This window comes from Nomascus leucogenys, chromosome 11 (genome assembly GCF_006542625.1).
Source record: "Nomascus leucogenys isolate Asia chromosome 11, Asia_NLE_v1, whole genome shotgun sequence".
Lineage (NCBI taxonomy): Eukaryota > Metazoa > Chordata > Mammalia > Primates > Hylobatidae > Nomascus > Nomascus leucogenys.
The window spans coordinates 28440943-28513031 of NC_044391.1; the positions used below are offsets into that span (position 1 = coordinate 28440943).

Consider the following 72089-nt stretch of genomic DNA (forward strand, 5'->3'; position numbering starts at 1 on the left):
ATTACTTCTAATATCACAGTGGGCGTACACCCTCCGTGACATTTCTCATAATGATTTTCAAGAAAGGAGATGACATTACTTCTAATATCACAGTGAATGTACACCCTTTGGGATATTGTTCATAATGATGTCCAAGGGAGGAGAAAACATTACTTCTAATACCTCAGTGTGCGTACACCCTCCGTCATATAATCATAATCATGTCCAAGGCAGGAGATTACAATACTCCCAATATCTCAGTAGGCTTATAATATCACAGTGGGCGTACACCCTCCGTGATATTACTCATAATGATGTCCAAAAAGTAGATGACATTTCTCTTAATATCACAGTAGGCTTAAACCCTCTCTGATATTATTTGAAATGATGTCCAAGGGAGGAGAGGACATTACTCCTAATATCCCAATGGGCGTACACCCTCTGTGATATTATTCGTAGTAATGTCCAAGGAGAAGATGACATTACTCCTAATATCACAGTGGATGAACACCCTCTGTGATACTATTCGTAATAATGTCTAAGTGAGGAGATGACCTTACTCCTAATATCGCAATGGACATACACCCTCTGTGATATTATTCATAATAAAGTCCAAGGGAGGAGATGACATTACTCTAATATCTCAGTGGGCGTACACCCTCTGTGATATTATTCATAATAACGTCCAAGGAAGGAGATATTACTCCTGATATTGCAGTGGGTGTACACCCTCTGTGATATTATTCATAATATCCAAAAAAGGAGATGATATTACTTCTAATATCACAGTGGATGTACATCCTCTGTGATATTATTTGTAATATGCAAGGAAGGAGGTGATACTACTCCTAATATCCTACACACCCTGTGTGTACACCCTTTGTGATTATATTTGTAATATCCAAGGGAGGAGATATTACCCCTAATGTCTCAGTGGTTGTACACCCTTTGTGATATTATTCATAATATCCAAGGAAGGAGATATTACTCCTAATATAGTAGTGGGTGTACACTTTTTGTGATATTATTTGTAATATCCAAGGGAGGAGACGATATTACTCCTAATATTGTACACACTTTGTGTGTAAACCCTCTGTAATATTATTCACAATATCCAAGGGAGGAAATGATATTGCTCCCAATATCGCAGGGGGTGTACACTTTCTACGACACTCTTTGTAATATCCAAATGAGGAGATGATATTACTCCTAATATCGTAGTGGGTGTATACCGTCTGTGATAATATTCATAACATCCAATGGAGGAGAGGAATTACTCCTAATAACTCAGGGAGTGTACACCCTCTGTGATACTATTGTAATATCCAACAGAAGAGATGATATTACTTCTAATATCACAGGAGGTTTACACCCTCTGTGATACTATTCAGAATATCCACGGGAGGAGATGATGTTGCTGCTAATATCACATGGGATGTACACCCTCGGTGATACTATTCTTCATAATATCCAAGGGAGGTCATGATGTTACTTCTAATATCACACAGGGTGTACACCCTCTGTGATACTATTATTCGTAATATTTAAGGGAAGAGATAATGTTACTTCTAATATTGCATGGGGTGTACACCCTCTGTGATACTATTATTTGTAATATTTAAGGGAGATGATGTTACTCCTAATATTGCACGGGGTGTACACCCTTCGTGATACTATTATTCATAATGTCTCAGAAAGGAGACGATGTTACTGCTAATATCGCACGGGGTGTACACCCTCTGTGACACTATTATTCATAATATTTAGAAAAGGAGATGATGTTACTCCTAATATTGAACAGGGTGTACATTCTCTGTGATAGTATTATTTGTAATATACAAGGAAAGATATAATGTTACTCCTAACATCGCTTGGGACACGTACACCCTTTGTGATGCTATTATTCTTAATAGCCATGGGAGGAGATCATGTTACTTCTAATATCACAGGGGATGTACACCCTCTGTGATGCTATTATTTGTAATATCCAAGGGAGGAGATGATGTTACTTGTAATATCCCATGGAATGTGCACCCTCGGTGATACTATTATTCATAATATCCAATGAAGGAGATTATATTCTGTCTAATGTCACACAAGGTGTACATCCTTGGTGATACTATTATTTGTAATATCCAAAAAAGAAGATTATATTATTCCTAATATCGCAGGGGGTGTACACCCTTAGTGACATTATTCATAATATCCATGGCGATGATGACATTGCCCCTAATATCACCGTGGGTGGTCACCTTTTGTGACATTATTCATAATATTCATGAGAGATAATTATATTGCCACAAATATCCCCATGGGTGGACATTATGTGACATTATGTCACCTCTGTGACATTATTCATAATATCCAAAGGAGATGATGATATTGCCCCTAATATCACCGTGGGTGGACTCCCTCTGTGACACTTTTTGTTAAAGAGGATTATAGAGTGAGCAATATATTTTTATATATGTGTTGAGGGTCCCTAGCAAATATTATAACATCTGAACTATGAAAGCCTGGATTGACAACTATAATTTTAAATAACACTTGTCTTATTCACAAAATGTTATAAAGCTTAAGAAGGAAAAATACAAAATGCTTTGACATTACCTAAAGAAGCATGAGCTCTTGCTAGGTATATGATGGTGGCCCTGAACTTGAGCCAACATCTATAATCCCTTTTATCAATAAAAAAGCCATGTTCTTTAATATGGCCTGTAGACTATTAAAATACAAAAACGTGATAATGGATAAACAACCAACAAAAAGCACCCACACTTCAAACACTGTCCTGGATTGATGAGGGAAGACTGGTTGGTGTGGGGGTGGGGGAGATTTCAAACATTTATCTGCAATCCTAATGGTTAAAATTTTACCAGGAACAGACTTGCCACTCTCTTGAAATACTGTCTCTGAGATTAACGTAAGAACAGCATCATCTCTGTTGAAAGGCTACATTCCCTTATGATGCTGATTTTTTTTGTACGATTTTGTTTTCTTTTGTTTTGTTTTGTTTTGAGATGGAGTCTTGGCCAGGCTGGAGTGCAGTGGCGATCTCGGCTCACTGCAACCTCCACCTGCCAGGATCAAGCTATTCTCCTGCCTCAGCCTCCTGAGTAGCTGAGACTACAGGTGCGTGCCACCACGCCCGGCTAATTTTTGTATTTTTAGTAGAGACGGGGTTTCACCATGTTGGCCAGAATGGTCTCCATCTCCTGACCTTGTGATCCACCTGCCTCGACCTCCCAAAGTGCTGGGATTACAGATGTGAGCCACTGCACCCAGCCTGTGTATGTTCTTTATGTTTACCCTACCAAGCAGACCTGAGCATTTTGCTGGCCTTAGAGGTATATAAAAGAACTCTAAACTTAGGCATGCAGAATAGGCACTGGATGTATGTAGTGAGGTTACCAGAAGTCTTGTTGGATCCATGACGTCCTTATCATCTCTCTTTGCAGGCTGTGGATGCACACAAGGCAAATAAAATCTTAGGCATCATTTGAAAATGTTTGGCTAACAGGGTCTGGAGTGGACCTCTAGTAAACTCCAACAGACTTGCAGCTGAGGGTCCTGTCTGGTAGAAGGAAAACTAACAAACAGAAAGGACATCCACACCAAAAACCCATCTGTACATCACCATCATCAAAGACCAAAAGTAGATAAAACCACAAAGATGGGGAAAAAACAGAGCAGAAAAACTGGAAACTCTAAAAAGCAGAGCACCTCTCATCCTCCAAAGGAATGCAGTTCCTCACCAGCAATGGAACAAAGCTGGATGGAGGATGACTTTGACGAGTTGAGAGAAGAAGGCTTCAGACGATCAAACTACTCTGAGCTATGGGAGGAAATTCAAAACAATAGCAAAGAAGTTAAAAACTTTGAAAAAAAATTAGAAGAATGGATAACTAGAATAACCAATGGAGAGAAGGGCTTAAAGGAGCTGATGGAGCTGAAAGCCAAGTTTCGAGAACTACACGAAGATTGCAGAAGCCTCAGTAGCAGATGCGATCAACTGGAATAAAGGGTATCGCTGATGGAAGATGAAATGAATGAAATGAAGCAAGAAGGGAAGTTTAGAGAAAAAGAATAAAAAGAAATGAACAAAGCCTCCAAGAAATTTGGGACTATGTGAAAAGACCAAACCTACGTCTGATTGGTGTACCTGAAAATGATGGGGAGAATGGAACCAAGTTGGAAAACACTCTGCAAGATATTATCCAGGAGAACTTCCCCAATCTAGCAAGGCAGGCCAACATTCAGATTCAGGAAATACAGAGAACGCCACAAAGATACTCCTCGAGAAGAGCAACTCCAAGACACATAATTGTCAGATTCACCAAAGTTGAAATGAAGGAAAAAATGTTAAGGGCAGCCAGAGAGAAAGGTCGGGTTACCCACAAAGGGAAGCCCATCAGACTAACAGCTGATCTCTCGGCAGAAATTCTACAAGCCAGAAGAGAGTGGGGGACGATATGCAACATTCTTAAAGAAAATAATTTTCAACCCAGAATTTCATATCCAGCCAAACTAAGCTTCATAAGTGAAGGAGAAATAAAATACTTTACAGACAAGCAAACGCTGAGTGATTTTGTCACCACCAGGCCTGCCCTAAAAGAGCTCCTGAAGGAAGCACTAAACATGGAAAGGAACAACCGGTACCAGCCACTGCAAAAACATGCCAAATTGTAAAGACCCTCAAGGCTAGGAAGAAACTGCATCAACTAACGAGCGAAATAACCAACTAACATCATAATGACAGGATCAGATTCACACATAACAATATTAACGTTACATATAAATGGGCTAAATGCTCCAATTAAAAGACACAGACTGGCAAACTGGATAAGGAGTCAGGACCCATCAGTGTGCTGTATTCAGGAAACCCATCTCACGTGCAGAGACACACATAGACTCAAAATAAAGGGATGGAGGAAGATCTATCAAGCAAATGGAAAACAAAAAAAGGCAGGGGTTGCAATCCTAGTCTCTGATAAAATAGACTTTAAACCAACAAAGATCAAAAGAGACAAAGAAGGCCATTACACAATGCTAAAGGGATCAATTCAACAAGAAGACCTAACTATCCTAAATATATATGCACCCAATACAGGAGCACCCAGATTCATAAAGCAAGTCCTGAGTGACCTACAAAGGGACTTAAACTCCCACACAATAATAATGGGAGATTTTAACACCCCACTGTCAACATTAGACAGATCAACGAGACAGAAAGTTAACAAGGATATCCAGGAATTGAACTCAGCTCTACATAAAGTGGACCTAATAGACATCTACAGAACTCTCCACCCCAAATCAACAGAATATACATTTTTTTCAGCACCACACCACATCTATTCCAAAATTGACCACATAGTTGGAAGTAAAGCTCTCCTCAGCAAATGTAAAAGAACAGAAATTATAACAAACTGTCTCTCAGACCACAGTGCAATCAAATTAGAACTCAGGATTAAGAAACTCACTCAAAACCGCTCAACTACATGGAAACTGAACAACCTGCTCCTGAATGACTATTGGGTACATAATGAAATGAAGGCAGAAATAAAGATGTTCTTTGAAACCAATGAGAACAAAGACACAACATAGCAGAATCTCTGGGACACGTTCAAAGCAGTGTGTAGAGGGAAATTTATAGCACTAAATGCCCACAAGAGAAAGCAGGAAAGATCCAAAATTGACACCCTAACATCACAATTAAAAGAACTAGAAAAGCAAGAGCAAACACATGCAAAAGCTAGCAGAAGGCTAGAAATAACTAAAATCAGAGCAGAACTGAAGGAAATAGAGACACAAAAAACCCTTCAAAAAATTAATGAATCCAGGAGCTGGTTTTTTGAAAAGATCAACAAAACTGATAGACCGCTAGCAAGACTAATAAAGAAGAAAAGAGAGAAGAATCAAATAGATGCAATAAAAAACGAAAAAGGGGATATCACCACCGATCCCACAGAAATACAATCTACCATCAGAGAATGCTACAAACACCTCTATGCAAATAAACTAGAAAATCAAAAGAAATGGATAAATTCCTCGACAAACACACCCTCCCAAGACTAAATCAGGAAGAAGTTGAATCTCTGAATAGACCAATAACAGGTTCTGAAATTGTGGCAATAATCAATAGCTTACCAACAAAAAGAGTCCAGGACCTGATGGATTCACAGCCGAATTCTACCAGAGGTACAAGGAGGAACTGGTACCATTCCTTCTGAAACTATTCCAATCGATAGAAAAAGAGGGAATCCTCCCTAACACATTTTATGAAGCCAGCATCGTCCTGATACCAAAGCCTGGCAGAGACATAACCAAAAAAGAGAATTTCAGACCAATATCCTTGATGAACATTGATGCAAAAATCCTCAATAAAATACTGGCAAACCAAATCCAGCAGCACATCAAAAAGCTTATCCACCATAATCAAGTGGGCTTCATCCCTGGGATGCAAAGCTGGTTCAACATACGCAAATCAATAAATGTAATCCAGCATATAAACAGAACCAAAGACAAAAACCACATGATTATCTCAATAGATGCAGAAAAGGCCTTTGACAAAATTCAACAACCCTTCATGCTAAAAACTCTCAATAAATTAGGTATTGATGGGACGTATCTCAAAATAATAAGAGCTATCTACGACAAACCCACAGCCAATATCATACTGAATGGGCAAAAACTGGAAGCATTCCCTCTGAAAACTGGCACAAGACAGGGATGCCCTCTCTCACCACTCCTATTCAACATAGTGCTGGAAGTTCTGGCCAGAGCAATCAGGCAGGAGAAGGAAACAAAGGGTATTCAATTAGGAAAAGAGGAAGTCAAATTGTCCCTGTTTGCAGATGACATGATTGTATATCTAGAAAACCCCATTGTCTCAGCCCAAAATCTCCTTAAGCTGATTAGCAACTTCAGCAAAGTCTCAGGATACAAAATCAATGTACAAAAATCACAAGCATTCTTGTACACCAATCACAGACAAACAGAGAGCCAAATCATGAGTGAACTCCCATTCACAATTGCTTCAAAGAGAATAAAATACCTAGGAATCCAACTTACAAGGGATGTGAAGGACCTCTTCAAGGAGAACTACAAACCACTGCTCAATGAAATAAAAGAGGATACAAACAAATGGAAGAACATTCCATGCTCATGGGTTGGAAGAATCAATATCATGAAAATGGCCATACTGCCCAAGGTAATTTATAGATTCAATGCCATCCCCATCAAGCTACCAATGACTTTCTTCACAGAATTGGAAAAAACTACTTTAAAGTTCATATGGAACCAAAAAAGAGCCCGCATCACCAAGTCAATCCTAAGCCAAAAGAACAAAGCTGGAGGCATCACGCTACCTGACTTCAAACTATACTACAAGGCTACAGTAACCAAAACAGCATGGTACTGGTACCACAACAGAGACATAGATCAATGGAACAGAACAGAGCCCTCACAAATGATGCCGCATAGCTACAACTATCTGATCTTTGACAAACCTGACAAAAACAAGAAATGGGGAAAGGATTCCCTATTTAATAAATGGTGCTGGGAAAACTGGCTAGCCATATGTAGAAAGCTGAAACTGGATCCCTTCCTTACACCTTATACAAAAATTAATTCAAGATGGATTAAAGACTTAAATGTTAGACCTAAAACCATTAAAATCCTACAAGAAAACCTAGGCAATACCATTCAGGACATAGGCGTGGGCAAGAACTTCATGTCTAAAACACCAAAAGCAATGGCAACAAAAGCCAAAATTGACAAATGGGATCTCATTAAACTAAAGAGCTTCTGCACAGCAAAAGAAACTACCATCAGAGTGAACAGGCAACCTACAGAATGGGAGAAAATTTTTGCAACCTACTCATCTGACAAAGGGCTAATATCCAGAATCTACAATGAACTCAAACAAATTTACAAGAAAAAAACAAACAACCCTATCAAAAAGTGGGCAAAGGACATGAACAGACACTTCTCAAAAGAAGACATTTATGCAGCCAAAAAACACATGAAGAAATGCTCATCATCACTGGCCATCAGAGAAATGCAAATCAAAACCACAGTGAGATACCATCTCACACCAGTTAGAATGGCCATCATTAAAAAATCAGGAAACAACAGGTGCTGGAGAGGATGTGGAGAAATAGGAACACTTTCACACTGTTGGTGGGACTCTAAACTAGTTCAACCATTGTGGAAGTCAGTGTGGTGATTCCTCAGGGATCTAGAACTAGAAATACCATTTGACCCAGCCATCCCATTACTGGGTATATACCCAAAGGACTATAAATCATGCTGCTATAAAGACACATGCACATGTATGTTTATTGCGGCACTATTCACAATAGCAAAGACTTGGAACCAACCCAAATGTCCAACAACGGTAGACTGGATTAAGAAAATGTGGCACATATACACCATGGAATACTATGCAGCCATAAAAAATGATGAGTTCGTGTCCTTTGTAGGGACATGGATGAAACTGGAAAACATCATTCTCAGTAAACTATCGCAAGGACAAAAAACCAAACACCACATGTTCTCACTCATACGTGGGAATTGAACAATGAGAACTCATGGACACAGGAAGGGGAACATCACACTCCGGGGACTGTTGTGGGGTTGGGGGAGGGGGGAGGGACAGCATTAGGAGATATACCTAATGCTAAATGACGAGTTAATGGGTGCAGCACACCAACATGGCACATGGATACATATGTAACAAACCTGCACATTGTGCACATGTACCCTAAAACCTAAAGTATAATTAAAAAAAAAAAAAAAAAAGAAAATGTTTGGCTGCCTGCTACAAACCCAGAAGAGAGAACACTTACTTATATTCATACTTATATTGGACTGGATATATTTTAAATCCAATTCTTTTTTTAAAAAGATGCTTCACCTTAGGAAAGAAGACATCAGACCAGCAACATCAACTAGGTATGGAATACTTGCTGGTGAAACACTTAAAACTAGGAATCTTCTAAATCTTCAAAAGGTGCTTAAGAGAATGGAGAAATCAATAAACAGGCATCCAAGTGTTGTGGCTGTAAAGCAATAACATAGGGTCCCTAGTAAAGAGTAGGCCTAAGGGTTGGTTTGGGAGAGAACTTGGGCCAAGAACAGCAGAAAAAGCTAAATGAGCTACTTATGTTGATGTGTTTTAATACTGATGCATTAGCAGTATCTTATGGAAGCTGTGAACACTAAGGACCAATTTCAAGAAAAATAAAAATGTTTATAGAGAATATTAAAATAAAAACAGCTTAAATTAGTTCTATAAATAAAACAGTCCTGGCACAGCAACTCACGCCTGTAACCCCAGCACTTTGGGAGGACAAGGTGAGAAGATCACTTGAGGCCAGGAGTTCAAGACCAGCCTGGGCAACAAAGTGAGACCCCATCTCTGTTCTTTTTAATGTCAAAATTATTATAATAAAAAAGTAAAAATAAACGTACCTACTTAGAACACATATTAAATAAAGGAATGCCATGAGAAAATGGCACTGCCTTTACCAAGTCACCCCTAGATTCTTGTGCAATGATAAAGATTGGGACTATGTATTAACAATTTCATAAATAAATACTCAACAATTTTCTTTCCACTATTTTGATGTTGGGTAAAGCCTGAAATGTGGTGTCAAGTTTTCCATTTGCATTATATCAAATTCTTGTCTACTATGGATATCCTGATATGAAAAAGACTAGTTAAACTCCTATTGAAAGATTTGCCATTTACTACACTCAAATAACTTCTCTTAGATATAGATTCTTTGATGTTGAATGAGCGTTGGGTTATGACTGAATCTCCTCATGCACATACACATGTATTACATTTATAATCTTTTTGCATGGCATGAATTTGATACTAAACAAGGTAGTTTCTTTGACTGATAGCTTTTTCACATTCATTGCAGTAATGGAATTTTATTCCCATATGAATTCTCCAAATGTGACTAAGGTATGAAAATATTAATAGCATGAAAATTGAATTATCTGATGCTGAGTAACGGTTGAGCTATGACTGAAGGCTTTACCACATGCAGTACGTACATGATTTCTCCCTGGTGTGAACTCTCGGATGTTGAATGAAGCCTGAATTTGACTAGACTAAATGTCTTCTCACCCTCATTATATTCATGAGTTCTCTTTGGTATGAACGCTCTGATATTGAACCAGGTGTGCTCTCTGACTGGAGTTCTTTTTCCATACATCACAATCAAAGACTTTCTGTCTGGGGAGGACTTCTTGTTGCAGGATAAGGTCTGAGCTATGACTGAAACTGCCCTCATACTCATTACATTTATATGATTTCTCTTTCCTATGCATTATTTGATGGTGAATAAGGCATGAGGTTTGACTGAAAGCTGTTCCATATTCATCACATTCATGCAGTTTCATTCCTGTGTGAATTTTTTGATGCTGAATAAGATGTGAATTGAATCTGAAGTCTTTGCCACATTCATTACATGTATAGGGCTTTTCTCTGAAATGAATTCCTTGTTTAATATAGGCCAACGTATATTCATCATACTCATAGGACTTCTCTTCATGGTGGACCCTCTGATGTTCAAGCAGGTAGGAAGTATGGCAGAAGTCATTGCCACATATAGTACACTTACAGGACATCTCTGTGAATTTTCTGATGTTGAGTAAGGTGGACACTATGACTGAAGACTCTTTCACAACTGCTACATTTGTAAGCTTTGACTCTGGTGTGCATTTTCTTGTGTTGAATTATGCCTGAGCTTGGACTACAGGATTTATCAGACGCTTCACAAGATTTATCAGATGCTTCACATTTGTAAGGTTTTTCTCTAGTGTGTATTCTTTTATGTCGACCAAGACTTGAGCTCAGACTGAAAGACTTTTCACATTCTTTACATTTGTAGGGCTTCTCTCTCGTATGGATTCTCTGATGTCTAGTAAGGGCTGAGCTCTGACGGAAAACTTTCTCACATACATCACATTTATAGGATTTCTCAGTGTTAGGGATGCTGTCCCATTTATTAAGGAGAGAGAGCCATTAAGCTTTCCTTACATTTACTACTCTGAAAATCCTGTGTTAGATCTATGTATTCATGTTTACCAGAGGCTGAATTCTGGTTGGAGCTTATGTCATTCTTATCATTATCATCAGTGTTCTGTATTCTAAGAACTTTCTGATCTGCATCAATAGTAGAGTCCAGACTGAAGCTTTTTTCAGGTTTATTACATTCGTTGTTCTTCTCCCTGGTGAAGGCTTCTTTGCTGATTGGTATTTGCCTAAACTCTCCAGGTACAGAAATTTCCTTAGAATTTCCTGAAGCCTTTCTAGTCTGTCCTCAGACTTATACACTTCTCTAGTCTCAGGAACTTAGGTAATATTGTGTTTGAGTCTTCCTACTATCACTTTGTATGAATGTACTTCTTCTGAAATTTTGTCCTTAGGAATCAACAGCTTGTTCTCTGGTCTCTCCATCTGCTACAATATATAAATAGAAAATACAAATGTAATCTGTACCCTGTGCTTAGTAAAAGAAAACTCAGATGAGAAAACTGAACAATGTAATAGCTCCAAGGAGAAGAAAAGTTTATTTACTCTGAAAAACAGGCACAAAATCTCAACAGCAGAAGTAAGGGGATGAACAGGAGCAGTGAAGTAAAACAGCAGACGCGTTCAGCACAGTAAGAAAACAACAGTTAAGGAGATAATAGGGAAACAGTTTGAAAGAATTTTAGATAAGCAACTTGATTAGAGGCCCAGTACAACATGGGCACAGGTCCTAAACAAATGGAAAGGGTCAACCTAACTGAAGGAAAAAGAAAATAACTCTCCATGCTGGGACACACACAGAACTCTTCATTGTGAGTTCCAAAGCAGCTACGACTTGGCTCAACAATTGAACTTTACTTCCCTACTAATTCCATCTGATTGATTCTGCCTTCCTCACCTGAGCAATCATCTCTTAAGGCTTCACCAGTCTTAGTTTCCCGATCAAAGACCTGTAGATCCTGTTCCAGCTGGGAGAGCCCATCGGGCTTGGAAATTGGAAATCCTGATCATAGAGAAGGAAATGGGATGCGGCAATGTATCCCCAGATGCTACACCAGCCACTTTTTCTTTTAACTAATGATTAAGACAGAGAGAAGGTAAACTCTGAGAAGATGTTAATTAGGAAGGCCTGGAGAGTAAAGAGGGCAAAGATCTTCTACAAGGGGCTCAAATTTGGGCTCTAGAAAGATGTGTGTTAAGGGGCAAGTTGATGGTTTGGGAGCAGAAGGATTCATTTAAACATTATTCGGACAACAGAATGTGTGCATGGGTTTGTCTTCACAGAAGTTATCCTTATCACTCTCCATTTGTTACCTAAAGATCAATCTTTGGATTAGAGCTGGTCTACAAGCATCAAAATGGAGGTCATCAAAATATAATTCTGCTGGACTGGAGAAAGGTGCAACTCAAGCACCTGCTGCATGGTTAGCTAACCTGTAGCAAAAGAATCAGTGAAAACTGAATAAATATTCTAAGAACCAGTCTCAAGAAACAATTTGTTTCAGTGCACATAAGAAAATAAAGAATAATATGACACATTCTTACCCATTAGGAGTGTAGCATTTATTCAGTAAACATTTATGGAGTGCCTCCTTCATGCAAAGTATGCAGGGGATAAAGAGGGCAAGCAAGGTCCCTTCCCTTAAGGACCTCAAGGATCTCACACTCTACACAGAGACAGCTCTAAACAACTAACTACAATAAAATGTAGATAGAGGAAAGTGCAATCAAAGTGCATCTTCACATAAAACGGTCTTTCTATGGCTTGCATAATGGAATGCTTGGATCTAAATCTCTTTTAAAGCTAAAGCAATAAGCAGTCTGCTTCCGAGGAGACAGAATTTTAATACTATTAGCATCAAGGGCAGTTTTTATATGTGTCCAGCCCAGAAAGCTTCTAATAGCACACATACAAGGTCTAGCTCAAGCTCCTCATCTCCAAAAACCTTTCTCTCCATTTACTGAATGTCTACACAATTTATTAGTTGTTCCTCTTATCCTGACATGTCACATGTAATGGTGTTTACATAGATTTGTTTTATTTTTTGTTTTTTTGTGACAGAGTTTCTTCACTCTGCCGTCCAGATTGGAGTGCAGTGGCACGATCTCAGCTCGCTGCAAACTTTGCCTTCCGGGTTCAAGCGATTCCCCTGCCTCAGCTTCCTGAGTAGCTGGGATTACAGGCATGCACCACCACACCCAGCTAATTTTTGTATTTTTAGTCGAGATGGGGTTTCAACATGCCTGAACTCCTGACCTCAGGTGATCCACCTGCCTCGACCTCCCAAAGTGCTGGGATTACAGGCATGAGCCATAGTGCCCGGCCCTTTACATAGATTTTTTTAAGTAGTTTCAGGTATTATCATTCATACTTGATTTATAAACTCTTTGACAGAAGAGACCATGTATCTTGTATCTTGCACTTCTTTTGATTCATTTACTTAACAGCTACTTATTGAGTGCCAACTCTGTGCCCAAGTATCAATGTATTAATAGCTACCCAATTTTGTAAAAAGGGCATTGGGGCTGGAAAATATGAAGAACAGCTCCCCCAAATTCCACCTGAGAGCCTATGAGCAAGGAGATCAGAACAGATAGAAAAAGGTATTTACACCCCCTGTGATATTGGGAGTAATATCATCCTCTCCCCTGGATATTTAATCCTTATAACCACCTCTGAGATGTGTGCTAAAGAATTCACACTTGGCCAGGTGCAGTGGCTTATGCCTGTAATACCAGCACTTTGAGAGGCCGAGGCGGGCAGATCACCTGAGGTCAGGAGTTTGAGACCAGCCTGGCCAGCATGGTGAAACCCCATCTCTATTAAAATACAAAAATTAGCTGGGCATGGTGGTGCATGCCTGTAGTCCCAGCTACTCGGGAGGCTGAGGCAGGAGAATTGCTTGAACCTGGAGGTGGAGGTTGCAGTGAGTCAAGATCGCGCCACTGCACTCCAGCCTGGCGACAGAGTGGGACTTCGTCTCAGGAAAAAAGAAAACAAAAGAGAAAGTATTCACATTTTACAGGTGATTAAACTCAAAAGCAAACAGGTCCAAGTAAGCTGTCCAAGCCCAAGCAGCTAGTAAATGGAGGAGTGAGAATTTGAACCCTGGCATTCAGAACCCAGAGCCAGAGCTCTTTGCCACATTGTCATACTGCCTTCCTCCTTATTACAGAGGTGCACACAGTAGCCATTCCATTAAAAATGTAATAAAGGAATGTTCATTGCAGGGCTCTGATAGCTCCTCATTCCTTCCAAAGTAGCAAACCAGGCATAAATAATAAGATGAGATACATAACTTAGAAACATTTACATAAATTTCTACATATTAGAAATTTAGCACACAAAGTGGTACACATTATGCAAGAATACAAACAAAAAGATGTTAAACATTTGAGAGTGGTTATGTATGGAGCATTGTAAATAAACAGGAATAGACAAAACAAGAGCAGCCTCCTGATATCGCATGGACATATAATGATAATGTGCCATGAACTGAAAATATAATTATTTGGCACTCAGCACCTGAGGCCTTAGCACCTGGGCCCATGTCTCCAGAGGTGAAGAGCAGAGTCAGATGCCTCCCTCCTCCCCTACAGAGGTCTCCCACCATTCTAACCTCACAGGGCTTGAGGTGGGATGAGATTTAAATTTATATGAAAATACTTACAAATATTTTAAAATTATCTCTTACTGTTGCTATATTTATCATACAAAAATATGAATACTTAATCATTTTTAGGTGAGGCTAGTGTAAAAAAAATGGACCTTCCAATCAAAACTCCATAAATAAAAGTTTTAAATGCTGTCTTGGTTCTCACCCTGGCAATGACTCTTAAATATATCTCTCTATATTAGGAATCTGCAGCTCTGCAGTGTGGCCTAGGCATCTGATAGTGTGTGTATATACGTGTGTTTGTGTGTGTGTGTGTGTGTGTGTCTGTGTTTATTTCTGTCATTGCTTTTTTTAATTGACTGAATTTTTTTAAGAGATAGGCTGAGGATAGTCTCAAACTCCTGAACTCAAGTGATCCTTTTCCCTCTGCCTCTGGAGTAGCTGGGACCACAGGTATACACCATCATGCCCAGCTTGCCATTTTTTTTTGTTTGTTGTTTTCTTTCTTTCTTTCCTTCTTTCTTTCTTTCTTTCGTTATTTTGTTCTTTCTTTCTTCTTTTTCTTGCTTTCTTTCTTTTCTGTCTTTTTTTTTTTTTGGAGAAGACTCTTGTTCTGTTACCCAGACTGGAGTGCAGTAGCATGTTCATGGCTCACTTCAGCCTCAATCTCCTGGGCTCAAGAGATCCTCTCACCTCAGCCTCCTGAGTAGCTAGGACTATAGGCACATGCTACCACACCCAGCTAATTTTTAAACTTTTTGTAGAAACTGGATGTTGCCATGTGGCCCAGGATGATCTGAAACTCCTGGCCTCAAGTGATCCTCCTGCCTCAGCCTCCCAAAGTGCTGAGATTACAGGCATGAACCACCATGCCTGGCTGCCATTGCTTTTTTAACAGCTTTATTGACATATAATTCACATACTGTATAATTTATTCATTCAAAGTGTACAAATCAACAGTTTTTAGTATATTCACAGAATTTTGCACCCATCACTAAAATTAAATTTTAACACATTTTCAGCACTCCAAAAAAGAAACCAATACACTATAAGAGTCACTCCTCATTCTCCAGTCTCACACCTGACCCACAGTCCCAGGCAATCTACTTTATGTCTCTTTAGAGTGACTCACTTTCTGGACATTTTAACCTACTTTCTGTATCTTTGAATTGGTCTATTCTGGACATTTCATATAGATAGAACAATACAATATGTAACCTTTTGTGATTGGTTTCTTTCACTTGACGTAATATTTTGAAGTTTCAACCATGTTGTAACATGTGTCAGTATTTCATTCCTTTTTTTTTTTTAATATACTTTAAGTTCTGGGATACATGTGCAGAATGTGCAGATTTGTTACCTAGGTATACAAGTGCCATGGTGGTTTGCTGCACCCATCAACCTGTCATCTACATTAGGTATTTCTCCTAATGCTATCCCTCTCTTAGCCCCCCACCCCCAGACAGGCCCCAGTGTGTGATGTTCCCCTCCCTGTGTCCATGTGTTCTCATTGCTTGACTCCCACTTATGAGTGAGAACGTGCAGTGTTTGGTTTTCTGTTCCTGTGTTAGTTTGCTGAGAATGATGGTTTCTGGCTTCATCCATATCCCTGCAAAGGACATGAACTCATCCTTTTTTATGGCTGCATAGTATTCCATGGTGTATATGTGCCACATTTTCTTTATCCAGTCCTTCATTGATGGGCATTTGGGTTGGTTCCAAGTCTTTGCTATTGTGAACAGTGCTGCAGTAAACATACGTGTACATGTGTCTTTATACTAGAATGATTTATACTCCTTTGGGTATATGCCCAGTAATGGGATTGCTGGGTCAAATGGTATTTCTGTTTCTAGATCCTTGAGAAATTGCCACACTGTCTTCCACAATGGTTGAACTAATTTACACTCCCACCAACACTGTAAAAGCATTCCTATTTCTCCATATCCTCTCCAGCATCTGTTGTTTCCTGACTTTTTAATGGTCACCATTCTAATTGGTGTGTGATGGTATTTCATTGTGGTTTTAATTTGCATTTCTCTAATGATCACTGATGATGAGCATTTTGTCATATGTTTTTTGGCCACATAAATATCTTCTTTTGAGAAGTGTCTGTTCATATTGTTCACCCACTTTTGGATAGGGTTGCTTTTTTCTTGTAAATTTGTTTAAGTTCCTGTAGATTCTGGATATTAGCCCTTTGTCAGATGGATAGGTTGCAAAATTTTTCTCCCATTCTGTAGGTTGCCTATTCATTCTGATAATAGGTTTTTTTTGCTGTGCAGAAGCTCTTTAGTTTAATTAAATCCCATTTGTCAATTTTGACTTTTGTTGCCATTGCTTTTGGTGTTTCAGACATGAAGTCTTTACCCATGCCTATATCCTGAATGGTATTGTCTAGGTTTTCTTCTAGGGTCTTTATGGTTTTAGGTCTTACATTTAAGTCTTTAATCCATCTTCAGTTAACTTTCGTATAAGGTGTAAGGATGGGGTCCAGTTTCAGTTTTCTGCATATGGCTAGCCAGTTTTCCCAGCACCATTTATTAAATAGGGTATCTTTTCCCCATTGCTTGTTTTTGTCAGGTTTGTCAGACATCTGATGGTTGTAGATATGTGGCATTATTTCTGAGGCCTCAGTTCTGTTCCATTGGTCTATATATCTGTTTTGGTACCAGTACCATGCTGTTTTGGTTCTGTAGTCTTATAGTATAGTTTGAAGTCAGGTAGCATGATGTCTCCAGCTTTTTTTTTTTTCCTTAGGATTGTCTTGGCTATATGGGCTCTTTTTTAGTTGCATATGAGCTTTAAAGTAGTTTTTTCCAATTCTGTGAAGAAAGTCAATGATAGCTTGATGGGGATAGCATTGAATCTATAAATTACTTTGGGCAGTATGACCATTTTCACAATAATGATTCTTCCTATCCATGAACATGGAATGTTTTTCCACTTGTGTCCTCTCTTATTTCCTTGAGCAGTGGTTTGTAGTTCTCCTTGAAGAGGTCCTTCACATCCCTTGTAAGTTGGATTTCTCGTTATTTGATTCTTTTTGTAGTAATTGTGAAGGGGAGTTCACTCATGATTTGGCTCTCTGTTTGTTATTGGTGTATAGGAATGCTTGTGATTTTTGCACATTGATTTTTATATCTTGAGAGTTTGCTGAAGTTGCTTATCAGCTTAAGGAGATTTGGGGCTGAGACGATCGGGTTTTCTAAATACACTATCATGTTATCTGCAAACAGAGACAACTTGACTTTCTCTCTTCCTATTTGAATACGCTTTATTTCTTTCTCTTGCCTGATTGCCCTGGCCAGCACTTCCAATGGTATGTTCAATAGGAGTGGTGAGACACCCTTGTCTTGTGCCGGTTTTCAAAGGGAATGCTTCCAGGTTTTGCCCATTCAGTATGATATTGGCTATGGGTTTGTCATAAATAGCTCTTTTATTTTGAGATCCATTCCATCTATACTAGTTTATTGAGAGTTTTTAGCATGAAGTTGTGTTGAATTTTATCGAAGACCTTTTCTGCATCTATTGAGATAATCATGTGGTTTTTGTTGTTGGTTCTGTTTATGTGATGGATTACGTTTATTGATTTGTGTACGTTGAACTAGCCTTGCATCCTAGTGATGAAGCCGACTTGATCGTGGTGGGTAAGCTTTTTGATGTGCTGCTGGATTCAGTTTGCCAGTATTTAATTGAGGATTTTCACATCAATGTTCATCAGGGATATTGGCCTGAAATTCTCTTTTTTTGTTGTGTCTCTGCCAGGTTTTGGTATCAGGATGATGCTGGCCTCATAAAATGAGTTAGAGAGGAGTCCCTCTTTTTCTATTGTTTGGAATAGCTTCAGAAGGAATGGTACTAGCTCCTCTTTGTATCTCTGGTAGAGTTCGCCTGTGAATCTGTCTGGTCCTGGGCTTTCTTTATTGGTAGGTTATTAGTTACTGCCTCAATTTCAGAACTTGTTATTGGTCTATTCAGAGATTTGACTTCTTCCTGGTTTAGTCTGGAGAGGGTGTATATGTCCAGTAATTTATCCATTTCCTCTAGATTTTCTAGTTTATTTGCATAAAGGTGTTTATAGTATTCTCTGATGGTAGTTTGTATTTCTGTGGGATCAGTGGTGAGATCCCCTTTATTATTTTTATTGTGTCTATTTTATTCTTCTCTCTTTTCTTCTTTATTAGTCTGGCTAGTGGTCTATTTTGTTAATCTTTTCAAAAAATCAGCTCCTGGATTCACTGATTTTTTAAGGATTTTTCATGTCTCTATCTTCTTCAGTGTTGCTCTGATCTTAGTTATTTTTGGTCTTCTGGTAGCTTTTGAATTTGTTTGCTCTTTGTAAAAGAACAAAATTTGTTCTTTTAATTTTTATGCTAGGGTGTCGATTTTAGATCTTTCCCACTTCCTCCTATGGGCATTTGGTGCTATAAATTTCCCTCTAAACACTGCTTTACCCGTGTCCCAGAGATTATGGTACATTGTGTCTTTGTTCTCATTGGTGTCAAAGAACTTATTTATTTCCACCTTAATTTCGTTATTTATCCAGTAGTCATTCAGGAGCAGGTTGCTCAGTTTCCATATAGTTGTGTGGTTTTGAGTGAGTTTCTTAATCCTGAGTTCTAATTTGATTGCACTGTGGTCTGAGAGACTGTTATGATTTCCAAGATTTTGTGCTTGCTGAGGCATTTTTTACTTCCAATTATGTGGTCAATTTCAGCATAAGTGCAATGTGGTACTGAGAAGAATGTATATTCTGTTGATTTGGGATGGAGAGTTTTGTAGAGAACTTGCTTTATGAATCTGGGTGCTCCTGTATTGGGTGCATATATATTTAGGATAGTTAGCTCTTCTTGTTGCATTGATCCCTTTACCATTATGTAACGCCCTTCTTTATCTTTTTTGATCTTTGTTGGTTTAAAGTCTGTTTTATCAGAGACTAGGATGGCAACCCCTGCCTTTTTCCCTTCCATTTGCTTGGTAAATATTCCTCCGTCCCTTTATTTTCAGCCCATGTGTGTCCTTGCATGTGAGATGGGTCTCCTGAATACAGCACACTGATGGGTCTTGACTCATTATCCAATTTTACAGTCTGTGTCTTTTAATTGGGGCATTTAGCCCATTTACATTTAAAGTTAATACTGTTATGTGTGAATTTGATCCTGTCATTATGATGTTAGATGGTTATACTGCCCATTAGTTGATGCAGTTTCTTCATAGTGTCAATGGTCCTTACAATTTGGTATGTTTTTGCAGTGGCTGGTACCGGTTTTTCCTTTCCATGTTTACTGTTTCCTTCAGGAGCTCTTGTAAGGGAGGCCTGGTGGTGATAAAATCTGTCAGCATTTGCTTGTTTGTAAAGGATTTTATTTCTCCTTCACTTATGAAGCTTAGTTTGGCTGGCTATGAAATTCTGGGTTGAAAATTCTTTTCTTTAAGAATGTTGAATATTGGCCCCCACTCTCTTCTGGCTGGTAGGGTTTCTGCAGAGAGATCTGCTGTTAGTCTGATGGGCTTCCCTTTGTGGGTAACCCAACCTTTCTCTCTGGCTGCCCTTAACATTTTTTCCTTCATTTTAACCTTGATGAATCTGAGGATTATGTGTCTTGGGGTTGCCCTTCTTAAGGAGTATCTTTGTGGTATCCTCTGTATTTCCTGAACTTGAATGTTGGCCTGTCTTGCTAGGTTGGGGAAGTTCTCCTGGATAATATCCTGATGAGTGTTTTCCAACTTGGTTCTATTCTCCCCATCACTTTCAGGTACACCAATCAAATGTAGGTTTGGTCTTTTCACATAGTCCCATATTTCTTGGACGCTTCATTCATTCCTTTTCATTTTTTTCTTTCTAATCTTGTCTTCACGCTTTATTTCTTTAAGTTGATCTTCAATCTCTGATACCCTTTCTTCTACTTGATTCAGCTATTGATACTTGTTTGTGCTTCACGAAGTTCTCATGCTGTGTTTTTCAGCTCCATCAGGTCATTTATGTTCTTCTCCAAACTGGTTATTCTAGTTAGCAATTCTTCTAACCTTTTTTCAAGGTTCTTAGCTTCCTTGCATTGGGTTAGAACATGCCCCTTTAGCTCAGAGGAGTTTCTTATTACCCACCTTCTGAAGCCTACTTCTGTCAGTTCGTCAAACTCATTCTCCATCCAGTTTACTTCCCTTGCTGGCAAGGAATTGTGATCCTCTGGAGGAGAAGAGGCATTCTGGATTTTGGAATATTCAGCTTTTTACACTAGTTTTTCCTCATTTTCATGGATTTATCTACTGTTGGTCTTTGATGCTAGTGACCTTTGGATGTGGTTTTTGTGTGCAAGTTCTTGTTGATGTTGATGCTATTCCTTTCTGTTAGTTTTCCTTCTAACAGTCGGGCCCCTCTGCTGCAGGTCTGCTAGAGTTTGCTGGAGGTCCACTCCAGACACTGTTTGCCTGGGTATCATCAGCGGAGGCTGCAGAACAGCAAATACCGCTGCCTGTTCCTTCCTCTGGAAGCTTCATCCCAGAACGGCACCCGCCAGATGTCAGCTGGAGCTGTCTTGTATGAGGTGTCTGTCGACTCCTGCAGGGACATGTCTCCCAGTTGGGAGGCATGGGGGTCAGGGACCCACTTGAGGAGGCATTCTGTCCCTCAGCAGAGTTTGAGTGCTGTGCTGGGAGATAACGCTGCTCTCTTCAGAGCCATCCAGCAGGAATGTTTAAGTCTGCTGAAGCTGTGCCCACAGCTGCCCCTTCCCCCCCAGGTGCTCTGTCCCAGGGAGATGGGAGTTTTATCTATAAGCCTTTGACTGGGGCTGCTGCCTTTCTTTCAGTGATGCCTTGCCCAGAAAGGAGGAATCTAGAGAGGTATTCTGACTACAGTGGCTTTGCCGAGCTGCAGTGGGCTCCACCCAGTTTGAACTTCCCAGCAGTTTTGTTTACACTGTGAGAGGAAAATCACCTACTCACGCCTCAGTAACAGCAGACACCCCTTCCCCCACCAAGCGGGAGCATCCCAGGTAAACTGTAGACTGCTGTGCTGGCAGCGAGAATTTCAACCCAGTGGATCTTAGCTTGCTGGGCTCCATGGGGGTGGGGTCCGCTGAGCTAGACCACTTGGCTCCCTGGCTTCAGCGCTTTTTCCAGGGAAGTGAATTGTTCTGTCTCACTGGTGTTCCAGGCCCCACTGGGGTATGAAAAAAACTCCTGCAGCTACCTTGATGTCTGCCCAAAGGGCCACCCAGTTTTGTGCTTGAAACCCAGGGCCCTTGTGGTGTAGGCAGGCATCTGAGGGAGTCTCCTGGTCTGCGGGTTGCGAAGACGGTGGAAAAAGCATAGTATCTGGGCCTGAATGCACTGTTTCACCTGGCATAGTCCCTTATGGCTTCCCTTGGCTGGTTCCTGGACGCTTTGCACTTCCCAGGTGAGGTGACGGCCCACGCTGCTTCTGCTTACCCTCCATAGGCTGCACCCACTGTCTAACCAGTCCCAATGAGATGAGCTGGGTACCTCAGTTGGAAATGCAGAAATCACCTGCCATCTGCATTGATCTTGCTTGGAGCTGCAGATCGGGGCTGTTCCTATTTGGCCATCTTGCCAGCCCCCTCATTCCTTTTTAAGACTAAGTGGTATTTCATTGTATGTAAATGCTAATTTTGTTTATCCATTTATCTATTGACAGGCACATGCTAATTTTTGATGATTACGAATAATACTACTATGAACATTTATGTGTAAGTTTTGTGTGAATGCATATTTTTGTTTCTCTTGGCTACATATCTAGGAAAATAATTTCTGGGTCATGTGGGAACTCTACATTTAACTTTTTGATGAGTTTAAGCATCTTCATACTTTAATGTTCCCTGGAAGGACAAGGACCTGGCTCTCTGACTCCCCAGGCTGTCTCTTGAAAGGGCCACACTCCAGGTCAGGTTTTTGAGAAGTTATTTTAATGTTTTATGAAAAGAGAGGTGTCTTCACTTCAACTTTTTAATGAAAAGATTCATCATAATGATTATTATCTCCCTTTCATCATACCTCTCTCCTTAGCTCTATATACTTTGAGAATGACATCATTCACCTTTTTAAGTAAATAGGTCACATAGCACAGTTATGAGCACATGCTATAGAGGCAGGCTTCCTGGTTCACATGCTGCCTTTCCTACTTACCAGCTGTATAATTTTGGCCATGTTACTTAACAGTTCCTCATCTATAAAAATGATATGATGATAATATGATACTACTTTCTTAGGGTTATTGTGGAAATTAAATTAATTAATATCTGTGAAGTCCATAGAATGGTACCTGGCATAGTCTAAGTATTCTATAAATGTTCATTTTTATTATCCCACTACCAACATTCCATAATGTTTGTCATATAGATGGTGCTCCATGAATATCTGCTGAATGAGATACATGATAAGAGGGCTTAGCTAGAGCAAGACTCATCACATGGAAAGTATTAATAGAATGAACCAGTCCTTCCCATTTGTTCCTAGGGAAACTAATCACTCCTTCCTGGTTACACCTATAGCACTTAGAACATCCAATAGAGCTGACATCTTGGCCTTGGAATATTGTGGCTGTCCTCAGATCTGTGGCTCACAAACAGCTACAAGCTCTTCTTCAGCTTTTTATAACTGACACCCAGCACAGGAGCCAAGCACTAAGCAGGTTTGCAAATATTCAGTGCAACACCTTATTGGTACTTGATTGGCAATAAGACCAGTCTTAAATAAAATCTATATGTATATTAGCCAGAAGCCAAGACCACCAAGTTTTATGTGCAGTTTTATAATTAGCTTGTAGTATGACATTTGACCATATAGCTACCCTCTTTTGTGTTTTCCTAAGATATAATATTGGCCCAGATGAAAATGGGATTTGTTTGGTTCAAAAATCGTCACAAATCAGCTATTTCATATGATTCAAGCTGATACTTCCAGTCCTCAAGTTCTATGCCCTAAGCAAGTAGTTCTCAAAAGACTCCTTTAGTCGAGGAAGAAAAAATACTCCTTATGACAGACTCGTACAACATAATGTACACCCAAGCATGAGTGTACTTAATAAGCATAGGTGACTTTGAAGCACAGCACTAAACGAAGAGAAATAAGTATTTATTAACAGTCAGGACCACAATCCCATTTAAATTTCAAACAACTTTCAGAAATAGGTATCTCTCCACATTACAAATGAAAGAAACAGATGCCAAATGAATCACTTGTAAATGATACAGAAGTATTAAGTGTGGATCCAGGACTCCCACCTACCCCCAAGTCTATCTGAATATAGAGCCTATGGGCCGGGCGCGGTGGCTCACGCTTGTAATCCCAGCACTTTGGGAGGCCGAGGCGGGCGGATCACGAGGTCAGGAGATCAAGACCACGGTGAAACCCTGTTTCTACTAAAAATACAAAAAATTAGCCGGGCATGGTGGCGGGGGCCTGTAGTCCCAGCTACTCAGAGAGGCTGAGGCAGGAGAATGGCGTGAACCTGGGAGGCGGAGCTTGCAGTGAGCCGAGATTGCGCCACTGCACTCCAGCCTGGGCGACAGAGCGAGACTCCGTCTCAAAAAATAAAAAATAAAAAATAAAAAAAAATATAGAGAGAGAGAGCCTATGTTTTCCCCACCATGACCCTCTGCTTTCGCTGAGGAAGCCTAACCTACACAGAATAGCCCTGGAAAGAATGACTAAAGGATAAGCAGCCAAAACCAGAATGGAAAATAATTCATATACTCTAATTTTACTGCAGGATGCAACTGCAATTTTATTTCAGTTGTACCATTTATTATGAAATATCTCTTCTTGACTTCATTCCCAACCCTGACATTGAAGTCTCGATGGTAACATTAAAAAATCTCTTAGCTATATCCTTAAGGGTTCAGAATAAAATCTTCCTGTACATGATAAGAGGCAGCATAGGTTAAGAGCCTACTCTGATTTCTGCTTCTTGGTGATCATATAACTTTATACAAGTTACTTGGCCTCCTCTTGCCTCAGCTTCTCACTTCTGGAAAAATTAAGAAAATATCAGTAACTATTATGGAATTTTAAAACACACCTTCTTTTTCTTACAGAAAAAAAAAGAGGAGCTAAAAAATTGTATTTCTGGGGTTTTTCGTTTGTTTTTTGTCCATTCTTGGTTAAAAAGGAATCAGCTAAGGAAACTTGAAGGCAAAAGAGTGATGTAGAAACTACAGATACTTTATCGATAAACAGTTGATGTAAATATCTTATTTTGAGTAGGTGACGAAATGGAAATGGTACTAAAACTTGATTAAGTAAAGGCAAAACTGGCCAGGCATGGTGGCTCATGCCTGTAATCTAAGCCCTTTGAGAGGCCGAGGTGGGTAGATCATCTGAGCCCGGGAGTTCCAGACTAGCCTGGGCTACATGGCAAAACCCTGTCTATACAAAAAATACAAAAATTAGCCAGGTATGGTGGTGTGCACCTGTGGTCCCAGCTACTTGGGAGGCTGAAGTGGGAAGATTGTGTGAGCTGAGAAGTCGAGGCTGCAGTGAGCTGAGATTGCATCATTGCACTCCAGCATGGGCGACAGAGTGAGACCCTGTCTCAACAAAAACAACAACAACAACAACAACAACAACACCAACCAAACAAACCTAATATGATATGAATAAATTTAACTCTGTAACTCCCCTGTATAAGTCATGGCAGTTTTCCTCTTGTGTGATTTCCTTCTTTTCACTATTAAAAAAATGAGGACTCTTCTGTTGTTGAACTTTGCTAAACCATATTAATAAAATGTATGCCAGTTAAGGTGTGATTTTTTCTTTTTCTCTTCTTTCTTTGTTCTCCAAAAAGCCATCACAAGAGAGAACAATTTTGTTTTTTTTTTTGAGATAATGACTAAGATTAATGTGGTCCCTTTTATATAAGCTAATAAGACAAATTGTTTTTAATTTTTAAACAAAATTATTATTTTTTAGAGACAGGGTCTCACTCTGTCACCCAGGCTGGAGTGCAATGACAGTATTACTGCTCACTGCAGCCTTGAGTTCCCAGGCTCAAGGGATCCTCCTGCCTCAGCCTCCTGAGTAGCTGGGACTACAGGTGCACACCACCACACCTGGCTAATTTTTTATTTTTTGTTGAGACAGGGTCTCATCATGTTGCCCGGGCTGGTCTGGAACTCCTGGGCTCAAGTGATCCGTCCACCTCAGCCTCCCAAAGTGCTGGGATTACAAGTGTGAGCCACTATGCTCGGCCTATAATATTTTAAATTGTAAAATTAAAACATTAATAAGTTTCTAAACCTGAATCTAACATGTGGCTTTATGTCCTGACAACTCCACATGATGTTATGATGATTAAAGGAGTAAATTCATGAAAAACACTTAGGACAGTGTCTGGCACAAGTTAAGTGTTCAGGAAATTATTATTATTAGTGTTGCATCTTAATGGTCTCAAGCTATTATTTTTCACCAATCATATTTATTGTAAAATAGAATTTGGCCCTGGGAATCAATGACCACATACATGGTATAACTAATCTCAAATGTTTAAATTGACTAAGATATCTATGTTTCATTAAGGTAATCTTGGCCCATAGAGTCTAACTAGGTCAATGGTTTACAATCATTAAAAGAAAAAAAAAATGAAGCCCATAATGCAAAAACATTTCACAGGACTCCATGTGATATAAATTGTATTTTGATTTATCCCCTAGCTGAAAAAAATACATAAAGATTAAAAGCTACCATAAATCCTCTAATGCTTTGAAATTAATTTGTATTTTGCTTTTGACAACGTATATTTGAAAATTTGTATTTGAGCCATATTCATTCACACGACAGTTAAGCTTGTAGAATATACAGATTCACTGGCGTTTTAATAGCTTAATGGGCTCCTGGGAAGCCATGGCTAGCCATTAGGAATAATGAGTTAGAAGGGTCAGCAAAACCTTTTCTGCAAAGGGCCAGAGAGTAAATGTATTAGACTCTGCTGGCCATGTATGTCTCTGTTGAAACAACTCAACTTTGTCATTGTAGCAGTGGGCAACATGTAAACAAATGGGTATAGCTGTGTTCCAATAAGACTTCAATTTCAAAAGCCTCAGCCCACACTGAAGGTGGGGAGGTTATGCAAAGGTGTAAATGCCAAGCAGCAGGGATAACTGGGGGCCCTCGCAGAGGCTGCTGGCCACATAGCCCAATGCTCATGATCCCCAAAGTGTATTTGGAGGAACATGAATTGTTGATGTGTTTGGGAATTTTTTTAAGCTGCATTTTATATTTAAACTATATTTTTAAAATTTTACACAGGAGCTTCAATCAAGCTGTGTAATAAGTATATGGAGTCATTTATTTTATTCTCTGTAATTTATTTGTTTGTAATATGCCTTAACAAAAATGCCTTAAAAATATACAGTAAAAGAATCAAACACATTCCTAGAGTTGTTTTTATGAAACAATCTGTTTATATAGTTTGTCTATGTGCTGGTTTATGTTTTAATCTTGTCATAATTTTAACATATGTTTAATATATGAATGTTTATATAATAGTAAGTTTCTCTCATAGACCATCTCTCTTCTGCTTACCACATTTCCTTTAACACTCTAATTACAATGACTCTGAGATTCTACCTGAAAAATTAGCAGGATGCCCCCACATCCTAGCTTTTCTCTCCATAAATATCCAGGAAAGCCCCAGCTTTGTTTATACATGTCCTTGAGTCAGACCTCATTGCCACCTACTGATGTGATATAATTTGGGTGTGTGTCTCCTCCAAATCTCATGTTCAAATGTGACCTCCAATGTTGGAGATGAGCCTAGTGAGAGGTGTTTGGGTCATGGGGGCAGATCTTTCATCAATGGCTTGGTGCCATCCCGATGGTAATGAGTGAGCTCTCATTCTGGCAGTTCACATGAGAGCTAGATTGTTTAAAGGCGACTGGGACCTCCTCCTCCCTCTCTTGCTCCCTCTCTCCTGCCATATGATATGTCCACTTCCCCTTTGCCTTCCACTATGAATAGAAGCTTCCTGAGGCCCTCCCGAAGCAGATGCTGGTATCATGCTTCTTATACAGAACTATGAGCCAAATAAACCTCTTTTCTTTATAAATTACCCAGCCTCAGGCATTCCTTTATAGCAATACAAAGTAGACTAACACATGATGCTCATTTTTTTTTAAAGCCTGCAAACAGTAAGAAGATTCCCCTTTCTTTCTCAGTGGATGTAAAGTAGTGATTCTGCATAAATGTATCAGCCCTGTAGCTCAACTCCTTCTGGAGTGGACTTCCCCTAGACCTGGAGAGTGAGTCCTGCCTAGCATACACAGCCTGAAGTTCGAGATCTCTTCCAATTCAGGTAATATTCTGCTTTCTGTATGCCTGATCTCTACATATATCTGACATTGATTTTTAACTCAAATGAGGAAACAGGAAATTATTAATTACAATCTCCTAAAACTATAACAGGTGTTATAAAACTTCTGAATATAAACAGGCAGACAGCAAAAATGTACACAGGCATAAAAAGTAAATTTGAGTGAGAAAAAGGAGCTGAAAAATGAAAGCCTTGCTTTGAAATAAAACAGCACTGAAGAGTCTACAAAGAGAGAGTGACTGGAGAGAGACTGATGTGGGAGAGCGGAGTGGGGAACAGATTATAATGAGTATCTTTCCCACACTAAAGAATTTGGAGCTTTTTTTGATAGGCAATAGTCACATGTAACAGCTGTATTTAAATTGTTCATAGGTGATGGAGCCACAGGTAATTCTTTTTTTCTCTCTTTTTGTATTTTACTTTTTCCTTTTTTTTTTTTTTGTTTTTTTGAGACAGAGTCTCACTCTGTCACCCAGGCTGGAGTGCAGTGGCGTGATCTCAGCTCACTGCAACCTCCACCTCCCGGGTTCAAGCAATTCTCTTGCCTCAGCCTCCTGAGTAGCTGGGATTATAGGCACACACCACCATGTCCAGCTAATTTTTGTATTTTCAGTAGAGACGGGGTTTCACCATTTTGGCCAGGCTGGTCTCGAACTCCTGACCTCGTGATCTGCCCCCCTCGACCTCCCAAAGTGCTGGGATTACAGGCGTGAGCCACTGTGCCCAGCCTTAATTTTTCTTTATTGGAAAAGAAAGAAAATCTATATTTTTAAGGCCACCAGCCAGAGCACTTAGAAAAGAAAGAGGATGTATATTGCTTTTGCTGTTTCCTGTTAGCCTGACATTTGCGACTATATTGACTCTGCTGGGGTCACTTTCTCTAATTTGTGGATTTTTTTTTCTTTCTCAACTGCCTGGAGGATATGTATGGGTCCATGACTCGGCCACCACATAAGATTGTGAAGATTATACCTGTCAAGGGTGCCCAGTCAAGGAAGAAGAGTGGCTGAATTCAGCCTGTGCTCTGCCTAAAAGCCCTATGCTCTGTGTGGGCCTTAGTCCACCTAAAGGAAGGGGTACCTTTTAAAAGTACACACAAAGGCACATCATGGGCTGGCAGCAGCCCTGCCTGGCCCCAGGTGAGCTAGCAGTGCCAGATGCCTCCAGAATAGACTGGAAGGCCTTCTGTCCCTCTATTATGTCAAAACTGCAACTGGAACTACTTTGTCCAAGGAAAGGAGAGAGAAACCATAGGAAAAGGCCATAGGAGAATGAATGGTATCTGTAAAAAAAAAAAGAAAGAAAAACTGCAAAGGATATAAGAGATATGAATGAAGCAGATGCAATAAAACAACAGGTTTAATTTCAGGCTTAAGTTCATTTTAGCGAATGGAATAGAATCCCTATTGAGTAAACATGAATACAAAGGGTTTATTGAGAAGATACAGAGGAATTGCACAGAGCCAAAAGCCCAGCCTGATTTCACAAGACTTGGAAAACTAGAGTGAGGTTCAAGGAGGTTTTCCCCCTTCATTTCTCTGGAGTCACACAGCCTCTCCTCTCCTCACCTCTGTATTGTCTGCTCTACTCTTCAGTTTCTCTCTAAAGACAAGTTTTTCTTACTCGTTAGAAAGCTCGCAGCAAAAAATGGCTCCTCGATCTCAACTTTATGGGACCATCTATTCACGCATTCACTGTTCTCTGACCACAATGTCTATAGATTTGGATCAAATTTCCAAGAGATGAGAGAGCAAATTCCTATTTTACTCACTTGCAGATTCAAAATTAACACAGATATGATTTGTAAAGAGAGTATTTCTACCAACCTTGACCAGGACAGTAGATTTCTATATTGAGTTCTACAGATCAGCCCGTAGCTGTGTTGAAGTCAAATAAAATATAGAGACTAATCTCTAAATTTAAAACATTTTATTTGGGAAGCAAAGATTGGATTCAGCACATACCCACAGACTGGGTGGCCTTTAGCATGTCCGAAGAAAAAAGAGAAGGTTGGAGGCTTTTATAAAAAGGACAAATGTCACATATTACTTTGAAAGTAATTTCATTGGCACTAGTAAGGTTTTGGATAGCTGGCAAGCTCTGATTGGTGAATGATGGTGGTGGCTAAAACTAGTTGTAGAGTTACAGCAGGCTGTTTCTGTAGCTATTATATTAAAACTGGTTCACGTTAAAACAGGTAGTTTCAGCAGCCAGGTTTGCAGAGGATTACATTCTTGGAGCAATATGGTATGCCCTGAGTGTATTTTCCCCCTGGCTCCTCAACTCTGATTTAGTTGAGTATAACAAGAATGACCCAATTTGTGTCATCAGCTTTCACAGCTGGTTCCCAATCATTGAGCCACAAAGTAAGAAATAATCAAGACAAGATAGAAGCAATTTTATGAAAATTCCCCCACAATGTGATAAATTTATTGATGATCAACAGTGAAATAACCATGCTTAAAACTCCCTGTTCTATATAAATTATTGAACTGACAGACACAGGTATGTGACTTATCAAAGAAAAAAATAAGTATGCTTTTTAGATAGAATGCCTGGGGAATTAATGAGTTCAAAACTTAGGGAGATGGGTTATTCTCTCTTGTTAAACAAAATGAGACCATATTTATGGGTTAATATTTTGCAAAGGTGTACACCTACCATCAGAGATGGCTTTGAACAGTCATGGAGTCTGAATGCTTTATTTAGCAAAAATTGTACAAGAACCCTGTTAGAATACTAAGGCTACAAAATTCACAGCAGGTAACCTTGATTTATACGTATAGGAAAAATAAGTCTTTCAAATGTCAGATAGAGTCTGGAGTTTTCTGCAATGAAGTCATAAATTTTGCTATTTTTACAGGTCAACAAGAAAACTCAATTCCTCTTCAGGAAGTTAAATGACTGAAAGATTACATAAGAGCTAAGAAGACAAGCCAGCTAAGCATGTTCAAGACCAGGCTTTTTGAAACTGCACCAATTGATCATAATGGTGTGAGTTTCAAGCCCCTTCATAGCTTTCCTATAGCTCACTCTGTGCATCTCCCAAATGACAAAAACAAGGCAAACCCACAGAGTATTAGTTTACATCATATGCAAAAAACACAAAGTCCAGAGTATAGAAAATGGAAGAAGAAAAATGAAATCAATGAATGTTAATGTCATTAAAGTTAACACCATATGCATGGAACTTTGTCTGATCTGGCATAGTTTTTTGCCACATTTTATTTAAAAGATTTCAATTTATGCATCCCTTTTGACATCTAGGTTATGGATTCTGACAGATATAAGATTGTCTCTTATTTAATCTCTGTATCCTTAGCAACTAGTGATATACCTAGCACAGAAAAAGCACTCAATACATTTGATGAATGAATGTGATTGTTCTGTTGACAAAATGATAATAATCTCTTGACTAGAAAAAAAAATCATTCTAAAAATCATCACCTCAGGGACTAAAAGAATTTGGGGGTCTATTTACTGTTGTTCCTCTGTGTTTAAATACAGCAGGCCCTCCCAAGTATCCTATTGCATCTGGCCCACAAGATCTAGTTGCAGAGATAAATGATTCTAGAAAATTTCCCTGGTGTACTCCCCACTTATACCAGATCCACTACTTTTGCTTTCATCCTCCATTTCTCTGAATTCAGGGCCCAGTACCTCTGACTCTGATCAATGCTTTGGGCTCCTTCAGGTTTGGCAACTGATAGAAGTTCCCCTCTGGTTGATGAAACCTCTGCCTCCCACATGACTCTTGTCCTAGCTTGCTTCACAATGATTATGATTGTATTAGGCTCCATAAATACCATCATGATAATCAAGTCAACCCTCTTAGAGGGCTAACTGATAATGGCAATGAATACACCATGAATTCAATGGAGACACCTGTCATTACTTGGGTAAACGATACTCATTAGTGGTTCTCTGCCTTGGCTGTTCATGGGAAATACCTGGGGAAATCTAAAAATATTGATGCCTACCCCCACAGATTTTAACAGGATTGGCTTGGGGGAGGCCTGGCATTAGAACTTTTTAAAAACTTCCAGCTGATTCTTACATAAAGTTTTCAAATCACTGCTTTAGGCTGAAAACCTAACTGGTGCAATTTTTTCCATATTGCAGAGAATAGACATTACTAAATGAAAATGAAACAGTTTCCTAGCTTTGTGTTCTATTTTCTTGTCTATGTATACCATAACATTTAGATAAATATTGCTAGGTGAATGTAGGTTGGCTGAGATGACATATTAAAAATTTCCCTGGAGTAAAAGAGATATGCTGAGTGGATAGGTTTGAGACATGTTAAAACCAAAAAATCCAAAATGTTAATGCCGTAAGGATTGATTCTTCTCTCTGAAGTGAGAACCAGGGGAGAATGTTCTCTCCTCCACTTCTTATCTTAACTGAAGGCTGAAAGCTGTCCATCCCCACTCCCACCCCACATGATCAACAAGAACTGGCATTCTCTGACTGTCCCCTCCCACTTGCAGGTCATTTGCCCAGGCATTGGCTATTTTGAGAGCTGTCTGTCTGGAGACATAGGGAACTTAGCTGTTAATGGAGGGACAAATGCCAGCCCTGGGAGCTGACTCATGCCTAAAATATGCAGAGGGAGCCCAAGGGAATGCAGGCTTCCTTTCTCTTCCTTTCTATTTGTCTTTAAACAGCTGATGGGGAAGCTCCCTTGCTACAGGCAACTGAGAAATAGTGCTGACTCAGCTTCTGTTTCCAAGGCTCAAGAGATAAGGGCATATAGCACAGCCCTGGGTACTGGCATCTTCAATTTTAACTCCTGTTTGCCATTTGTCCCTCTCTCTAGACCATAAGTGCCTGCTTATATGTTGTGCCAAAAGTAAAGCTTCGATTTCTAGAAGAAAAGGAGGGTTTATTACATTTAACAAAAATGGCAAATGATACTTTAAAAATCACATACCATGTACAGTTTAAATAAACTACATATAGTATATTTATCTTCTTTCATTAGGCCTCATTATTACGGTTGTCTTCGATCACTCCATTGATAGTGATCCTCCCCTTGGATAGTCCTGGTTTGAGGCCAGGGCAGAGCTGGGAGGAGAGTGGTCACTAACTGTTCACAGCTTGCACCATCCCTAACATGAGATTCCAAATGGATTTTGCCACAGCCCAATTCTTACAGACCCTTCAGGCTGTAGCAGTGTCATTTAAGACACCTGGCTCTTCTCCAGAGACACATTTGAACAGGCATTGCAATCACCTTGCTGGCAGAAGAAAGAGGAGATAGTACAGGCCATTAGTGGCTAGAGCTGCAACTTGAACAGAGTCAGAGACAGGCAAAAAGAAGCAGGTAGCCCATGGACAGGCAGTGAAAGCTGACATTCTCTATGGACAGGACTATCTCACAGGAGAGCTCACGGCAGGGCTTGTGTGGATTAAGAGGAGGGTTAGAGATAAACAGCAGACTCCTCAGTATCTTGAACAGCAGACCCCAGCTTGCCTTGTATGTGGAGATAGCAATGAATGGGTCTCCTTGGCAATGAAGGCATGCATGCTCAGCAGGACTACCAGGCAGGCATCTGCAAGCTTGCAATGAGTGTTGGCGTCCCTGCCCTCTACTTGTTAATGTTCATGTCATCTAAGTATACTGCCCTTTTACTCCTCTTCACTGCTGTCATCTACTGCCTTCAGATCACTGTCCATCATTGCGTAGAAATATTCTCCACCACAAATCCTGAGAGATTTCAACCTCTATTTAGATAGCCACTGAGCAATATTGCTCTGTAATTCCTGAATCTCCTTTGCTGCATTGCATTTCAGCCTCCTAATCCAAGGAGCTGATCTTGGATCTTAATATCCTCCAAATGCCCCAATTCAGAAATCCTAACTCCAATTGTCTAGTTTCAGACCATCCCCTATCCTTTCTGCTGTCTCTACCTTCAAACCATCTATTCACAGAGACTCCTAATTCCTTGACTTGTTCTTTTATTAAGGTCTAACAGGATCCTCTTAGCCTCTCTTCTTCCATTACACCACCCAGACCCCTTCGTTCTAAATTACTACCTCACCAGAAAGATCAAAACCTATGATCAATTTTACAACCTACCTTTTCTGATTCTAAACTCTGGTGTTCCTGCTGCAAGTGCACACTGGCACAAAGTTACTATACAATTCATTAGTGCTTTTCAATCTCAGCCTAGCCCTGAGCAATTTGTCAATCTTCCTATTTGTCTTTGACCAGGTTCTTCATCCCACTTCTTCAAATGGCTCTAAGTTGACCACCTCATCTCATACTTTATTCACAAAATTGGCAGTGTCAGCACAACGTCCTAGATCATCCTACTCATACACACTACAAAGTTGCCTGCCTCCTCTGCCCAAGTCTCAGAGGGCAAGTTCTTCCTGCCCTCACCACCACTGGGGACGTACTCCTTCCTGCTCCTTCTGGAATTGGCTTCATCAATCTTTTTCTTGTTTTCCTTTACCTTCAACCTCACCTCCTCCACTGAGCCCTCCTCTAGTATCTACAGACCTGCTCATGTTCCTCTCAACCTAACATTTTATCCCTTGTACAAATATAACTCATCTGGGGTTTGGCAAACTATGGCCCACAAGAAGCCTATCTTTGTAAATAAAGTTTTACAAATCACACCCTTCTTGAAACTCTGGGGAAAGAACCCAAATTCAAACTCCAAGAGAAGCCAGGAAAGCTGTGTCAATTAATGAAGGAAGCCACATTAAGATAAGAACATTGGCTTAACATGCTAAAGCCTGCGGGGAACTGGAGAGCATGTACCCCATAGCAATAGGGCAGCCCCTTGGCCCCTGTGAGGAACTGCCTTCCAGCCTTAAAAAACAAAATTTCCAGTGTTTCAAAGGAAGCTAGAAATGCAGATTTCTTGAGATATCTCTCAATTCTTAACTGTTGGCAACTATTTTTTAAAAATATTGTAAACACTGGTGAGGGAAACAAAATGAAACTTTGGGCCAACTTGGTCTAAAGGCTGTGGATGAGTGCCCCTGGATTCCATGGCTGAATTTTCTTGGTTTTCTTTGGGAATCTTTGGTTTTTGCTGCTGGTGGTTGTTTGTGACCCAGCCTCCCTCTGCCTACTCAGGTGTTCATCCCCAGCCCATGAGTCTTCTCTTACTACACAGTCTTTCTGAGTGATGTCCTAAGTCTATATCTCACACTCTTACCTATGCTTTTGTTGCTGACTTCCATTTCCAATTCCTGCTATAGCTGAAATCTTACAAACACTTCAAAGTCCACACCAGCCCTCCCATCACCCCCAACCTCTACCCTTCGCTAAGCCGACACCTACACGTAATTTAAGACTCAGCTTCCCTGAAACCAAGATGCCCTCCTCTCCATTTTTCTCTCAGGATTGGGATACCTCTCCCATGTCTTCAGAACATTTTTATAATTATACTTTCTACAAAGTATTATAATGATCTGTCTTGGTATCTGTCTTACCCACCTACAATGTGACATGTCAATGAGCAGGGGCTGTGTCTCATTAATCTTTGAATCCCAGCTTCTAGCATAGTGCTGACATATAGTAGCTTCCTATTAAATGCTTGGCAAATTAATAAACAAACAAGAGAAAAATGCACTAAAAAACAAAATTGTCATATGTCCACAGAACATATTTCCTAGTGTTATTTTTACTTATGGTCTCTGTTACATAATTAGTGTTACAGTTAACGTAAAATGTTGGTATTTTATCAGAAAAAAGTATTTTCCCTTGCTACTTTTTAAATTAAGAAAAAAACTTAGTCAAGTGCAGCAGCGAGAAGGCAGGGAAGAGTGGAACAACAAGTTCAATCTGTAACTATAAACAATCAAGTGAGATAACTCACTACCTTCAGACCAGCCTTAATTGTTATTTTGTAAAGCATTCATTTGCATGCTAAAATAAAACTTTATTACATTCAGCAATAAAAAATATAAAACTGAATGATGGAAGTCAATTAATAAGGTAGGATTTGCCAAATAAATATACAAAACATAATGATACACATTTCTTTTATTAAGTGAGAGATTTACTAGGACAATTTTCTATCATAAAAATGGAAAAATTTGGGGTGTTTTTGAAATTATTTATTTATTTATATTTATTATTATTATCATTTTTTTTGAGACAAGATCTTGCTTTGTAGCTCAGGCTGGAATGCAATCATGGCTCACTGCAGCCCCCCAGTTCAAGCGATCCTCCCGCCTCTGCCTCCTGAGTAGCTGGGATCACAGGCGGCACCACCACGCCCTGCTAATTTTTCTTTTGTATTGTTTGTAGAGACTGGGTTTCACCATGTTGCCCAGGCTGGTCTAGAAGTCCTGGGCTCAAGCGATCCGACCGCCTCCCAGAGTGCTGGGATTACAGGAGTGAGCCACCTCGCCCAGACGAAATAGTATTTTTTGATCTTAAAAATCTTACGTGGAATGAAAGTGAACAATGAGACAATGAAAGTGGAAGTTTCTCTCAAGCAAATACAGAAGTCAGCCATTCCAGCTTTCTAAGGTAATACTCTTTCGTCTGTTTTATTTTATGGCATAATGTTAAGACTCCTGTGAGCTATGTCTTTTGGGGAAGTTTGGGAGGGACAGGCAGGGTGTCAATGTTGAATTAACATCAGTTTAATTTTCGCCCATGGCTATCTGGGCCTCATTCCAGTATTAGGACTTTCAGAAAAAACATTGAGATAAAGCTGTCTTTTTATATCAATAGGTGGCAGTATTGCTTTGAAACAAACTACAGCAACGACACCGTACAGTCCCATTTTAAGAAACTTCTAGATCCATTGCATTTCTAAAGTCTTACACTTTTAGACTTCGCCTTTTTTATTTTTCCTTTATTTATTTATTTATTTATTTTTTTATTTTTTTGGAGATGGAGTCTCGCTCTGTCGCCCAGGCTGGAGTTCAGTGGTGCGATCTCTGCTCACTGCAACCTCTGCCTCCCAGGTTCAAGCAATTCTCCTACCTCAGCCTCCGGAGTAGCTGGGATTACCGGCATGCACCACCACACTAGGCTAATTTTTTGTATTTTAGTAGAGACGGAGTTTCACAGTATTGCCCAGGCTGGTCTAGAAGTCCTGAGCTCAGGCAATCCGTCCGCCTCCGCCTCCCAAAGTGCTAGGATTACAGCGTGAGCCACCGCGCCTGGCTTTTTTTTTTTTTTTTTTTTGACCGTCTGGTGGCTTTGTCTCCCAGGTTGGAGTGCAGTGGCTCGATCACAGCTCACTGCAGCTTCGACCTCCCAGGCTCAAGCGATCCTCCCACCTCAGTAGGAAGTGGGACCTACGAGTAGCTGGGACCACAGGCACACGCCACCATGCCCAGCTTCTAGGCTTCAACATGCCCCCCAAAATGACAGTGGAATAGCCAGATGCAGTGGTGCCAGCCTGTAGTCCCAGCTACATGGGGGACTGAGGCGAGAAGATCGCTTGAGCCCCAGGAGGTCGAGGCTCCAGTTAGCTGATTGTGCCACTGGGTGACAGAGCCAGAACTTGTCTCAAAAAACAAAATGAAACAAAAGTGGATTAAATAAAGCACAAACATGGTATTTGAAGAACATTAAAAAGGACTCACCAATATCACCCGTTCATTCAGAGCCTTGCCTTTGGAAGAAACACACACTCATTTATCTTCCCCCAGGAAGGCCTCTTTCCTATCAAGTAAACCTAGAGTGATGATTAATGCAGAAAAACAGGCCCTGTGTTGCAAATGATAAGTTTGCTTCTCTGAGAACCTCCAGATTGGGTTACATTCAATTCACTAATCTAGTCTCCAGCCTGGCAAAAATTTGCTGTGAAAACGTCTTCAAGTAAGTTTCTTTTTTACACTGATTGTTGGGATAGGACTGGAATCAGGGATCACAATTTGATCCTAATTTGTTGATGCTCCCTTAATTTTTAAAAATTTTTGCATGTACCTGCACTCGTAACCATCACACTGATTAAAATATAGAATATTTCTAGTACCTAAGGTTTCCTATGCTCTCTCAAATTTTAAAATCAGAAAAAAATATATTTCTCAATTTGTGTGTTTAAAACAAAAACAAACAAATAGAAAACATGAAGTAGGAGGGTTGGGGATGTGAAAGGAAAATAGAAGTTGGGGGTCCCCAAATCACTAAGCTAAAGGGAAAAGTCAAGCTGGGAACTGCTTAGGGCAAACTTGCCTTCCATTCTGTTCAAAGTCACTCCTCTGCTCACTGAGATAGATGCATATCTGATTGCCTCCTTTGGAAAGACTCAAAAGAAACTCAAAAGAGTGTAACCCTCCCTCTCTCACCCATCTGTGACCTGGGAGCCCCCTCCCTGCTTCAAGTCTTCCTGCCTTGGCTTCAAGTTGTCCCGCCTTTCCAGACCGAACCAATGTACTTCTTACACATATTGACTGAAGCCTCATGTCTCCTAAAATGTATAAAACTAAGCTGTGCTGCATCACTTTAGGCACAAGGTCAGGACTTCCTGAGGCTGTGTCACAGGCACATCCTCAACCTTGGTAAAATAAGCTTTCTACTCAAATTTTCTGGGTTCACATTTTGGTAACCATGGAGGGATTCTGAGTGGAGATGGCCCTGACCTTTGACAAGTCTCCTATTGGTGCTTGATAGCAGCAGGAGCTAACTTTATGGCTCAAAACAAAAGAACAATTTGCTAAGGTCTGAGAGCACCCACTCCAGAGAATCCCTGATTTCCCAAAATTTGGTCATGACCCAAACTTTATTTTGCTGTACAACTCCTCTTTTTCTTTTGAGTTTTACTTGCTCCCAACACAAGGAAGGCAAGTTTTCCTGCTTCCATGATGTTGGAAGGCAGGTAACTCCTTTATGGAGTTTGAGCTCGCTTACAACAGAGAAGATGAGCTTGGTTTTTTGTTGTTGTTTTTTCCTGCTTCTAGGATGGTAGAGAGCAGTCTACAGCCTGAGACCCATCACTAGGTAGGAAACTGGTTTGTGATTCTATCTTGCAAACTCCTTTTAAATGACTAAAGTTAGCGTTTAACAACCAGCTGGTGTTAATTTCTTCTTAACACTTAGAGCGCTCAGAAATAGTATATTTTTGTGTGATCATTGTTACTTTAGCAGCATTTTGTCCTAGTTAAAATATGGTAATAAGATTTAAAAAAATTTTTTAAAGGAGCTCAATGTTAAAAATCAACTTAATTAAAAGGCCATCCAAGATGTGTGTGTGTATGTGCATGTATGCATCTTTGTATTTGAAAGGCCTTCAAGTTTTTGCTTTTCGTTTATTTTTCTCTCCTAAGATCTTGTCTTTGTTTTTTTTTTTTTTTAGCAAAAGTTTTTTTTTTCTTTTTCTTCTCAGTTGACTGAATTGTTTTCACCTGATTTTTTTTTTTTTTTTTTTTTTTTTACTGAGTTATTGCAACAGAGGCTACTTGGGTTTTTAAGAAAGAGTGTAGTTTAATTTTATGTTTCATTTGGCTCAAAATAAAATAAAAAACGTCTCCCTCTAGGACCACCGACTCTTTCTCTCTGTACCTTATGATGTAAATTTTGCTATTTGATCTTCACCTGTGTTGTTTCCTTTAGTGTGCAAATTTAAGGCTATTTAGCTGACAACTGCCTAGGGTTGTGAAACAGGCTATCAAGAATCTGAAAGTCTAAGATAGGAAAAAAAAAGAGCGGGGTCTTTATAAATCTATAAAATGTACTTCCATCGGCATGCCTAATACATCTTTGTATGTATTTATGTGCTGTGTACAAAATGTTTCACTACTAAAAATATATAAAAGAGCTCTAATTAATTGGCTTTAAGGAAAATAAAAGCTCTTAAATCAGATACTAAAAAAAAAAAAGACAGGCCGGGCACGGTGGCTCACGCTTGTAATCCCAGCACTTTGGGAGGCCGAGGCGGGCGGATCACGACGTCAGGAGATCGAGACCACGGTGAAACCCCGTCTCTACTAAAAAATACAAAAAATTAGCCGGGCGTGGTGGTGGGCGCCTGTAGTCCCAGCTACTCGGAGAGGCTGAGGCAGGAGAATGGCGTGAACCCGGGAGGCAGAGCTTGCAGTGAGCCGAGATTGCGCCACTGCACTCCAGCCTGGGCGACAGAGCGAGACTCTGTCTCAAAAAAAAAAAAAAAAAAAAGACTAGTCAAATGCTTTTTCAAGTTTATGTAACTTAAATAAAATCTTTAACAAATAAGCTAGCTTTAAAACTATTGGTAAAGTAATATTAGAAATGTCTTAAGTGTCTTAAGAATTGCCAGCATACAGTTTTTGTTTTGCATTTATTAATCAAGCAATTCCATACTTAGCCCTGCCAAATGCTATAAGGTGTCAAAATTTGGCATGAGATTACGAAACTATAAACCCAGTCCAAAACAGAATGATTTTTGGTTGTGTAATTTTTAATAAGACAGACATTGATATGGGTTTAATGAAAATAGCTGCATCTTGAATTTAGTAAGATTACCATAACTTCTAATCCTGTGGCTTTAGGCAGTCTAGTCCACAGGCAATAAGGAAGTTTGTTTTGGGAAAGGACTGTTATCATTTTTGTTTCAAAGCTAAACTATAAACTACGTTGCTCCCAAAGTTAGTTTGGCCTATGCCTAGGAATGAACAAGGACAGCTTGGAGGTTAAGAGCAGGTTGGAGTCAATTAGGTCAAATCTTATTTTCACTGTCTCAGTTATATATAATTTTGCAACGGCGGTTTCATAACTTTAAATTCATGACTATCACAGTTTTCATAAATAATCTAGATAGACAATTAAAATAAAATAGATAAATGTAATGGGATAAATACTTGTAGACAAACCAGTCATAATTTCATAATTTAGAATATAAAGTTATATTAAATCAAATAATATTTATTTCATTATTTGAGTATTTTCCAATAAATATATATTGTAGGAAAATATTCTTGCAAAAAAAAAAAGTGTGTCCTTTTTAAAAAAAAAAAAAATCAAGTGAAAAATTTTTGTCTAATTCGAAGCTTTCTTAAAGGTTGAAAATAAAACAATGTAAAAGGAACCATGAAATAAAAAGAGATGTAAAGTTATAAAAAAAGAGGTATTTGTGTGTGTGTGTGGTAAGAAAGCTTAAAGAGAAATAATTTTATATGAAAAAGAATCTTATATGGTAAACTTTAGTCCTAAAATAAAATGACTGGTTGTTTAAAAAGGAGGGATGTTCAGGACAAATCAGAAAGTCCAAATATTAAGTTCTGGTTTGCTTAGGGAAAAAAAACTGAGATTAAAAAATTTTTTTTTTATTAAGGTTGTTACATCCATGTATTTTCCTGTATGTGCTTTTAAAGTCCTTGTGACATTGAGTTACAGGGCTTTGACTCCTGGATCTAAAAAGGACACAAAGTCCTGCTACATCTTAAACACCAACAGCAATTAAAGCCTCATCTTCAGGCCCTGTAGAAGACGCCAGTCAAAATAAACTGCATTTCTGCGACACAGGGCAAGAAATTAAAGCTATTTCAACTCCTCAAGGCCCAGGGACTATCACAGAAGAGATGGGCACACAATATTGTAAGGGCCAATTTTGAAAGATAAAATAAGTTAAGCTTCTTTATAAATCAATCATTAATTCAAAGGCACACTGATGCAAGACCAGCATATGGGCCGCTGTGTCAGATTAACAAGGTTTTCTCAAAGCATTAACCAACTCCTCAGTGAAGGCCATAAAGATTATAAAGTGCTATGGAAGCTATATCTTATGGTCAAGATTAAAAATTTTATAGATTGTTTATAAAATTTTGAAAAACAAATTTAATTGGATTCATTTGTTTTTATTGGGGCTTATGGTTTGGAAAATTAAGTCTCTTCTCAAAGAATAAAGGTTCTTGCCTTTTTTTAAAGTCCGGAAGTTATCACTTTGGTTAAATGAATGACTTATTTTACAATGACCTGTGTTCCTATTTTGTGATATCAAGTGTTTAAAACCTTTGATATTTGACAAAGTTTCCAAAATCAAATTATAAATTATGTCTTTTTCTGACCTAATTAAAGCTTTAACATATTAGGTTCCCTAAAGTCCAGAAAATAACATAATTTGGCTTATTTGGTACAAAAATTATATAGGAAGCATTGTCAAATATGAAATGGTGTTGGTTTTTTGAGGGCTGTATTTGTAAAATATGTTATTAGTATGTGTTCCAAAATTATGGGAAATTCCTATAATTCTATATAACTCAGTGTACATTATCAGTAATAATCATAATTGTTATGTTAAAATTATTGTGTGCCACAGAGGTAACAAATGTCCTTTTCAATTGTGTTTTTGACTATGGCTGTCCTAAAACTTTTTGTCATCCATGGACAATTTTTGTCTTGTTTTGGTCCTCTTTAGAAGGTGGTTTTATAATCAGCTACAAAACTCTAACAGGTGCTCTTGAATGCAGGTTTCTGACAACTTTGGAGATTGTGACATCAGAATAGAGGAAAAACTTTCAGGACTCATGGAGAGCTATAAAATATTCATGAGTATCAAGCAGAACAGGAATTAACTGCATGGACTGAACTGATCTTTTTGACTTTTTGCTTAAAATGTTGCTGATCTTTTGTTTTGTTTCTCAGAGTCTTAAAACTTTTCTTTTGAGCTACTGGCAGCTTTTAACAATTTAGTATACTCCCATAAACAAAATTTGGAGCATATTTGTTTCTCTTTAACTGATTTCTCCAGAATTTGGAAACTATTTGTAAGTATTCTTAACTTATGGCAATACAGCATAAGTGCAATAAGAATCTGTTTTCATTAATAACAGACCACAATTGGAGAAACTGCTTATTTTACCAAGGCTTTGACTGGAATGGTGTGCTTTCGTTTAAGGAATCAAACTTGACTTATGGAGCCAATAAAGCCCTTGAAAAAATTGGCCTCATATTTTGTGTACATAGTCCCTGTACAGGGTTTCTGACCTGTGGTAAGTAAAGAATGTCACTTCTAACAGGCACAGAAGCCCCCGGTTTATCTTGGAACCTCAAGAGGAGAGAAAATTCACCCAACTCATAGATATTTGATGGCACAAATCCATGGCTGGGCTCTGCTTTAAAAACATCTTATCTGGGATTCCTTCTATGGAACAAAGTTCCATCAGAGCCAATATAAAGCCTATGTAAAAAATAATTATTTTTTGCACTGTATATAAGTAATTAGGCCAAGTATAATAAAGCAAACCAATCCTACCATGATTTGTCTTTAGCAAAAATGGGAAACTAGAGAGAGAAATATTATGTTTCAAAAACAATTGTACACCTGTTGTTAGATTCTAGTCTTTCCTAATGTTTTTCAATTTTTATTATTTCTACAGTTTGGGCTAAATTCTAATTTTCTCTTGACTACAAGTCTTCAAAATAATGTTTTCAATTTTTTTTTCTTTTTTTTCCTTCTTTTTTTTTTTTTTTTTTTCAATTTTTCCTAACTGGGAGTCACTGAAAACCAAGCTGTGCTTTCTTAAAGCCCTGCAAACTGAAACTAGACAACTTAAAGTTCAGAAGAAAATAACAGCCACCTATTTACATACATAAGCCACTTTCATACCTGCTACTGATATATAGACTTCAGAGTAGTGGGGCCTATATTGATTTTCCGGGAGTGTTCTTTTGTTTCTTGTTTTTTCTCCCTTCTTCTTCCACTATTTGCTCTTCTAGGAATAAACCATCCTAGCCAGGAAAGATCAGGTGAAACCTGAGACCAAAGACTCATTTTCTAGTTAAATGCTGTCTCCAAAATATTTTAAAAAAGAAAAGAGGGTAAATGTGAAAGGAAAACAAATCTTGAGGCCCCCAAATCACTAAGCTAAAGGGAAAAAGTCATGCTGGGAACTGCTTAGGGCAAATCTGCCTCCCATTATATTCAAAGTCACCCCTCTGCTCACTGAGATGCATATCTGATTGCCTCTTTTGGAAAGACTAAGCAGAAACTCAAAATAATGCAACCATTCCTGTCTCACCTGTCTTTTTACATATATTGACTGTACTTCTTATATATATTGATTGATGTCTCATGTCTCCCTAAAATGTATAAAACTAAGCTGTACCCCAGCCACCTTGAGCACATGTTGTCAGGACCTCCTGAGGCTGTGTCATGGGGACATCCTCAACCTTGGCAAAATAAACTTTTAAATTAACTGAGACCTGTGTCAAATTTTCAGAGTTCTCAGGAAGAAAGACAACCCTCCTTTATACGTGGCTCTGGGCCTCTGCATTGCCTGGATGGGAACTCTGGGATAGATGCTTTTAGAAGGGTCTACTGAACTCATGAGCCATTCCCTTCTCTGGAAATGGCTCCCCAATTAATAGCTTGGGCTTCTAGGAATCATATTGGTAGTCTGTAACTCCCCACTCATGTGGATATAGTTAATTGGAAAATTTGGCCTGGTTTGGGCTAATCATTTTTCTTCTCAGGAATGTGGAATCCAGACCAAAGGAAAGCCAGCCAGTCTATTTTCACGGCTGTAGGTGCAATTTGTATGCTTGGGAGCTGTGGAGTTGCTGTATTCTGTCATAAGGGCAGATCAGCAGAGAAAGCTAAAGCAAGAGAAAATAGTAACATGGACACAAGGCAGAAATGGAGAGATCAAAGATGGAAAGAGAATATATCCCAGATTCCTAATGGCTTTCCAAAACTGATCCTCTTCTTTCCTTGTTTCCCAAATACTGCCCTCTTCATATGGCCCTTAAATTCTTGTAATAAATTCTCCCTTCTTTGTTTAGGCCATTTCAAATTGGTTTCTGTTTCTTGCAACCAGACACTTTAAAAAAAATAAACTCACATTTTCTTTCATGCTCTGTTTTTGCATGGTAATTAAGAGCATAGAATGTGGAGTAAAAGAGATAAAACTGTAAATTTCAGCTTCTTCATTCACTAGTTGAAAACCTAGTAGAAAAACTTAATCACTTAAACTCTCTGACCTTTAATTTCCTTATCTGGAAAAGGGGAATACTTTTAGCTATCTAAAAGCATTTGGGTGTCAAACAAATATAATGATGTATATAAAATGCTAATTATAGTACCTGGCACAAAATAAATAATTAGTGGTAATGATTACATATTTATTCAATAAATACTTATCGATTACTAACTATACAAAAGTTAGATGACCTGAAGTGTACGAATATATTCAAGATTTAATCTCTGCTCTCAGACATGTACACAAATATACATAATAGAAGACATCATAGAATAATAAAGGGTACATGAATATTTTTAAAAAAAACAAGGACTCTAGGTCATAATCAAAGAAATGCAAATTAAAATCACAATGCAGTGCCATCAGAATCAGAAAAATAAAATAGATTAAAGGCCCGGCACGGTGGCTCATGCCTGTAATCCCAGCACTTTGGGAGGCCGAGGCGGGCAGATCATAAAGTCAGGAGATCAAGACCATCCTGGCTAACACGGTGAAACCCTGTCTCTACTAAAAATACAAAAAATTAGCTGGGTGTGGTGGTGGGCAGCTGTAGTCCCAGCTACTCGGGAGGCTGAGACAGGAGAATGGTGTGAGCCCAGGAGGCGGAGCTTGCAGTGAGCCGAGATCATGCCACTGCACTCCAGCCTGGGCGACAGAGCGAGACTCTGTATCAAAAAAAAAAAGATTAAAGATTTTTCTAATTTTTAAATTCTTTTTATTTTTAAACATTTTAATGGAGAAACAGGGTCTCACTATGTTGCCCAGGATGGTCTTGAACTCGTGGCCTCAAGCAATTCTCCCACCACTTTTCTCCCACCACAGCCTCCCACCATAGCCTCCCAAGCAATTCTCCCACCACAGCCTCCCAAAGTGCTAGAATTATAGGTGTAAGCCACCACATCCAGCCAGTTTAGAGATTTCAACTAATAGTGAGGATGTTGAACAACTGGAATTCTTGTACATTAATGGTGGGTATGTAAATTGATATAATCACTTGGGAAAACTGTGTGGCAGTATCTACATATACATACCCTATGACCCAACAACTCTACTCTTACCTCTATACACAACAAAAGTGCATACATACTTTCACCAAAAGACATACATCAGAATGTTAAATGTAGCAAAAAGCCCATCGACAGATGCATAACTAGATTGTGATAGTATTCACACAATGGAATACTGTACCACCACAAGAATGAATCATTCACAAATAACTATAACAATATGAATTTCATAACATAATGTTAGGAGAAAGAAGCTAGATGCAAGAGAGTACACATGTTATAATTCCACTTTTATACAGTTCAAAATTAATCTATACCCCAAAATGTGAGTTGTAGTTACCCTTAGGTGGGAGTGGTGACTGGAGAAAGGGTTTCTGGAGTGCTAGTAGTGTTCTGATTCTTGATTATTCCAGTGTGTTCAGTTTGTGAAACTTCTTCAACCTGTATACTTACATTTAGGTAAGTATGTAAGGAAGTACATGTAAATTATACTCAAAAGTTTTTAAAAATTAAGCTTAGCCAAGTATAGATAAAAGTCACTTCTACCTGGAATGACAGTACAACTGGATGAAGGAAATCATATTTCTTTTCTTTTTTTTTACTTTTTTTCTTTTTTTTTTTTCTTTGAGACAGGGTCTGGCTCTGTTGCCCAGGCTGGAGTGCAGTGGTATATTCATAGCTCACTGGAACGTCAAACTCCTGGGCTCCAGTGATCCTCCCCAAAGCACAGGGATTAAAGGCAGGACCCTCAGATCTCACCCAGTAAGAAATCACATTTGCATTAGGCCCTCAAAGATGGGCAAGTCTTCCTAGGTAGAGACAGGGAATGAGCATTCTAGAAAAAAAGGAATGGCAGAATGGCACAAGAGCAAAAGCATAGAGGTTTGAAAAAGTAAGGAGCATTTGGAAAATTACTAAATTAGCCAAAGAATAAGGTTGGTAGAAGAAGGTAGGAAAAAAGTTTCAAAACTTATCTAAAGAATTTGTTCTTATTCATTGGGCAACAAGGAGCTAGTGAAGTGTTATGTTCTATTTTGTTTGAAGTGGAAAACAAAATGATCAGATCTATACTCTGAGAAGATCAATATACAGGAGATAGTGGAAGAAGAGCCTAGAGGTTGGGTAGGGTAGTATACAAGGAGAACATAGGACCCTTTGTGATCTGCCCCAGACCGTCACTGAATACTCCCATTTTTCTAAGAGATAGTTTAATTATTTTTTCTGTCTCTTCTCTTTTTCCTTTTTCCCACTTCCTACTTAGCTCTTTAGAAATGCAATTATAGCCTTTACCTCCTCTTCAGCAGATACTCCTTATAGGGCAAATTCATCTAACTGTGTGCTTAGAAGCTCCAGAATGGAACTCTTCCCCACCAGGAGGTTGCCCCGAGAGATAACAGTCAATTTACAATCCAAAGTATGCCCGCTAGAGTTTTTGGCCACCATTACAACTCATTTCTGCCCATGAAAACACCAACTTGACTGCCTGATAGATAAGGCACCAAGCTAGCACAAAACCCCTCACCTGCTTGTGTCCTCCTTTGCCTTTTAAAAGTGCCCACTTTCTGCTCCAAAGGTGAAGCAGTATACTTAAGGACGGATCCTGTACTTCTTCCCCTAAGCTAGTTTTGGAATAAAAAGTCACTTTCTTTATACCAGACCTTGTTCTTGTTAATTGGCCTCTGCAAGTGGCAAATAATTGAACCTGCACTTCGGTTGCATGACTACCAACCCATCTCTTCAGCCTCATCCCTCACCCAATCCCACCCAGCTGCAAGCCAGTCATCCAATCACTTGCCGTTCCTTGAACAAACCAAGCCCTGCTGGCTTTGCACCAGGGGCTCATCCCTGCAGAAGACCCTTCCTCTGTTCCTTCACTAGGCTTAAGCTGGAAGAGAGACAACTTCCTTCCCTCCAGCACTCCAGAGAGCTTTTCCATAACATAAAGTAAAGCCTGCAGGTGCAAAACTTGTCTTTAGGATTCTTAGGACCAAAGAGTGAATACATAAACCACATAAGGAAGCACAAGCTACAATTAGCTTTTATTCTTAAATTGTGTGAAAACTGTGAAGGAAAACAAATCCGCTACTAATTTTTAACATATTAATTCACAAACAATAAAATTGCATATTGTAGTTACTCCTGAGCCTCTCATCACTTTGAGTAGTCTAACCAGGATCTCTGTAACCACAGAAACATGTAGCTGTTTCTATAATTAAAAAACGCTAGAGGTCACCTCGAAAGATAACCCCGGACCCAATTTTATTTTGGTGCGCAACATGCTATGCCTCCCTGTTCCCACACTAACAATCAGAAAGATTCTCCTTGGTTATCGCCAAGAAATTAGAAATGAGATATTGCATCATTTGAGTTATTTTTACAGACTCAAGTTGTTCAGTGCATGAAGAAAATGTGTAAGAGCAGAAGAGAATTATCTCGATGTTTTCTAAGGTTCAAAAGGAAACAGGAAAACTCAGGTAATCCACAATCTTTCAGGCCATCTACACAATACACACCATTAAGCATTGTTAAGTGCAGTCTTCTACAAAAGCAAATATTAGCCCAAGTAACACACATGCACGGCAGTGGCAAAGGAGAAGAACAAATATTTGTAGTGAGGTTTCAATGCCAGAACCAGCCCAGATAAAGAGGAAGAATGGAAGCCAGCTAATGCCTTTTGCCCTGCCGGGAATGCCTGTTCCTAGGTCCTCCATCCGGCTTATTACTAGTTGTCTTTCAGAATACATCTGTCGTAGGTCACCTCTTATGAGAAACCACACTGGACCCTGCCTAGTCTGAGGAGGGCTTTGCTGGAGTACCAGGGCACTCCATGTTTTACACCAAGCACAGCCGTTGCTACTGTGAAGCCACTAAAGATTTCCTGGTTAGCTCCCATTCTGACTTGGAGTATCTTTAGGATAGGGACTGTATCTTGTTCCTCCCTCAGTCTCCCATGCCTAGCAAGTTCTTCCCAAATTAGGGCCCAGGAAATTTGAATGTATGCCTGAAGTTCTTTTTAAAGCTTTTGGCCTCTTAGCTGGTCCTGCAAGATCTTAAAAGAATATAGCGTGATCTGCTCGTAAGTACTACAGTCAGGACTTGAAGGCATCTTCTATCTCTAAAGCTCATGGTTCCCCCCCATAATAATATCACTATTTTCTTTACCCTGTTTTAAAAGACAGTGACACAATCTAGATTGCAAATAATAAAATATAGGATTACTTTCAAAAACTTAGAAAATACAGATAAACAGAAAGAAAAAATCACTCAGAATCCCATCTCTAACTACAATCACTATTAACACCACAGTACACACCCTTCAAGATCTTTCCTCACATTAAGTCATTACATACAGACATGTCCAGGTTGGGACTGGGCTTATGTGGAGGAATTGTTCTTTACAGGGTCAGTGCCATGACTGCAGTATTGCTCAAAAGAGACTATTCCTTGTTGCAGCTCAAAAATTTCAAAAATGTGTGGGTTTTTTGTTTCTTTGTTTTACCCCTCACCAATTGCCTTAAACAGGACATGACTTTTCATTTTGTACACGTGTTCTGTACCTTTCTTATATCCTAAAGTTTTTCAAGCTCTCGATGATAAACCAGGCCAATCCACCTCAGTCTTTGCCCAAACAGCTCCCATCTGGAGTCCTCAATCCTCCTGCTCCAATGTAGGCTATTGCTCTTCATGCTGCTGCTAGCAAAGGTCCTGAGGCCTCAACGCCCTGCTTCCCTGGGTTGGAGAGACTGCTCCAGCGTCCCCTACCTTTCTCTTTCTTAAGTTATTCTGTCATTGCTGAAATCCATCCTCAAGGAACATTTTTTTAAAGGGTATATTGGAGATAAAATTTCTAATACTTAACTATTTGAAATGCCTTTTTCCTCCTATTGATTGTTTGGTTAGCCAAACAATAGCATAGCGTAGCAACCTGTATTTTAAATTACTATATAAATTATTATTTAAAACAATAACATCGCAACCTGTATTTTAAATTATTTTTCCCAGAACTTGGAAAGCCTTCCTCCATATTTTTCTTCGCATTTCATGATGCCGATAAGAAATTTGATGCTGGTAATTAAGTCTTCTGTTCTCCTCTCTCTCATCTCAGGTTTTAGAGTATGTGAGTTGTGTTTATGTGTATAATTGCTAGATAAAAGGGAATGTGTATATTTCACTGTAGTGGACCGAATAATGCTCCTCCTCCTCACCCCCCTCAAACATGTCCATGTCCTAATTCCCAGAACCTGTGAGTTTGCTATCTTACACAGCAAAAGAGATTTGACAGGCATAATTAAGGTTACTGACCTTGAGATGGGGAGATTAGTCTGGATTGCCTGAGTGCACTCAATTTAATCACACAAGTCTTCGAAAGTAGACAACTTTCCTCTCTGGATCAAACTTGAAACAGAAGGAGGAGATTTGAATCGTGAGAGGGACTGGAGCTGCCATTGCCGGCTTTGAAGAGAAAAGACTATAACCATGAGCCAAAAGTACAGGCAGTTTCTAAATGATAGAACTGCCCTCAGCTGATAGCCAGCAGGACCACAGGCAGTTTGGATTTACATATTATCTGCAAGGAACTGAATTCTGCTAGCAACCAGAATAAGCTGTAAACTGATTCTAGAGCCTAGAAACCCTAGATCCTAGGAATAGATCATAGAGTTTCCAGAAAAGAACACAGTCCTGATGACTCTTTGATTTTAATCCAGTGAGACTCATACCAGACTTCTGACCTACAGATCTTAAATTAATAAATTTGTGTGTGTCTTTAAATATGTGTTGTTTTAAGCCACCACGTTTGTGGTAATTTGTTACAGCAGCAATAGAAAACCATTTTTTAAAATAAATGCTGCCAAAATTTCATCCCCCCAAAGCTAAATTTATTTATACTTATACCAACAGGTGATGAGAAAACTCTTCCTCAAAACCTTCACTGACAAGGGATATTTTCAATATCTTAATTTTTCCAAGTTGATCCTGAAAAATATTTCACTTTTGTTTTCATTTGCAGGCCAGGCCCCTAATTTTTTAACAAGGTTGAGCATCCTTTGTATATTTGTTAAACATATTCTGTTTTATTTGGAATTACACCATTTTGTAAAAGTCCCTAGATTTCTAAAATTTCAAACTATTAATAGTTATACTATGCCTATGCATATAAAAAATATGTCCTGTTTGGTATTTGTTAAACACTTTTAATTTAATGATTTATATCTCCTGCACTGGAAATTATTTTGCATAGTAAACCCTGTGGCAGAATCTGTTAGCTGCCTAGCTGAATATCAACACTCCCCTCCTTAATAAGCACATCTTGATCTTTTTAACATCATATTGCTGCCCAGAATAAAGGACTACATTTCCCAACTTTCCTTGCAGCTAGGTTTGGCCAGTGAGATATAAACGGAATTAATGAAAAGCTGCTTAAAGTTAGTTCCCACAGCTTAGAAGGGCCTTTCCCCACACCACCCCCACTCCACTTCTTTTTCTCGTCTGGATTTAGACTTAAAGGATGCAGTTCCAGCAGCCATCTTGAACCATGAGGTTGCCGTGCACATGGAAACCATTTAGGGCAGGGAGTCGTAGCTCAGCCTGTATTCCCAGCACTCTGAGAGGCCGAGGTGGGAGGATCACTTGAGCCCAGGAGTTTGAGATCAGCCTGGGTAACATAATGAGACCCTGTCTCTACAAAAAATAAAAATATTACCTGGACGTGGTGACTTGTGCCTGTAGTCCCAGCTACTTAGGAGGTTGAGGTGGGAGGATCGCTTGAGCCAAGGAGGTCAAGACTATAGTGAGCTATGGTCACACTACTGCATGCCAGCCTGGGCAAGAAAGCAAAACCCTATCTTAAAAACAAGAATGAAACAAACCATTTGGTAGATGATAGAATGGGAAGGTAAGAGCCCGGTGATCCTAATGCCTCACTGAAGTCACCAATCCACCTCAAAATTTTTTTTATGTGACTGAAAAACTTATGTCTTTTCAATCTTCTATCATTTTGTGATTTTTCTACTGTATACAGTCAAATCCATTCCTAATACGGAATTCTTACGGTGATCTGTTATGTATTTTATCTGTTATCTTTTGATCCCTCTCTCTTTTTATTTTCCAGGTGAGTGCCTTCATTTCATCTTTAAAACTTTTTTACAAAAATTTCTGCAATTATAATTTCATTTTCTAAGAGTTATTTCTTTTTCATAGCATGTATTTTCTTGTTTTGTGTATGCAATAGCTTTTCAAATCTCAAGAAGTCACTAGTTGGAAAGTCTGTCCTATTTTGAAGTATACTTCTGTTCCCTGAATTCTTTCTTTTGATGTCACTTTTTTCCCGATGGTTTATCTTGGGTTTTCCTTTTCATGTTAGAGACTTTCATCTGATGTTTATTGATCCTTGGTTCCTGCCCACACTAAGACTGAGACAATAATGGGGTAAATTTACATGACGTGCCTTATCACAAGATATGCACTGAGGAAAACACTGACTTCGGTGGTATTCCTGCCAAAAGTGCACAACCTGAGTTTAATCATGAGGAAACATTAGACAAACTCAAACTAAGGGACATTCTACAAAATAATTGACTTGTCATCTCAAATGTCAATACCATGAAGCACAAAGACTAGGAGATTGGGCCCCATTAAAGGAGATTAAAGACATAAGACAACTGAATGCAACATGATCTAGAAATTTCCTTTCCTAAAAAGGATTTTTTAAAAAATCAGTGAAATCTGAATAAGGTCTATATTTAGATAATAGTATTATATCAGTATTAATTTGCTGCATTTGATATTCTTCCTCTAATTATGCAAGAGAATGTTTTTAAGAAATAGGCACTGGAATATCTAAGTATAAAGGGGCATCATGTCTACAACTCTGAAATGGTTCCACAAAAATAAATTGCATATCTATCTATTCATCCATCTATCTCTCTATATATCTATGGAGAGAGAGAAAGGATAAGTATATATGTTAAAATGTCAATATTTCAGAAACTTAGGTATATGGGAATTCTTTGCACTTTTCTTCCAACTTTTCTGTAAATCTAAAATTATGCCAAAATGAAGCCTTTTAAGAAGAATATGGCCCATATAAAGATTTTCTGGGAGCTTTGTGGGCATAGTCAGGACTGGTTAATGACAGGCTTCAGTAGTGTGTGTGTATGCAGGCGTGAAGCCAGCTGTAACTCTGGGAACCTTTAAATGCCAGACTTAAGAGGTATTTACTCTGAGAGTGCTTTCCCTTGCCATCTGCCCAATTTTTTCCTGGGCAATGTCTTAAGATTATTTAAACCCTCTAATTTTTGGCTTGGGGCAAATGGCTGCCTGCAAATCCTTTCAGTCCAATTTCTCAAACCCATTTCCCACTCTATCTACTACAGCCTTTCTGGGTGTCTGCCAGGACAGTCAGCTTCATGGTGCTCCCTCGGCTATGGCTGTCTCTACTCAGCTTCATCAATCTTGAGAAAACTTCCAGAAATGTATTGCAATCTCTTGTCTACCAATTATTCCCTCATTCTTTTTATTGTGCTATTTTTGTTCTTATTCTTTATATAATTTTATTCCTAAGCATGTGCTTCATCAGCCATCTTGAATCAGAATTCTTTAGATAATTTAATGTTAATTTTTATCTGTAACTGGTTATTCATTATTTAGGAACACATACTTTTTTTCTTTTTTGGCATATCTGATAATCCTTCAGCTTTTCAACATTCCATATTGTCATAATATGGTATCACTATGCATCATATTGGATTCTCACTCTTTGGTACTTTTTGTCATATTATTATTCACTGGGCCATTTAGTTAACTTACATAATTCTTTCATGTGCATTGTCTTCTATAGCTTCACCTCATAGATATTAAGTTTGCTAAGCCCAACATCAAGTACGTTATTTATTCCTTTCTTTTACCTGAAGTAAATATATACCCAGAAGAATAAGCAGTCCAACACATTACATGCTACCTCTTCTTCCCCAAGCCATGGATGATTAGGTCAGGTATCTGCTCCAAATGGGCAGCTAATCTGTTGGTTTATCAGAGACCGCTGATTGGTATGGCTTGACTAGAACAGATGATCTGCATCAATCAGATTCCCTCCATCATTATTTTAAACTATAAAATGCAGAGATTGTTACGAGTCAGGGGTGGACATTGGAGTGGCAAAGTCAGCTTAGTGGTGGAGGAAGCCATTTGCAAGATGATGAGTAAGCAAATGAAATTGATTTTTAGAGAGATGAAAGTGGTATAGTTGTGGAAAAAGAAGCTGAGATTAAGTGAGAGAGAATTAATATTGGTTCTAAACAGCTTTCTAGTGTGTATGAGGCCCAGTTTCACACAGTTCTGTGATATATCTTATCTGTAACATTGAAATTAATCTTTTCTAAGCTAGTTTGAGTGAGTTTCTAATTCTTTCTAACCAATAAAAACACCTTTCAACTTTTAATTTTATGATTTTAATTTCCTGGTTTTTGTTTTTCAAAAGAATTCTTTATTAACAAAACTGTGCATAAAAATTAACATCTATACTAATCATTCCACAATTTTTTTTTTTTTTTTTTGAGACAGAGTCTTGCTCTCTCACCCAGGCTGGAGTGCAGTGGCACAATCTTGGCTCACTGCAACCTCCACTTCCCAGGTTCAAGTGCTCCTCTTGCCTCAGCCTCCCTGAGTAGCTGGGATTACAGGTGCATGCCACCACACCCAGCTAATTTTTTTATTTTTAGTAGAGATGGGGTTTCACCATGTTGGCCAGGCTGGTCTCAAACTCTTGACCTTAGGTGATCCACCCGCCTCTGCCTCCCAAAGTGCTAGGATTATAGGTGTGAGCCACCACACCTGGCCCATTCCACAAATTAAAGTGTCAAAGAATTAGAATTTTTTATAAATCCTCTGATAGAATATGGAATCTTCCTCACTAATCCTTGACTGTTTTTACTGTTTAATCCCATCACTAAAGTAAAAGTTTCTTTTGGGGAAATTTGTTTCAAGAGTCAAGGATCAGGCACAAATTTTCCATTGCAAGCTCACTTGTCAGAGTTGCTACCTAAAATGGATTAGGGAAATGCCATGAGCCCTCTGTTCCCTTCATTTGTCCTTCTTCTTCTTTCTCCAGAAGCAACAGGAGAAAGACCCAATGCCTTCAATGTGTTTCTATAGTTGCTATTGTGAAATTATGACCTTTATATGCATTTTGGCCTCTGAAGCTAGAATTTCTTCTTGTTTTTACATCAGATCAATCAGATATATTATAGGTTTTTAAAAGAATATATAGAATTATAAAAATATCCAACCAGGATAAAATTACTTAAACACAAACAAATCTTAATTTTGAAAGAGGGTTACAAAATAATTTTACAAAATTCCTCCAAAGTGAGTTCCCAAACGTAGGGACTACATCTTTTAATTCCTTTGTATGTTCCCTCCAAAATGAAAAAACAAAAAAAGATTCAGAGTTATGCAACTTTCAGCTGTCCAATAAATGTGGTGGAATTGAATCACTTCAATTACCAGAAGAAAATTGTATTAAACTTCCGTGCCAAGTTTCAATTTGAAAATACTTTTAAAACAATGTTTGGAAATGACATTAAAATTTTTAGTTGCAAAAGTCGGCAATTAAGAAAAGTACTCCAAAATAAGCACGTCTCATCTCCTGTGAATAAGCAGTTTACTTTGGCAATGGCAGAAGCTTGTCTTGGGTGGATTCATAATATCCCACTCCATAGCTGTTAACTTCCAAACCAGTGAGAGATTTATTTTTTATTCAACTATCTAACTGATTGTTTAAGCTAAAACAAATATGTTTTCATAACAACAATTTTTTCCACTTTAAAATAGTTTATGTTCATAAAAGAAATTTTTGAAAAGTATCACAAAGTTGGAAAAAGAAATTATTTAGAGTTTTATTCTCCAGCTAGATCCACTTTAAATATATTCTTTTTATTATTTCCTTATTACAGTCCAAAAAACACACTAATTGCTTTTTTCATAAGATAATCTAATCTGCATGAAATGTTGAGTAACTGATTATCTAAATTACAATGTACCACTTGTTCGTGGATTCTCCCAGACTTATTTCTGTGCTCTAGATTAAAGTTGCCCTGCTGAGGGAGACACTTTGGCCTCAACCACAGGATGTTCAAGTACATATATGTTGAGGAAAGAGAGGGAAGCATCCAAAAACAGTGCTCCTCAAATTTTTCTGCACTTAGTAATCATCTGGCAATCTTGTTAAAATGCAGAGTTGGCATTTTAACCTAGAATATAGGATAATTAATGGAAATTTTTGCCTTAATACATCTATCTACCATTAAGCGATTACCCCAACTCTAACCCATTTCTGGGAATACATAAGAGTATTTTTCATACCTGGAAAGTTTCCCGTAGTCTGAGGGTGGAGTAGGATTTATTTATTGCAATGCAAGTGAAAGTGTTGAGCAACTATGGTGAGTCCCTCTGCACAGGAAACCTTCCAAGGTTCTCAAAATACTTGTTCATTTCTTCTCCCTTGGTAGTAATACATATCATCTCTGGGCACATAGCTTCCTAGACTAAAGGTTGCATTTCCCAGCCTCCTTTGAAGCTGGATGTGGCCACGTTACCAAGTTGCTGCCAATGGGATCTAAGCAGAAGCATGTGTACCAGACATGTTCTGAGGATGGCAATTATATTTAATTAAGATATTTTGTTTGCCCAATTCCGGTTAAGTTACAACCCAAGGGCAGTCAGCTAAAATTTCAGTTGAAAGCTTGCACTCCAGAGGTGGCATTAATGTTCTAATTAAAAAACCTATATCATAGAAGTGACTGTTTCTGTCATTCATATCTGGGTCTTTGCTAATATTCTCAGTGAATTTCAGAAATGGACTTTTAAGGGTGAATAAAATTAACAGGCTACTAATGAATGCTAGAAAGGAATTGTCATTGGCTAAATTAATGATATTTAAGGTATAAGGTTAGCTAAAATATTTTAGAGACACTCCCCACCTTTGCACGAGTAGAATAAAAGAATCCAGTGTGACCTGTGGCCTATGGTCTGTACCTTTAGGAATAATGCCCATGGCTTAATCTCTAAATGATCCTGAGTTGAGTATTTGGTTTTAAGGGCTTTTTAGCTCCCTGATGCTGACTACACAGATAACAGATTCCTGCTTCTGGAATGTTGTCATAACTGCCTTGGTTCAATTTTTCATGTCAGGTGAGATTAGAGATTGGAGGAAGGAGAGCCGAGACTACCTTCAACTGAAAGAAAAGACTAGATAAACTATTCTTATGCTTTCTTATAATTAAATATTTTGTTATAAATGATTGCTTTTGTGGCAGAATTTGTTCTGCGACTTGCTTTCCATACAACCTGATAGCAAGGTTGAAGAAGCAGCTGATACTTTCATCTCAAATCTAGTATATTCTACCAAAAACACCCTAAGAGTTGTATGGGACCAAATGGGCTTGTGTCAGTCCACAGTACAGAGCAATGGGATAGAAAAAGATAGGTCTCCTAAAATGCTCTGGACTGCTCTCCTCCAGACAGGTTGTTGTGTCCATGTTGTGTCCAAATTGAAAAACAAATTTCCAATGTGTGCCAGCCTTTATCATCCTATGTTTTCTGTTATTCACAGCAGAACCTATCTGACAGTCCTGTTGGCCCCAGTCACCATCACAGGGAAAACTTCCTATGGAAAACTTTCATGATTTAACCTCCCCCCTCCTCATGCTTGTCCTCCTCTTTAGTTTAGGGTTCTCTCTTGCCCCTCCCTCCCTCTACTTTCAGATACTCCGCATTCCCCTTCAATGTTTCCAATCAGAAATATCTACTCTCCCCAGGAAGGATCTTCTGTAACATTGCTGCCTTGGTGGGGACTTAATCACTTACCATTACTATTTCAAAGAAAAGAGTTTTGTTGTTGTTGTTGTTGTTGTTTGTCTTTTTGAGATGGAGTCTAGTTTCGTCACCCAGGCTGGAGTGCAGTGGCACCATCTCAGCTCACTGCAACCTCCGCCTCCCAGGTTCAAACGATTTTTCTGCCTCAGCCTCCCACGTAGCTGGGATTACAGGTGCCTGCCACCACACAGGCTAATTTTTGTATTTTTAGTATTTTTAGTAGAGACAGTGTTTCACCATGTTGGTCAGGCTGGTCTCAAACTCCTGACCTCAATTGATCCACCTGCCTTGGCCTCCCAAAGTGCTGGGATTACAGACATGAGCCACCATGCCCGGCCATCAAAGAAAAAAGTTTCTAATCCTAATTATTTTTCCAATGACAGATATATCAGAAGTCAGATATTTAACCCTTAGACTCTGCATCTTACCACATATAATTTTAAAAATAAAAATGATCAGTTGTTCAGGATCAAATATAATCCAAAGCCCATATAACATGATATAGTATTTCCTTAATTTTTCAGGTACTTTTTAAAAAGCTCATCTTTTCACATGAAAAAATGCTCGTCATCACTGGCCATCAGAGAAATGCAAATCAAAACCACAATGAGATACCGTCTCACACCAGTTAGAAAGGCGATCATTAAAAAATTAGGAAACAACAGGTTCTGGAGAGGATGTGGAGAAATAGGAACACTTTTACACTGTTGATGGGACTGTAAACTAGTTCAATCATTGTGGAAGTCAGGGTGGTGATTCCTCAGGGATCTAGAACTAGAAATACCATTTGACCCAGCCATCCCGTTACTGGGTATATACCCAAAGGATTATAAATCATGCTGCTATAAAGACACATGCACATGTATGTTAATTGCGGCACTGTTCACAATAGCAAAGACTTGGAACCAACCCAAAATGTCCAACAATGATAGACTGGATTAAGAAAATGTGGCACATATACACCATGGAATACTATGCAGCCATAAAAAATGGTGAGTTCATGTCCTTTGTAGGGACATGGATGAAGCTGGAAACCATCATTCTCAGCAAACTATCGCAAGTACAAAAAACCAAACACTGCATGTTCTCACACATAGGTGGGAACTGAACAATGAGAACACATGGACACAGGAAGGGGAACATCACACAGCGGGGTCTGTTTTGGGGTGGGAGGAGGGTGGAGGGATAGCATTAGGAGATATACCTAATGTTAAATGATGAGTTAATGGGTGCCACACACCAACATGGCACATGTATACATATGTAACTAACCTGCACGTTGTGCACATGTACCCTAAAACTTAAAGTACAATAAAAAAAAGAAAAGAAAAAAGAAAAAAAGTCTCATCTTTTGTGTTCATTTCACAATTTTTTTTTAAAAAACAGTTTTTCAAGATTACAAATGCCTCAAAATTACATAATATTTAAGATTACATAACATGGCTTTACCCATTAGAATGCCTTTTAGTCCTATTACCATTCTTTGTCATTCGCTTCATACTTACACTCCACTTCTCCAAAAAGTAAATAGAAAAAGGAACTAAGTAAACTAAATAAAGGATCTAAGACCTCTCCAATATTTGCATAGATCAGTACCATAAGTTGAATTCTTTGAGGATTTCTCTTTGTGTAAAGTTCAGACTGTGATGAAAACAGAAGAGTCTGATGATTTAGCATATGCTCTAGAGGCAGTCTGAGTTCAAATCCTGACACTACCTTTGTGCCCTTAGGCAAATACCTTAACCACTCTGTGCCTCAGTTTCTCACATGAAAATGGGAATAATAACAATACCTACCTCTCAAGGTTGTAAGGATTAAAGAAGATATTAAAGAGCTTAGTATAGTGCTTGGCATGAAGTAGCATTTAATAATATTCAGTTATTCAACAAATAATTATTCAATGTGTGCTTTGAGCAAAGTACTGCTAAACACTGTAGGGAAATGAACACTGAGGCAGACTGGCTTCTTAGTCTAAAGGAATGTACAATCCAGTAAGAGAAATAAAACATGCCAAGTACATAACTAGAATAATAGAAATGGATATATGTGAAGCTATTCAGATAAATTATTTATTGCAATATATTAAAGATGGTTGCAAATCATTTGCTATTCCTGCTATTGAGTTTAATTCTCCTTACTTTGAATCTGGAGCAAGTCTTAGTACTTTGCTTTACTAATAGAATGTGACAAGTGATCCTCTAGGACTTCCACTGTGTCTCTTAGAATGCTTGCACTAGGGGAAGCTAACCATTATGTGAGAACTCCAGGTATCTAGGACCACCATGTATAAGGAAGCCCAAGATATCCCCCTGGTAAATCTGCATAGACATGGCACTAGGCCTAGCTATTCCAACCATCCCAACCAAGACATCAGACATGTGAGAAGAAGTTGTCTTGCAGCATCTTGGCTATCTCTGTGAACATGAAGTAGAGAAGACCCAAGGAATCCAACTAACAGCCAGAACCAAGGGTTCAGACCTATGGTCCCAGGTGAACTATCCTAGCCAACTAACTAGATATGACTTAAAACAAGCTAGTCAGCCTGTCTGTGCTACAGATGAGTTATCTTAAATGAGATTATGTCAGTTGTCATTCTTATGTCTCTCTGAATGCTGGAATGAAGAAAATACTGTGAGCAGAATAGTTAACATAGCAGGCCTGAGACTGCTATCCTTAGAAAGGCCCACTTACAAGATCAGCCCTTGGCTGGCATCTGGGAACTTGGCTGCTAAAAAGTTTCCTGCACACATTTAAAAATTTGCCTAAATAACAAAGGTGACTTACTATGGCTATACTGTTTGTGTAAACAATATGTTTATGGTGAACACCTCCCTGGGAGGGGAGCCTGGAATTTTGGTATATGGTAGGAAGAGAGTTCCTATTTGACAAGCCTTCAACAAAAGAAACCTTGGACAACAAGTCTCTTCTGAGCTGGCCCAGTAGAAAGCACTTTGCATGTGTTGCCACAACTCATTGCTGAAGGAATTAAGCCACTCCACTATGAAAGAACCCTTGGAAGCTTGTGCCTGCTTTTCTCCTGACTTTGTCTCATGTGCCTTTTCCCTTTTTTGATTTGGCTTTCTATCTTTTCATGGTAATAATATCAGCCATAAGTACAAATATATGCTAAATGATTTGAATCCTTTTACTAAATCATTGGAAATGAGGGGTGGTCTTGGGAACCCCTGACACACAGCATTCAAAAAATTGTGAGAGAAAAGTTGGGAGAAATGAGATTGCTCTTCTACTTTCTTTTTACAAAAGGAGATTTCTCTCCTACCTTTCCCATGTTCTTCCTCTTTTCTTCTTCTTTCCCAGAATATGCATGCTGGACTTCCTTATTTATTCCCCACCAAAGTCCACAGTGGCTCGTGGACATAAACATAACTCTCAGAGACAACACTCTTAGTTCCTCAGCCCTGGAAAAGCTATATAACTGCTATCCTGCATACAAATACAAGATTGGTTTTGCCTGTATTTTACTTTTTATCTAGTTGTATTTACTTTGTATGGTTATAGCATAAAGACCTTTACCTTATTGGGCTAAAGATATTGAAGTTTATTTTTAAAGTATTTACCCAAAGACTAAACTAATGACAAAAAGTGTTTTCCTTGCAATTACGTAGCAGCCTTCTTATATTTTTGGCTAATCTCTAAAAGAACTGACACTAGAGCAGGAATTTATGTCTACCGCATAAAATCTATGCAGCATCTCCTGCTATGTAGTATATCCTTCTCATATCATACAATATGCATGACTTATTTTCAGATGATTTTCCTGATAAGCTTTGTGATTATATTTTGACAGGTCTGAGTATCGTTTCTTTAATCTTGGAGAATGACAAGAGCTTAGGCACTATGACAAGCAAAGTTCTTGGATTTGGCTCTAAAAATTACTAACTGAGCACAGTATATTTTAAGAATTCATGCAAGAAGCCAGTAAACTACTGAGAATTATGTGCAGGAATTCTGTTAAGCACTTTAAATCACGTCGTAGACATAGGGACTGAGAGTTAGGAGACCAAGTTCTGACCTGGTCTATGTTTTAAAGATATGGCCTTGGGAAATAATTTATCCTAATGGGACCTCTGTTACTGTAAAATGACAGGTTTGAGTGAATCATTTTTTTCCATCTCAAACATTCTATGGTTCAATGATAATAGAAAGTGTGGGATAAGTGTCAAATGAGAGGATACACATGTATTTCATAGGAGGGAGAAGTCCCCAGAGGCTCAAATGAGAGACTTTAGTTGGCCAAATAGAGATACTTCTAGGGAAGGGAGCTTGAGTGAAGGTAAAGAGACACAATGCACTTTGTGGGATCTTAGTGAAATGTCAATGTGCAATAATAATGATATTAATAATAGTTAACCTTTATGGAGCACTCACTAAGGTAATATGTGTTATCTCATTTAATTCCCACACCAATCCTAGGTATTATTATTATTCCCATTTTATAGAAGAGAAAACAGGCACAGAAAGATTCAGAATTTGCATGAGGTCAAATAGCAAGTGGTAGAATCCACATGTGAACCTAGGCAATCTGATACTCCAGAGAATAACTTCTAATTACTGCTGTGGCAGTAATGCATGTAAGTCAGAAATAAAATGCTCCATAGAAGCACTATAGTTTTCGTGAATTTGACTGGAAAACTAGCATAAACAGAAAATGATAGGCTGTCATCAAGAAGAATAATGATAGTTACTATTTATGTAGTGCTAATTGTGTGCTTTTCATACATTAGTTCTAATCTTCACAGATGTTTTTGTTTTAAATGACCATTTTACGGATAAGAAATCTGGGCTCAGTGCATGCAACTTGTACAAGGTCAAAGTTTGTAGGTAGAAAGCTGGGATTCAGCTCTGAGTTTGCCTTATTTCAAAGACCCTCCTTAATCCACTATGCCACCCTAGATTCTTGGCTAGAGAGAAGAAACTATTTTCAAATATTAAAAACAGCTGTATATTGCTGTAGGCTTTCATTTATATGAAATTCTAGAACAGAAAAAACTAGTCAATAGTGACATAAATCAGATCTCTGGTTTCTTGGAGTGGAAGAAATGAGGGGATTGCCTGCAAAGGAACACAACGGAACTTTTTGGAATGATGGAAAGATTTCACATCTTGATTATGGTGGTGATTACATTTACATCATATCAAACTCACTGAATTGTACACTTAAGATAGGTGCATTCTATCATATGCATATTATAGCTCAATATAGTTGATTTTTGAGAAGCCCAGCTGAATCTAGTATTTGGTCTTTGACAGAGGCTGGGGCCACTGGCATAATGTGTCTTTTTATATGCATGGGACCATAGTGATGGATACAAAACCCTAGCTTTTAGCAACCATTCCAAACACCTTCTGTACTACTTTCCTGTATTGCAGAGGCTGAAAAGCTCAAAATTAGATTTCTCTGACTCCTTCGTAGCTAACTTTCTGATTGTAAGTGACATACTTCCAATTAAATAGCTTTGAGTGAGACTAGGGCCACCTGCCTGCTATGATGTTTGTTGCTGCTTGGTAAGCAGGACCATGCAGGCGATGGGTTTGTCTGCAATAGCATTCCAATATCCAATGCCCAGCTTTATGAGTGTTATGAGTTAGTAGCTGCAAGGATGACAGTGGCTTTACCATCCTCAGATTGCAACTATAGCAGTGTGTTCAAGAATCCCAAAGGTTCCATGGCGTACTCGTGATTTCACACATTTAGGACTGGGACAGAAGATATAGCTCCCCTAGCAAATCAGCTTGATGGTTATCTCCTGGGAGTTATTTCTGGAGGCTCAGTTTAGAGACTGCTCTTCCAGCTCTCCAATGATTTGACAAGCATGTAGTTACCCTTATTACATCTCTTTCTATATGAAATTGCTGGAGTGATTTCTGTTTCTCTGGAACTATACATTGACATCACCGTGAAAATTGGTATGTTTTTCTTCAGTCGAAATTGTAACTAAAATGATTACCAGCATCATCAGATTAACAGCAACGTTTTCAGGGTACTGACTTTCTGCTAGGATAAATGCAGTAAGATGCAAACAGAGCACACCTTTATTCTTTTTCCCATGCTACTTAAACTGTATGGGTAGATTGTCTCCTACTGCATGAATGAAATGAGGCAGGTCTCAGATCATAAAATCAGTCACTCTCAGATCATCAAAAGTTCTCCAATTCATGTCAGTCCCCAAAATGATCTCATTTTAGTTAGTAAAATGTCCAATCTGGGGTTAATATTACATAACCCAATGTGCTTCTTGTCCACTTACATACATCCCCAGCTTGAGATTCCTTGGGGCTGGAGGAGGACACGGTTGGCTTTTGCTCAATTTCTCTGTAAGATGCCTCTCCATTTCCCTTCTCTTTCCTCTTCCCCTTATATTTCTCATATCTTTCTCTCCCACTTGGGATCCTCTCATGTGGGAATACAACTGGGAAGAGGTAAAACTGGGAAAGGGGAAGAGCCTCTAAACTGGTCTGGATGTCATCTGGCATCGAGCCCTCTTAGTATGGCAGATTCCCAATGCTGATTCTTCCTCTGCTGGGGTGCTAGCAGAGCTTCCTCAGAGAACCTCCATTGCAGCCTTCCCACCGCAGCTCCTTACTAAGCTGGCCAGTGTTGAATCCCTCTCTGTTTCTGTATCTGATGGTATACTCCAACTTCTTTTTGCCAAGATCCAGTTTGGCAGGAAGCCCCCTCAGACAAGTCCTTTTGAAATGACTCCAGGCTAGCTTCATTCCTCCAGCCCACTGGGCACACAGGAAATTCCCCACTTCATTGTTCTGCTGTCAGTGGCAGAGCATCTGGACCTCTGCAGCCATCAGGCAGGCAACTCCAAACATAGCCTCCCACATTTAATCTTCACAGATGTGAGTCAAATATCAGGTCCTACTTCCCCTCAAGCCCTCAGAAGGGTTCCTATCGCCTGACCTGAGGTGAGGGGGAAGCATTGGGAGCAGGAAGAAAAATTCTCTCTAAGAAACAATTTCCCTCTACTGGCCTTATCAGCCTTGATTCCTTTTTCAGTAGAGCTGAGTAGTTGCATATACCAGCCCAAATAGTTTTATACTCTCTAAGCATGTCTTGCATAGGTGGTCTAGCAACTCACTTTAGAATGTGAATACTTTGCAATTAATTATTTTGTTTTTGTTTTTTGAGGCCATGGCCAAAATTGAGATGGAAGGAGCTCTACTCTAATATCATGTTATTCATGTATTATGTAATGATCTCAACAACCCTATAAAATAAAAATCAATGACCCCATTTTAGAAACAGAGGTTCAAATGGCAGCAAATGGGATTCCAACACAAATGAGTCAGCCACTAAGTCCTTTGCTGTTAACCATCACGTTTATATGAGTGATATCACAAATACTGATGATTGTTGTGGGTTGAATTATGTACCCCCAAATTTATACATTGAAGTCCTGACCCCTAATACTTCAGAATGTGGCCTTACTTGGAAATAGGGTTATTGCAGATGTAATTTGCTAAGTTACAATGACGTTGTAATAGAGTAGGGTGGGCCCCTAATCCAATGTGACCAGTGTCCTTACAAAAAGGAAAATATCTGGACACAGACACACAGGGAGAAAGCCACGTGAAGACTGAGTTATGCTGCCACAAACCAAGGAATGACCAGAAGCTAGGAGAGAGGCTCAGGGTAAATCCTTTCCTTGTGCCTTCTGAGGGAGAATGGCCCTGCAGACACCTTGATCTCAGACTTCAAGCCTCCAGCTTGGGAGATAATACATTTCTGCTTTACAAGCCACTTTGTATTGGTACTTTGTTAAGGCAGTCCTAGAAAACTAATAAAACTACTCTGTGACAGCCATAGAAATATGATGGAGATTTCACGGTTGAAATCTGCCTGTGTGAGGGAGCACCTGAGCTCTGAGGGAAGAAAAGGTACTGGAGCAGCCGAAGTAGGGCCTGCTATTGTCCATGTTCAATGACAACATTAGGTTGGTCACCAAAAACTTTGGATAGGCCGTGAAGTAGAAAGCTTCTAAATTAATTCTACTTCCCTTATAGCAGAGAAATATTACTTGGAAAAACCTGAGAAAGTTTGCCTTGAAAAACTTTTAAGAAAATAAATCTCAAACCAGAATTTTGCATAATTGTTTCTGAGAAGGCCTAAAGAAATTTGAAAGTGGCCCAAACAGGATATTATACCTGTATCTGAATGTACAGAACTAGGGGTAAATGAAAGGACAATACAGTACAAGCTTATATTTAATATTTAATGTCTTGCTGGCTTTGAGAACAGGAGCGCTAAGATAGTGGAATAAGTGTAATGGAATTCTCTTATACATCCATGGGACGTCCAAATGCCTTAATAATTATAAAGATTTTCAAATTGTAATTCATGCAGAATGTGAAGACACATCTGCATGTTCTGATCAAGATATGCACACACACATTATTGTTTTAGAGATTTTAGATTCAATCAATTTCCAAAAATATTGGCTCAAGTAACACAGATATGCAATTAAATATTAATGCAAATATCCAAAACATCTCAATTGCTTATCACAATAAATATTTATTTTTTGCTCACATCACAATCCAGGGTGGGTCAGATGGCCCTTCTATAGTTTGTAACTATGCCATCTAGAACATTTGACCTCCACTGCAGGGGAAGAAAGGGACAGAATAAGGCACTCTGGCTCTCAATTGCCTCAGTCCAGAAGAGACATAACACGACTTCTGTTCACAGTTCACTGGCCAGAACAAGTCACATGGCCCCCAACCTAACTGCAACTGAGTAATATAGAAAAACAGCTGGGAAATTTTGGAAATGCTAATTGTCTTTTCCATAAAAACAATACAATAATACAAAGGGAATAAGTGTGTAAAACACATTAACTGAAATAATAAGATGTTTGTTAGATGATAGTCCAGTGAGAATCTGATCTCATTAATCTTAACAAGGGGACATTCTGGTGTCTTTTTATCTACGTGAAAATTATTATAGTATGGCTTGATTACTAAAATTAAATGCTGCTCAAGAGATCCCCATTTCTTCTGGAAATTCCCAAAGTAGTGGCTCATATGTGACCTCCCCACAAAAAAGCTAAATTGTTCCACATATAAAACAAAAAGGAACTCAAGAGTTTCCAGGGCAGCCTGGAAGCAAGCAGATAGCAGTAAGAGAATGCCAGGACTTGGAAGTGAAGCAAAAAGATGGAGGAGAGGGTCTCAACAGAGGGCAGGGGGCCCAGTCAGATGGCAGCAGGGAGGAGCCCTTGAGAGAAGGGTGGACAGTGATACATCCCCCATGTCAAGACAGTGATGTCTAATGTTCAAGTTTAAATCATTGTCAATTCTTTCATGAGCTTTCGTACTGTCTGTTAGTCTAAACAATACAAAAAGTCTACTATACCTGAGTAAGAGTCTGACCTTCAGGGTCAGGGAAGTTTGGAATAGCTGCAGAGACTTTAGTCCTACATTCTCCAGGGTAAGGCCATCATCTGGTCCCACATTCTACAAAAAGTCCACTTCCCAGACCTTGTGTCCCAATTTTGTCTTCAAAAAATATTGTCATTGTGAAATCATCCCTGTGGAAAAATTGGAAAGAAAGATTTTTCTGTGCTGCAGGGAAGGCCCCATAGAGAGCAGATGACAGCACAGATTTGAAAGTGGAACCAGGCAGCATAGCTTTTGCCAACAGTGTTACACAGAAAGAAAAGAAAGATCTGTATTTTTATTGTATTACATTTGCATAAGTAAACCCTAGAGGGATATCAAAGAAGCTAATCAAGTACTTAGGGTGGGGCGAGGTGGGGGATAAGGCAGATGACGACAGAGGTGGGAGTGATAATTTTTACTATGCATACTTTTATATTATTTGATTTTTGAACTATGTGAATATATTATATATTCAAAACGTTGAAAGCAATTGAAAAAGAAAAAAGTCTTCCAACCATCACAGCCTTGTGTTCAAGCTGTTTTGGGAGAACAAAGTAGTAGGACAGAATCCATCAAGAGGGAAGCAACATAGACAGAGGACAGTAGTCAAGGAAAGAATTACAATGTCAAGATAAGCAGGAAATGTGAACATGAAGGAATCAAGGGAACTAGGAGTCCCTGACTCAACTCCCCGTTCCTTGAAGTTCCAGAAATACTTAGGGGGAGAGGCTTAGGATGAGGAGGAGGATGTTGAGCTTTCCAGAGAATGTGGAATAGGAGCTGGAGACTTTGCAACTTTGAATATTAGAAGAAAGGGTGGCCCTAGAAGGATGGTGTGACTTGAGGACATCCAGGTGGCAGATACTTAGATTATATTAACATGGCATCCAAGGCCCTTGACAATTTGATCTGACCCTTACTGACCCTCACTTCTTTCCTGCAGCACTTTTCTCATTAAAGGCCAGTCCAGGCTAAGTGTTGGGGACACAGGATGAATGCAAGATTAAGGAGCACCCAGTCTGACTGATAAAAGCTGATTTAAAAACAAGATGTTACACATGCTCTACTAGTAAAGTGTACAGTTTCAGTAGGGACTCAAGTGCAAAGTGGACAATTGTGTGTTCCAGGGCTTCATTCACTTGTCAGGCACTCTAGCCAGGGTGATGAAAATAGCCAGGGATTGGCTGGGTTTCTCTCTTTTCACCAACTCTCTCATCATCCCATAATCTAGCCCTAGCTTCAGTACATAGAGGCTGGATCCCAAGAGTCTAAAGAAATGTGCAAGCCCTCTTAAGGTCTAGGCCAGCAAGTCACATTGCATCATTTTCACCACATTCTATTGGTGAAAGCAAGTCATGGGGCTAGTCCAAATTCAGTGTACAGGAAACAGATACTACCTCTTGATGGGAAGATTAGAAAAGTCACATTGTAAAAGGGCAAATAGTATGACAAGGATTATGGAGGCTGTCTTGAGAAATGAACTACCTTAGTGGCAAAGCACTAATTTGAGATATCTACAACTCAATTACAGACTCTCACTTAACCACTCGTTAAAGACTTGCTCTCTAAATGTGGTGAACTTAGATTGATAACCCAATATCTGGACTACCATTCTAAGTATGGGTATCTTCCTTATGATACCCATACCCTTATGGCCCACCACTAGACTTTAACACCCGAAGAGTAAGACTCTATCTTAATCATCCTCTACATTCAGGATTGAATGTGATACCTGGCACTTAGTAACAACATAAAGTATTCAGTAATTACATTTGTTGAATTAATAAATAATAAAATTAGGTATTTATTGGGCACGCTCTTATACCAGAGACTATTCTAAATACTTTAGATGTTGTATTTTGCTGTTCTCATGCTGCTAATAAAGACATACCCAAGACTGGGTAATTTATACAGAAAAGAGCTTTAATTGACTCACAGTTTCACATGGCTAGGGAAGCCTCAGGAAACTTACAATCACGGCAGAAGGGGAAGCAAACATGTCGTTCTTCACATGGCAGCAGGACAGATAAGTGCAGCAAAAGGGGAAAAGCACCTTATAAAACCATCAGATCTTGTGAGAACTCACTATCATGAGAACAGCATGGAGATAACCATCCTCATGATTCAATTACCTCCTACCAGGTCCCTCCCACGACACGTGGGGATTATGGAAACTACAATTCAAGATGAGATTTGGGTAGGCACACAGCCAAACCGTATCAGATGTTTTGATTTATTTAAGTAGTACAACTCTGGCTATAATTTGCCTAAGATTATATACCTTGTGTGCAGTGGCCCTGCATATAGATCTACTTTATCTGGCTCCAGAGCCTGTGCCCTGAAGGCTTTGCTGCCTTAGCAAAAGAGTAAACAACTGTAGTGAAGACAGGATTGAAAATTGCAGAAATAATGGACTTGTAAAAGGACAATTGTCCAAGGCATGAATCACTTAGAAGCATTTTAGTATACTGGTTAAGAGTGCAGTCTCTGAGTTTCAGCACTGCCAAATACTATCTTGGGTGGGATGCTCTCTGAGTCTGTTTTCTCATCTGAAAAATAAGTCTAAGAATAGTGCTTATCTCATAGGGCTGTGGTGAGGCTCAAATGAGATAGGACAAGTAAAGTGTTTATCTTAGTTCTTCAAACGTAATGAATGCTCAGTGAGTATTTACCATTAATCACACAGACAAGCAATTAAAAAATGAAATGGCAAAACAGTGCTTAAAAGTAAAAATTGGAGTCAGATGTAAGTCGTTTACACCGTGCATGATAAAATTCCCTTCAGAAATGTTTATTTTTTAATACAAAGAAACCTAAATTGGAAAAAGAAAAACAATTAAAATTCTTCATTAGAAAGTCAAAAGAACTTTGAACATTGAGCAACTTTGTCTTTATCAACAATGCTTTGCTAACTTTTTGAAGAGGAAGATTACATCAAAAAGGTTTTAAAGGCTACTGCAGGAAGAAAATAAAGGCTAGCTATAATAAAATCATTAAGCATTATAAATCTCAAGAGTCAAGAAGACTATCCAATGAGCAAAACACAGAAAATGATTGAACTCTATAAGAAAGGAAAAGAAAGAAAATTCCAGCATGCTAAAAAGCTAATACCAGCTTTCAAATTAAGGTTCAAGAACACTATAAAGAAATCAATATGTAAACACTAAGTGATGAAAGGCATGAAACCTGTCGACACAAGTTTTATTAAAAGGAAACCATGCTAGGTAAGTTGAATAAGGCTATGATTGATATCTGATGAGAGAAAAGTCACAGACATGATTACTAGGGTTGTCAAATAACGTTTTTTTGGCACATATATGAAACCTTTATTAGAAAATTAGCAAACAACTTCTAGAGAAATAAAAAATGATGCATCTTAAATTACATTTCAGTCATCATCCCTCAAGTTATCGTGGCTTCCCCTTCTCCTATGCCTTTCCCTTCGTCCCTCCCTCAGGAGAGTAAAGGAAGTGGGAAGGAGAAGAATTTGAGTGGCAGCAGTGGTGGTGAGGCGGAGATGGGTGCAAGCTTCTGAGGCTATTGCTTTCTTGTTTCTATCACATATTAACAACAACCAAAAAAGTCTTGTTTTCCATGTAGATATTGGACACTTTGTTTTGTCTTTAAATTATAAATACTAATTGAAGTAGAAGATTATAAAACTATGTAGGTTTTTCAAAAGAGAACTTTTCTTAAAGAACTGGCTTTATAAGGCTCTATAAGACTAAAGACTATCAGGTGTTCACGGTGTTCCTTTTTCACTTCGCATGTTCCTTATGCAGCTCTGTAGACTGTAAATGATGCACCACTATAAGCGCTTTGTGGAAAAGAGGCATAAGAGGCAATATTTATTTTAGGTATAGGAAGCGTAAGAGCATGTTTTTAAAGGGAAGATAATATACAAGGCTACTTGACTTTCATTCACTAAAATGATAGGATTCATTTAATCATGCATTCAGCAAACATTTGTGAAACGTACCCTATGTGCCAGGCACTATTCTAGACACTGGGGAGACAGCAATAAACATGACAAAGTTCCCACTCTCTTGGGCCTTGCATTCTAGTGGAGGGAAAGAGACAATAAGCAAAAAGACTTACAAAAAGTTATTGGGCCCTATGAAGAAAGAAAATTCAGGGTAAAGAAAGGAGGGAAGACGTTATGAATCTCTTTAGGTAAGATATTCAGGGAAGGCCTCCTGGGGAGCAGAGATCTGAATACCGTGAGAGAGTCTTGCAGGTATCTGAGGAGAGAACATCCAGGATCCAGGCAGAGGACATGCCAAGTAGAAAGGTCATGAGGCAGGGTTTGTGATCTGTATACTCACATGGGTCCCCACTCTCAGAAGGACTCTGTGGTTTCTTCAATGCTCAGCAGTCACTGTCTTAAAATTCTTAGTAATTTTTTAGCAAGAGGCCCCAGGTCATTTTGCACTGGGTCCCAAATATTATGTAGCCAGTCATGTCATGAGATGGGAGTGGTCTTAGCATGTTTGAAGGATAGCACAGAAGAAGCAGGGATGGTGGTGAGTGATCAGGTGAGGAGTAGGAACATAGGAGATGCAATGAGAGAGGTAGAAGAGGAGGGAGCAAATAGGACACTGCAATAATACTGGTAATTAATGAGCTGTCACAATCTCAGATGGTCATCATGGTGCTTGATAAGATACTCATAAGTTATGTTGCCTGATAAATAGATCGCCGATTTCAGATCCACAAATTCCTTGTCGTTCATTATAAATTGCAGTACTATTGGTACAACACTGTATAGTCATGTGCTGCATAACAATGTTTCCCTCAAGGATGGACCACATACACTTCGGTGGTCCCAGAAAATCATAATTGAGTTGCAATATTCCTATCACCTAGTCACATTGTTGATTTTGCAGCCATCATAATGTCATACTGCAACACATTACATTTTCTATGTTTACATACACAAATACTTAAC

At 38.9% G+C, this 72089-nt stretch overlaps 1 pseudogene; it reads right to left on the reverse strand.

Moving 5' to 3' along the window:
* Positions 1 to 10131: 10131 nt before the first annotated feature.
* LOC100580410 lies at positions 10132 to 34490 on the reverse strand (annotated as a pseudogene).
* Between the last annotated feature and the right edge of the window lie 37599 nt (positions 34491 to 72089).